The sequence below is a fragment of the Phyllobates terribilis genome, unplaced genomic scaffold (assembly GCF_046119375.1).
Source record: "Phyllobates terribilis strain yellow unplaced genomic scaffold, ASM4611937v1 Scaffold_42__1_contigs__length_11168841, whole genome shotgun sequence".
Lineage (NCBI taxonomy): Eukaryota > Metazoa > Chordata > Amphibia > Anura > Dendrobatidae > Phyllobates > Phyllobates terribilis.
Window position 1 is genome coordinate 8,339,302 of NW_027362802.1, and position 72,089 is coordinate 8,411,390.

A 72,089-nucleotide genomic window follows, 5' to 3' on the forward strand; every position below is an offset into this window, starting at 1 on the left:
ATGAGGGAATAATATGTGTGAGGGTACCCCAGGAGAGTTCCAAATGTGTGTGGGTAGAATATATATCCCACGGGGGTAAAATTGAAAAAAGTTGAAACATTTTTTTTTGGACTTAGTCATTTTTCCGGCGTTTATCAGACTTTCAGATAGGGGAAATGTCAGTGAGCGTTCTGATTTCAGTTCCAGAGCGATTCGCCCAATGAGTCCTTGATATTTAGTCGTTTTCAGCCAATTTTCTGGATTTTTGAAAATTTCACTTTTTTGTGAAAATATCCACTAAATGAGGGAATAATATGTGTGAGGGTAGAATATATATCCCACGGGGGTAAAATTGAAAAAAGTTGAAACATTTTTTTTTGGACTTAGTCATTTTTCCGGCGTTTATCAGACTTTCAGATAGGGGAAATGTCAGTGAGCGTTCTGATTTCAGTTCCAGAGCGATTCGCCCAATGAGTCCTTGATATTTAGTCGTTTTCAGCCAATTTTCTGGATTTTTGAAAATTTCACTTTTTTGTGAAAATATCCACTAAATGAGGGAATAATATGTGTGAGGGTAGAATATATATCCCACGGGGGTAAAATTGAAAAAAGTTGAAACATTTTTTTTTGGACTTAGTCATTTTTCCGGCGTTTATCAGACTTTCAGATAGGGGAAATGTCAGTGAGCGTTCTGATTTCAGTTCCAGAGCGATTCGCCCAATGAGTCCTTGATATTTAGTCGTTTTCAGCCAATTTTCTGGATTTTTGAAAATTTCACTTTTTTGTGAAAATATCCACTAAATGAGGGAATAATATGTGTGAGGGTACCCCAGGAGAGTTCCAAATGTGTGTGGGTAGAATATATATCCCACGGGGGTAAAATTGAAAAAAGTTGAAAACATTTTTTTTTTGGACTTAGTCATTTTTCCGGCGTTTATCAGACTTTCAGATAGGGGAAATGTCAGTGAGTATTCAGATTTCAGTTACAGAGCGATTCGCCCAATGAGTCCTTGATATTTAGTCATTTTCAGCCAATTTTCTGGATTTTTGAAAATTTCACTTTTTTGTGAAAATATCCACTAAATGAGGGAATAATATGTATGAGGGTACCCCAGGAGAGTTCCAAATGTGTGTGGGTAGAATATATATCCCACGGGGGTAAAATTGAAAAAAGTTGAAACATTTTTTTTTTGACTTAGTCATTTTTCCGGCGTTTATCAGACTTTCAGATAGGGGAAATGTCAGTGAGCGTTCTGATTTCAGTTCCAGAGCGATTGGCCCAATGAGTCCTTGATATTTAGTCGTTTTCAGCCAATTTTCTGGATTTTTGAAAATTTCACTTTTTTGTGAAAATATCCACTAAATGAGGGAATAATATGTGTGAGGGTACCCCAGGAGAGTTCCAAATGTGTGTGGGTAGAATATATATCCCACGGGGGTAAAATTGAAAAAAGTTGAAACATTTTTTTTTGGACTTAGTCATTTTTCCGGCGTTTATCAGACTTTCAGATAGGGGAAATGTCAGTGAGCGTTCTGATTTCAGTTCCAGAGCGATTCGCCCAATGAGTCCTTGATATTTAGTCGTTTTCAGCCAATTTTCTGGATTTTTGAAAATTTCACTTTTTTGTGAAAATTTCCACTAAATGAGGGAATAATATGTGTGAGGGTAGAATATATATCCCACGGGGGTAAAATTGAAAAAAGTTGAAACATTTTTTTTTGGACTTAGTCATTTTTCCGGCGTTTATCAGACTTTCAGATAGGGGAAATGTCAGTGAGCGTTCTGATTTCAGTTCCAGAGCGATTCGCCCAATGAGTCCTTGATATTTAGTCGTTTTCAGCCAATTTTCTGGATTTTTGAAAATTTCACTTTTTTGTGAAAATATCCACTAAATGAGGGAATAATATGTGTGAGGGTAGAATATATATCCCACGGGGGTAAAATTGAAAAAAGTTGAAACATTTTTTTTTGGACTTAGTCATTTTTCCGGCGTTTATCAGACTTTCAGATAGGGGAAATGTCAGTGAGCGTTCTGATTTCAGTTCCAGAGCGATTCGCCCAATGAGTCCTTGATATTTAGTCGTTTTCAGCCAATTTTCTGGATTTTTGAAAATTTCACTTTTTTGTGAAAATATCCACTAAATGAGGGAATAATATGTGTGAGGGTACCCCAGGAGAGTTCCAAATGTGTGTGGGTAGAATATATATCCCACGGGGGTAAAATTGAAAAAAGTTGAAAACATTTTTTTTTTGGACTTAGTCATTTTTCCGGCGTTTATCAGACTTTCAGATAGGGGAAATGTCAGTGAGTATTCAGATTTCAGTTACAGAGCGATTCGCCCAATGAGTCCTTGATATTTAGTCATTTTCAGCCAATTTTCTGGATTTTTGAAAATTTCACTTTTTTGTGAAAATATCCACTAAATGAGGGAATAATATGTATGAGGGTACCCCAGGAGAGTTCCAAATGTGTGTGGGTAGAATATATATCCCACGGGGGTAAAATTGAAAAAAGTTGAAAACATTTTTTTTTGGACTTAGTTATTTTTCCGGCGTTTATCTGACTTTCAGGTAGGGGAAATGTCAGTGAGCGATCCAATTTCAGTTCCAGAGCAATTCGCCCAATGATTTTTTGATATTTAGTCGTTTTCAGCCAATATTTTGGATTTTTGAAAATTTCACTTTTTTGTGAAAATATCCACTAAATGAGGGATATGTGTGAGGGTACCCCAGGAGAGTTTCAAATGTGTGTGGGTAGAATATATATCCCACGGGGGTAAAATTGATAAAAGTTTAAAAACTTTTTTTTTTGGACTTAGTCATTTTTCCGGCGTTTATCAGACTTTCAGATAGGGGAAATGTCAGTGAGCATTTCGATTTCAGTTCCAGAGCGATTCGCCCAATGAGTCCTTGATATTTAGTCGTTTTCAGCTAATATTTTGGATTTTTGAAAATTTCACTTTTTTGTGAAAATATCCACTAAATGAGGGAATAATATGTGTGAGGGTACCCCAGGAGAGTTCCAAATGTGTGTGGGTAGAATATATATCCCACGGGGGTAAAATTGAAAAAAGTGGAAAACATTTTTTTTTTGGACTTAGTCATTTTTCCGGCGTTTATCAGACTTTCAGATAGGGGAAATGTCTGTAAGCGTTCCGATTTTAGTTCCAAAATAATTCGACCAATGAGTCATTGATATTTAGTTGTTTTCAGCCAATTTTCTGGATTTTTGAAAATTTCACTTTTTTGTGAAAATATCCATTAAATGAGGGAATAATATGTGTGATTGTACCCCAGGAGAGTTCCAAATGTGTGTGGGTAGAATATATATCCCACGGGGGTAAAATTGAAAAAAGTTGAAAACATTTTTTTTTTGGACTTAGTCATTTTTCCGGCGTTTATCAGACTTTCAGATAGGGGAAATGTCAGTGAGAGTTCCGATTTCAGATCCAGAGCGATTAGCCCAATGAGTCCTTGATATTTAGTCGTTTTCAGCCAATTTTCTGGATTTTTGAAAATTTCACTTTTTTGTGAAAATATCCACTAAATGAGGGAATAATATGTGTGAGGGTAGAATATATATCCCACGGGGGTAAAATTGAAGAAAGTTGAAAACATTTTTTTTTTGGACTTAGTAAATTTTCCGTCGTTTTTCAGACTTTCAGATAGGGGAAATGTCAGTGAGCGTTCCGATTTCAGTTCCAGAGCGATTCGCCCAATGAGTTCTTGTAATTTAGTTGTTTTCAGCCAATTTTCTGGATTTTTGAAAATTTCACTTTTTTGTGAAAATATCCACTAAATGAGGGATATGTGTGAGGGTACCCCAGGAGAGTTCCAAATGTGTGTGGGTAGAATATATATCCTACGGGGGTAAAATTGAAAAAAGTTGAAAACATTTTTTTTTGGACTTAGTCATTTTTACGGCGTTTATCAGACTTTCAGATAGGGGAAATGTCAATGAGCGTTTCGATTTCAGTTCCAGAGCGATTCGCCCAATGAGTCCTTGATATTTAGTCGTTTTCAGCCAATTTCCTGGATTTTTGAAAATTTCACTTTTTTGTGAAAATATCCTCTAATTGAGGGAATAATATGTGTGAGGGTACCCCAGGAGAGTTCCAAATGTGTGTGGGTAGAATATATATCCCACGGGGGTAAAATTGAAAAAAGTTGAAAAAAATTTTTTTTTTGGACTTAGTCATTTTTCCGCCGTTTATCAGACTTTCAGATAGGGGAAATGTCAGTGAGTGTTCCCATTTCAATTCCAGAGCGATTCGCCCATTCAGTCCTTGATATTTAGTCGTTTTCAGCCAATTTTCTGGATTTTTGAAAATTTCACTTTTTTGTGAAAATATCCACTAAATAAGGGAATAATATGTGTGAGGGTACCCCAGGAGAGTTCCAAATGTGTGTGGGTAGAATATATATCCCACGGGGGTAAAATTGAAAAAAGTTTAAAACATTTTTTTTTTGGACTTTGTCATTTTTCCGGCGTTTATCAGACTTTCAGATAGGGCAAATGTTAGTGAGCGTTCTGATTTCAGTTCCAGAGCGATTCGCCCAATGAGTCCTTGATATTTAGTCGTTTTCAGCCAATTTTCTGGATTTTTGAAAATTTCACTTTTTTGTGAAAATATCCACTAAATGAGGGAATAATATGTGTGAGGGTACCCCAGGAGAGTTCCAAATGTGTGTGGGTAGAATATATATCCCACGGGGGTAAAATTGAAAAAAGTTGAAAACATTTTTTTTTTTGGACTTAGTCATTTTTCCGGCGTTTATCAGACTTTCAGATAGGGGAAATGTCAGTGAGCGTTCTGATTTCAGTTCCAGAGCGATTGGCCCAATGAGTCCTTGATATTTAGTCGTTTTCAGCCAATTTTCTGGATTTTTGAAAATTTCACTTTTTTGTGAAAATATCCACTAAATGAGTGAATAATATGTGTGAGGGTAGAATATATATCCCACGGGGGTAAAATTGAAAAAAGTTGAAACATTTTTTTTTTGGACTTAGTCATTTTTCCGGCGTTTATCAGACTTTCAGATAGGGGAAATGTCAGTGAGCGTTCTGATTTCAGTTCCAGAGCGATTCGCCCAATGAGTCCTTGATATTTAGTCGTTTTCAGCCAATTTTCTGGATTTTTGAAAATTTCACTTTTTTGTGAAAATATCCACTAAATGAGGGAATAATATGTGTGAGGGTAGAATATATATCCCACGGGGGTAAAATTGAAAAAAGTTGAAACATTTTTTTTTGGACTTAGTCATTTTTCCGGCGTTTATCAGACTTTCAGATAGGGGAAATGTCAGTGAGCGTTCTGATTTCAGTTCCAGAGCGATTCGCCCAATGAGTCCTTGATATTTAGTCGTTTTCAGCCAATTTTCTGGATTTTTGAAAATTTCACTTTTTTGTGAAAATATCCACTAAATGAGGGAATAATATGTGTGAGGGTAGAATATATATCCCACGGGGGTAAAATTGAAAAAAGTTGAAACATTTTTTTTTGGACTTAGTCATTTTTCCGGCGTTTATCAGACTTTCAGATAGGGGAAATGTCAGTGAGCGTTCTGATTTCAGTTCCAGAGCGATTCGCCCAATGAGTCATTGATATTTAGTCGTTTTCAGCCAATTTTCTGGATTTTTGAAAATTTCACTTTTTTGTGAAAATATCCACTAAATGAGGGAATAATATGTGTGAGGGTAGAATATATATCCCACGGGGGTAAAATTGAAAAAAGTTGAAACATTTTTTTTTGGACTTAGTCATTTTTCCGGCGTTTATCAGACTTTCAGATAGGGGAAATGTCAGTGAGCGTTCTGATTTCAGTTCCAGAGCGATTCGCCCAATGAGTCCTTGATATTTAGTCGTTTTCAGCCAATTTTCTGGATTTTTGAAAATTTCACTTTTTTGTGAAAATATCCACTAAATGAGGGAATAATATGTGTGAGGGTACCCCAGGAGAGTTCCAAATGTGTGTGGGTAGAATATATATCCCACGGGGGTAAAATTGAAAAAAGTTGAAAACATTTTTTTTTTGGACTTAGTCATTTTTCCGGCGTTTATCAGACTTTCAGATAGGGGAAATGTCAGTGAGTATTCAGATTTCAGTTACAGAGCGATTCGCCCAATGAGTCCTTGATATTTAGTCATTTTCAGCCAATTTTCTGGATTTTTGAAAATTTCACTTTTTTGTGAAAATATCCACTAAATGAGGGAATAATATGTATGAGGGTACCCCAGGAGAGTTCCAAATGTGTGTGGGTAGAATATATATCCCACGGGGGTAAAATTGAAAAAAGTTGAAATCATTTTTTTTTGGACTTAGTTATTTTTCCGGCGTTTATCTGACTTTCAGGTAGGGGAAATGTCAGTGAGCGATCCAATTTCAGTTCCAGAGCAATTCGCCCAATGATTTTTTGATATTTAGTCGTTTTCAGCCAATATTTTGGATTTTTGAAAATTTCACTTTTTTGTGAAAATATCCACTAAATGAGGGATATGTGTGAGGGTACCCCAGGAGAGTTTCAAATGTGTGTGGGTAGAATATATATCCCACGGGGGTAAAATTGATAAAAGTTTAAAAACTTTTTTTTTTGGACTTAGTCATTTTTCCGGCGTTTATCAGACTTTCAGATAGGGGAAATGTCAGTGAGCATTTCGATTTCAGTTCCAGAGCGATTCGCCCAATGAGTCCTTGATATTTAGTCGTTTTCAGCTAATATTTTGGATTTTTGAAAATTTCACTTTTTTGTGAAAATATCCACTAAATGAGGGAATAATATGTGTGAGGGTACCCCAGGAGAGTTCCAAATGTGTGTGGGTAGAATATATATCCCACGGGGGTAAAATTGAAAAAAGTGGAAAACATTTTTTTTTTGGACTTAGTCATTTTTCCGGCGTTTATCAGACTTTCAGATAGGGGAAATGTCTGTAAGCGTTCCGATTTTAGTTCCAAAATAATTCGACCAATGAGTCATTGATATTTAGTCGTTTTCAGCCAATTTTCTGGAGTTTTGAAAATTTCACTTTTTTGTGAAAATATCCATTAAATGAGGGAATAATATGTGTGATTGTACCCCAGGAGAGTTCCAAATGTGTGTGGGTAGAATATATATCCCACGGGGGAAAAATTGAAAAAAGTTGAAAACATTTTTTTTTTGGACTTAGTCATTTTTCCGGCGTTTATCAGACTTTCAGATAGGGGAAATGTCAGTGAGAGTTCCGATTTCAGATCCAGAGCGATTCGCCCAATGAGTCCTTGATATTTTGTCGTTTTCAGCCAATTTTCTGGATTTTTGAAAATTTCACTTTTTTGTGAAAATATCCACTAAATGAGGGAATAATATGTGTGAGGGTACCCCAGGAGAGTTCCAAATGTGTGTGGGTAGAATATATATCCCACGGGGGTAAAATTGAAAAAAGTGGAAAACATTTTTTTTTTGGACTTAGTCATTTTTCCGGCGTTTATCAGACTTTCAGATAGGGGAAATGTCTGTAAGCGTTCCGATTTTAGTTCCAAAATAATTCGACCAATGAGTCATTGATATTTAGTCGTTTTCAGCCAATTTTCTGGATTTTTGAAAATTTCACTTTTTTGTGAAAATATCCTCTAATTGAGGGAATAATATGTGTGAGGGTACCCCAGGAGAGTTCCAAATGTGTGTGGGTAGAATATATATCCTACGGGGGTAAAATTGAAAAAAGTTGAAAACATTTTTTTTTGGACTTAGTCATTTTTACGGCGTTTATCAGACTTTCAGATAGGGGAAATGTCAATGAGCGTTTCGATTTCAGTTCCAGAGCGATTCGCCCAATGAGTCCTTGATATTTAGTCGTTTTCAGCCAATTTCCTGGATTTTTGAAAATTTCACTTTTTTGTGAAAATATCCTCTAATTGAGGGAATAATATGTGTGAGGGTACCCCAGGAGAGTTCCAAATGTGTGTGGGTAGAATATATATCCCACGGGGGTAAAATTGAAAAAAGTTGAAAAAAATTTTTTTTTTGGACTTAGTCATTTTTCCGCCGTTTATCAGACTTTCAGATAGGGGAAATGTCAGTGAGTGTTCCCATTTCAATTCCAGAGCGATTCGCCCATTCAGTCCTTGATATTTAGTCGTTTTCAGCCAATTTTCTGGATTTTTGAAAATTTCACTTTTTTGTGAAAATATCCACTAAATAAGGGAATAATATGTGTGAGGGTACCCCAGGAGAGTTCCAAATGTGTGTGGGTAGAATATATATCCCACGGGGGTAAAATTGAAAAAAGTTTAAAACATTTTTTTTTTGGACTTTGTCATTTTTCCGGCGTTTATCAGACTTTCAGATAGGGCAAATGTCAGTGAGCGTTCTGATTTCAGTTCCAGAGCGATTCGCCCAATGAGTCCTTGATATTTAGTCGTTTTCAGCCAATTTTCTGGATTTTTGAAAATTTCACTTTTTTGTGAAAATATCCACTAAATGAGGGAATAATATGTGTGAGGGTACCCCAGGAGAGTTCCAAATGTGTGTGGGTAGAATATATATCCCACGGGGGTAAAATTGAAAAAATTTGAAAACATTTTTTTTTTTGGACTTAGTCATTTTTCCGGCGTTTATCAGACTTTCAGATAGGGGAAATGTCAGTGAGCGTTCCGATTTCAGTTCCAGAGCGATTCGCCCAATGAGTCCTTGATATTTAGTCATTTTCAGCCAATATTTTGGATTTTTGAAAATTTCACTTTTTTGTGAAAATATTCACTAAATGAGGGATATGTGTGAGGGTACCCCAGGAGAGTTCCAAATGTGTGTGGGTAGAATATATATCCCACGGGGGTAAAATTGAAAAAAGTTGAAACATTTTTTTTTGGACTTAGTCATTTTTCCGGCGTTTATCAGACTTTCAGATAGGGGAAATGTCAGTGAGCGTTCTGATTTCAGTTCCAGAGCGATTGGCCCAATGAGTCCTTGATATTTAGTCGTTTTCAGCCAATTTTCTGGATTTTTGAAAATTTCACTTTTTTGTGAAAATATCCACTAAATGAGGGAATAATATGTGTGAGGGTACCCCAGGAGAGTTCCAAATGTGTTTGGGTAGAATATATATCCCACGGGGGTAAAATTGAAAAAAGTTGAAAAATTTTTTTTTTGGACTTAGTCATTTTTCCGGCGTTTATCAGACTTTCAGATAGGGGAAATGTCAGTGAGCATTCCGAATTCAGTTCCAGAGCGATTCGCCCAATGAGTCCTTGATATTTAGTCGTTTTCAGCCAATTTTCTGGATTTTTGAAAATTTCACTTTTTTGTGAAAATATCCACTAAATGAGGGAATAATATGTGTGAGGGTAGAATATATATCCCACGGGGGTAAAATTGAAAAAAGTTGAAACATTTTTTTTTGGACTTAGTCATTTTTCCGGCGTTTATCAGACTTTCAGATAGGGGAAATGTCAGTGAGCGTTCTGATTTCAGTTCCAGAGCGATTCGCCCAATGAGTCCTTGATATTTAGTCGTTTTCAGCCAATTTTCTGGATTTTTGAAAATTTCACTTTTTTGTGAAAATATCCACTAAATGAGGGAATAATATGTGTGAGCGCACACCAGGAGAGTTCCAAATGTGTGTGGGTAGAATATATATCCCACGGGGGTAAAATTGATAAAAGTTTAAAAAAATTTTTTTTTGGACTTAGTCATTTTTCCGGCGTTTATCAGACTTTCAGATAGGGGATATTTCAATGAGAGTTCCGATTTCAGTTCCAGAGCGATTCGCCCAATGAGTCCTTGATATTTAGTCGTTTTCAGCCAATTTTCTGGATTTTTGAAAATTTCACTTTTTTGTGAAAATATCCACTAAATGAGGGAATAATATGTATGAGGGTACCCCAGGAGAGTTCCAAATGTGTGTGGGTAGAATATATATCCCACGGGGGTAAAATTAAAAAAAGTTGGAAAAAATTCTTTTTGGGACTTAGTCATTTTTCCGGCGTTTATCAGACTTTCAGATAGGGGAAATGTCAGTGAGCATTCCGATTTCAGTTCCAGAGCGATTCGCCTAATGAGTCCTTGATATTTAGTCATTTCCAGCCAATTTTCTGGATTTTTGAAAATTTCACTTTTTTGTGAAAATATCCACTAAATGAGGGAATAATATGTATGAGGGTACCCCAGGAGAGTTCCAAATGTGTGTGGGTAGAATATATATCCCACGGGGGTAAAATTGAAAAAAGTTGAAAACATTTTTTTTTGGACTTAGTTATTTTTCCAGCGTTTATCTGACTTTCAGGTAGGGGAAATGTCAGTGAGCAATCCAATTTCAGTTCCAGAGCAATTCGCCCAATGATTTTTTGATATTTAGTCGTTTTCAGCCAATATTTTGGATTTTTGAAAATTTCACTTTTTTGTGAAAATATCCACTAAATGAGGGATATGTGTGAGGGTACCCCAGGAGAGTTTCAAATTTGTGTGGGTAGAATATATATCCCACGGGGGTAAAATTGATAAAAGTTTAAAAACATTTTTTTTTGGACTTAGGTTGGGTGCCCACGTAGCGTTTTTCAAGCGTTTTTGATGCGGAATTTCCGCAGCGGAAACGCTTGTAAAACGCTTGGTAACCCGCACCCCATGGTCCCCAATGGGATTCCGCAAGTTCTATGCACATGCTGCGGATTTTTCCGCAGCGTTTATGCTGCGTTCAAAAATCCGCAGCATGTCATTTAATTTTGCGTTTCCGCATGCAGAATTGCCTTTGTCCAATGCATAAAAAACGCAAGGCAATTCCGCATGTGGAAAACGCGTGATAAACGCGCGAAAAATGCGCGATAAACGCGTGCGGAATTCCGCATGCGTTTTTCCGGGAGAGGACTTGCAGAAATGAAGCAGAAATTTTCTGCTTCATAAATGCAACGTGGGCACATAGCCTTAGTCATTTTTCCGGCGTTTATCAGACTTTCAGATAGGGGAAATGTCAGTGAGCGTTCTGATTTCAGTTCCAGAGCGATTGGCCCAATGAGTCCTTGATATTTAGTCGTTTTCAGCCAATTTTCTGGATTTTTGAAAATTTCACTTTTTTGTGAAAATATCCACTAAATGAGGGAATAATATGTGTGAGGGTAGAATATATATCCCACGGGGGTAAAATTGAAAAAAGTTGAAACATTTTTTTTTGGACTTAGTCATTTTTCCGGCGTTTATCAGACTTTCAGATAGGGGAAATGTCAGTGAGCGTTCTGATTTCAGTTCCAGAGCGATTCGCCCAATGAGTCCTTGATATTTAGTCGTTTTCAGCCAATTTTCTGGATTTTTGAAAATTTCACTTTTTTGTGAAAATATCCACTAAATGAGGGAATAATATGTGTGAGGGTAGAATATATATCCCACGGGGGTAAAATTGAAAAAAGTTGAAACATTTTTTTTTGGACTTAGTCATTTTTCCGGCGTTTATCAGACTTTCAGATAGGGGAAATGTCAGTGAGCGTTCTGATTTCAGTTCCAGAGCGATTCGCCCAATGAGTCCTTGATATTTAGTCATTTTCAGCCAATTTTCTGGATTTTTGAAAATTTCACTTTTTTGTGAAAATATCCACTAAATGAGGGAATAATATGTATGAGGGTACCCCAGGAGAGTTCCAAATGTGTGTGAGTAGAATATATATCCCACGGGGGTAAAATTGAAAAAAGTTGAAAACATTTTTTTTTGGACTTAGTTATTTTTCCGGCGTTTATCTGACTTTCAGGTAGGGGAAATGTCAGTGAGCGATCCAATTTCAGTTCCAGAGCAATTCGCCCAATGATTTTTTGATATTTAGTCGTTTTCAGCCAATATTTTGGATTTTTGAAAATTTCACTTTTTTGTGAAAATATCCACTAAATGAGGGATATGTGTGAGGGTACCCCAGGAGAGTTTCAAATGTGTGTGGGTAGAATATATATCCCACGGGGGTAAAATTGATAAAAGTTTAAAAACATTTTTTTTTGGACTTAGTCATTTTTCCGGCGTTTATCAGACTTTCAGATAGGGGAAATGTCAATGAGAGTTCCGATTTCAGTTCCAGAGCGATTCGCCCAATGAGTCCTTGATATTTAGTCGTTTTCAGCCAATTTTCTGGATTTTTGAAAATTTCACTTTTTTTGTGAAAATATCCACTAAATGAGGGAATAATATGTGTGAGGGTACCCCAGGAGAGTTCCAAATGTGTGTGGGTAGAATATATATCCCACGGGGGTAAAATTGAAAAAAGTTGAAAACATTTTTTTTTGGACTTAGTCATTTTTCCGGCGTTTATAAAACTTTCAGATAGGGGAAATGTCAATGAGCGTTCCGATTTCAGTTCCAGAGCTATTCGCCCAATGAGTCCTTGATATTTAGTCGTTTTCAGCCAATTTTCTGGATTTTTGAAAATTTCACTTTTTTGTGAAAATATCCACTAAATGAGGGAATAATATGTGTGAGGGTACCCCATGAGAGTTCCAAATGTGTGTGGGTAGAATATATATCCCACGGGGGTAAAATTGATAAAAGTTTAAAAACATTTTTTTTTGGACTTAGGTTGGGTGCCCACGTAGCGTTTTTCAAGCGTTTTTGATGCGGAATTTCCGCAGCGGAAACGCTTGTAAAACGCTTGGTAACCCGCACCCCATGGTCCCCAATGGGATTCCGCAAGTTCTATGCACATGCTGCGGATTTTTCCGCAGCGTTTATGCTGCGTTCAAAAATCCGCAGCATGTCATTTAATTTTGCGTTTCCGCATGCAGAATTGCCTTTGTCCAATGCATAAAAAACGCAAGGCAATTCCGCATGTGGAAAACGCGTGATAAACGCGCGAAAAATGCGCGATAAACGCGTGCGGAATTCCGCATGCGTTTTTCCGGGAGAGGACTTGCAGAAATGAAGCAGAAATTTTCTGCTTCATAAATGCAACGTGGGCACATAGCCTTAGTCATTTTTCCGGCGTTTATCAGACTTTCAGATAGGGGAAATGTCAGTGAGCGTTCTGATTTCAGTTCCAGAGCGATTGGCCCAATGAGTCCTTGATATTTAGTCGTTTTCAGCCAATTTTCTGGATTTTTGAAAATTTCACTTTTTTGTGAAAATATCCACTAAATGAGGGAATAATATGTGTGAGGGTAGAATATATATCCCACGGGGGTAAAATTGAAAAAAGTTGAAACATTTTTTTTTGGACTTAGTCATTTTTCCGGCGTTTATCAGACTTTCAGATAGGGGAAATGTCAGTGAGCGTTCTGATTTCAGTTCCAGAGCGATTCGCCCAATGAGTCCTTGATATTTAGTCGTTTTCAGCCAATTTTCTGGATTTTTGAAAATTTCACTTTTTTGTGAAAATATCCACTAAATGAGGGAATAATATGTGTGAGGGTAGAATATATATCCCACGGGGGTAAAATTGAAAAAAGTTGAAACATTTTTTTTTGGACTTAGTCATTTTTCCGGCGTTTATCAGACTTTCAGATAGGGGAAATGTCAGTGAGCGTTCTGATTTCAGTTCCAGAGCGATTCGCCCAATGAGTCCTTGATATTTAGTCATTTTCAGCCAATTTTCTGGATTTTTGAAAATTTCACTTTTTTGTGAAAATATCCACTAAATGAGGGAATAATATGTATGAGGGTACCCCAGGAGAGTTCCAAATGTGTGTGAGTAGAATATATATCCCACGGGGGTAAAATTGAAAAAAGTTGAAAACATTTTTTTTTGGACTTAGTTATTTTTCCGGCGTTTATCTGACTTTCAGGTAGGGGAAATGTCAGTGAGCGATCCAATTTCAGTTCCAGAGCAATTCGCCCAATGATTTTTTGATATTTAGTCGTTTTCAGCCAATATTTTGGATTTTTGAAAATTTCACTTTTTTGTGAAAATATCCACTAAATGAGGGATATGTGTGAGGGTACCCCAGGAGAGTTTCAAATGTGTGTGGGTAGAATATATATCCCACGGGGGTAAAATTGATAAAAGTTTAAAAACATTTTTTTTTGGACTTAGTCATTTTTCCGGCGTTTATCAGACTTTCAGATAGGGGAAATGTCAATGAGAGTTCCGATTTCAGTTCCAGAGCGATTCGCCCAATGAGTCCTTGATATTTAGTCGTTTTCAGCCAATTTTCTGGATTTTTGAAAATTTCACTTTTTTTGTGAAAATATCCACTAAATGAGGGAATAATATGTGTGAGGGTACCCCAGGAGAGTTCCAAATGTGTGTGGGTAGAATATATATCCCACGGGGGTAAAATTGAAAAAAGTTGAAAACATTTTTTTTTGGACTTAGTCATTTTTCCGGCGTTTATAAAACTTTCAGATAGGGGAAATGTCAATGAGCGTTCCGATTTCAGTTCCAGAGCTATTCGCCCAATGAGTCCTTGATATTTAGTCGTTTTCAGCCAATTTTCTGGATTTTTGAAAATTTCACTTTTTTGTGAAAATATCCACTAAATGAGGGAATAATATGTGTGAGGGTACCCCATGAGAGTTCCAAATGTGTGTGGGTAGAATATATATCCCACGGGTGTAAAATTGAAAAAAGTTGAAAACATTTTTTTTTGGACTTAGTCATTTTTCCGGCGTTTATCTGACTTTCAGGTAGGGGAAATGTCAGTGACCATTCCAATTTCAGTTCCAGAGCGATTCGCCCAATGATTTTTTGATATTTAGTCGTTTTCAGCCAATATTTTGGATTTTTGAAAATTTCACTTTTTTGTGAAAATATCCACTAAATGAGGGATATGTGTGAGGGTACCCCAGGAGAGTTCCAAATGTGTGTGGGTAGAATATATATCCAACGGGGGTAAAATTGAAAAAAGTTGAAAACATTTTTTTTTGGACTTAGTCATTTTTCCGGCGTTTATCAGACTTTCAGATAGGGGAAATGTCAGTGAGTGTTCCGATTTCAGTTACAGAGCGATTCGCCCAATGAGTCCTTGATATTTAGTCGTTTTCAGCCAATATTTTGGATTTTTGAAAATTTTACTTTTTTGTGAAAATATCCACTAAATGAGAGAATAATATGTGTGAGGGTACCCCAGGAGAGTTCCAAATGTGTGTGGGTAGAATATATATCCCACGGGGGTAAAATTGATAAAAGTTTAAAAACATTTTTTTTTGGACTTAGTCATTTTTCCGGCGTTTATCTGACTTTCAGGGTAGGGGAAATGTCAGTGAGCGTTCCAATTTCAGTTCCAGAGCGATTCGCCCAATGAATCCTTGATATTTAGTCGTTTTCAGCCAATATTTTGGATTTTTGAAAATTTCACTTTTTTGTGAAAATATCCACTAAATGAGGAATATGTGTGAGGGTACCCCAGGAGAGTTCCAAATGTGTGTGGGTAGAATATATATCCCACGGGGGTAAAATTGAAAAAAGTTGAAAATATTTTTTTTTTGGACTTAGTCAATTTTCCGGCGTTTATCAGACTTTCAGATAGGGGAAATGTCAGTGAGTGTTCAGATTTCAGTTACACAGCGATTCGCCCAATGAGTCCTTGATATTTAGTCATTTTCAGCCAATATTTTGGATTTTTGAAAATTTCACTTTTTTGTGAAAATATCCACTAAATGAGAGAATAATATGTGTGAGGGTACCCCAGGAGAGTTCCAAATGTGTGTGGGTAGAATATATATCCCACGGGGGTAAAATTGAAAAAAGTTGAAAACATTTTTTTTTGGACTTAGTCATTTTTCCGGCGTTTATCTGACTTTCAGGTAGGGGAAATGTCAGTGAGCGTTCCAATTTCAGTTCCAGAGCGATTCGCCCAATGATTTTTTGATATTTAGTCGTTTTCAGACAATATTTTGGATTTTTGAAAATTTCACTTTTTTGTGAAAATATCCACTAAATGAGGGATATGTGTGAGGGTACCCCAGGAGAGTTCCAAATGTGTGTGGGTAGAATATATATCCAACGGGGGTAAAATTGAAAAAAGTTGAAAACATTTTTTTTTGGACTTAGTCATTTTTCCGGCGTTTATCAGACTTTCAGATAGGGGAAATGTCAGTGAGTGTTCCGATTTCAGTTCCAGAGCGATTCGCCCAATGAGTCCTTGATATTTAGTCGTTTTCAGCCAATTTTCTGGATTTTTGAAAATTTCACTTTTTTGTGAAAATATCCACTAAATGAGGGAATAATATGTGTGAGGGTACCCCATGAGAGTTCCAAATGTGTGTGGGTAGAATATATATCCCACGGGGGTAAAATTGAAAAAAGTTGAAAACATTTTTTTTTTGGACTTAGTCAATTTTCCGGCGTTTATCAGACTTTCAGATAGGGGAAATGTCAGTGAGTGTTCAGATTTCAGTTACAGAGCGATTCGCCCAATGAGTCCTTGATATTTAGTCATTTTCAGCCAATATTTTGGATTTTTGAAAATTTCACTTTTTTGTGAAAATATCCACTAAATGAGAGAATAATATGTGTGAGGGTACCCCAGGAGAGTTCCAAATGTGTGTGGGTAGAATATATATCCCACGGGGGTAAAATTGAAAAAAGTTGAAAACATTTTTTTTTGGACTTAGTCATTTTTCCGGCGTTTATCTGACTTTCAGGTAGGGGAAATGTCAGTGAGCGTTCCAATTTCAGTTCCAGAGCGATTCGCCCAATGATTTTTTGATATTTAGTCGTTTTCAGACAATATTTTGGATTTTTGAAAATTTCACTTTTTTGTGAAAATATCCACTAAATGAGGGATATGTGTGAGGGTACCCCAGGAGAGTTCCAAATGTGTGTGGGTAGAATATATATCCAACGGGGGTAAAATTGAAAAAAGTTGAAAACATTTTTTTTTGGACTTAGTCATTTTTCCGGCGTTTATCAGACTTTCAGATAGGGGAAATGTCAGTGAGTGTTCCGATTTCAGTTCCAGAGCGATTCGCCCAATGAGTCCTTGATATTTAGTCGTTTTCAGCCAATTTTCTGGATTTTTGAAAATTTCACTTTTTTGTGAAAATATCCACTAAATGAGGGAATAATATGTGTGAGGGTACCCCATGAGAGTTCCAAATGTGTGTGGGTAGAATATATATCCCACGGGGGTAAAATTGAAAAAAGTTGAAAACATTTTTTTTTGGACTTAGTCATTTTTCCGGCGTTTATCTGACTTTCAGGTAGGGGAAATGTCAGTGACCATTCCAATTTCAGTTCCAGAGCGATTCGCCCAATGATTTTTTGATATTTAGTCGTTTTCAGCCAATATTTTGGATTTTTGAAAATTTCACTTTTTTGTGAAAATATCCACTAAATGAGGGATATGTGTGAGGGTACCCCAGGAGAGTTCCAAATGTGTGTGGGTAGAATATATATCCAACGGGGGTAAAATTGAAAAAAGTTGAAAACATTTTTTTTTGGACTTAGTCATTTTTCCGGCGTTTATCAGACTTTCAGATAGGGGAAATGTCAGTGAGTGTTCCGATTTCAGTTACAGAGCGATTCGCCCAATGAGTCCTTGATATTTAGTCGTTTTCAGCCAATATTTTGGATTTTTGAAAATTTCACTTTTTTGTGAAAATATCCACTAAATGAGAGAATAATATGTGTGAGGGTACCCCAGGAGAGTTCCAAATGTGTGTGGGTAGAATATATATCCCACGGGGATAAAATTGATAAAAGTTTAAAAACATTTTTTTTTGGACTTAGTCATTTTTCCGGCGTTTATCTGACTTTCAGGGTAGGGGAAATGTCAGTGAGCGTTCCAATTTCAGTTCCAGAGCGATTCGCCCAATGAATCCTTGATATTTAGTCGTTTTCAGCCAATATTTTGGATTTTTGAAAATTTCACTTTTTTGTGAAAATATCCACTAAATGAGGAATATGTGTGAGGGTACCCCAGGAGAGTTCCAAATGTGTGTGGGTAGAATATATATCCCACGGGGGTAAAATTGAAAAAAGTTGAAAACATTTTTTTTTTGGACTTAGTCAATTTTCCGGCGTTTATCAGACTTTCAGATAGGGGAAATGTCAGTGAGTGTTCAGATTTCAGTTACAGAGCGATTCGCCCAATGAGTCCTTGATATTTAGTCATTTTCAGCCAATATTTTGGATTTTTGAAAATTTCACTTTTTTGTGAAAATATCCACTAAATGAGAGAATAATATGTGTGAGGGTACCCCAGGAGAGTTCCAAATGTGTGTGGGTAGAATATATATCCCACGGGGGTAAAATTGAAAAAAGTTGAAAACATTTTTTTTTGGACTTAGTCATTTTTCCGGCGTTTATCTGACTTTCAGGTAGGGGAAATGTCAGTGAGCGTTCCAATTTCAGTTCCAGAGCGATTCGCCCAATGATTTTTTGATATTTAGTCGTTTTCAGACAATATTTTGGATTTTTGAAAATTTCACTTTTTTGTGAAAATATCCACTAAATGAGGGATATGTGTGAGGGTACCCCAGGAGAGTTCCAAATGTGTGTGGGTTGAATATATATCCAACGGGGGTAAAATTGAAAAAAGTTGAAAACATTTTTTTTTGGACTTAGTCATTTTTCCGGCGTTTATCAGACTTTCAGATAGGGGAAATGTCAGTGAGTGTTCCGATTTCAGTTCCAGAGCGATTCGCCCAATGAGTCCTTGATATTTAGTCGTTTTCAGCCAATTTTCTGGATTTTTGAAAATTTCACTTTTTTGTGAAAATATCCACTAAATGAGGGAATAATATGTATGAGGGTACCCCAGGAGAGTTCCAAATGTGTGTGGGTAGAATATATATCCCACGGGGGTAAAATTGAAAAAAGTTGAAAACATTTTTTTTTGGACTTAGTTATTTTTCCGGCGTTTATCTGACTTTCAGGTAGGGGAAATGTCAGTGAGCGATCCAATTTCAGTTCCAGAGCGATTCGCCCAATGATTTTTTGATATTTAGTCGTTTTCAGCCAATATTTTGGATTTTTGAAAATTTCACTTTTTTGTGAAAATATCCACTAAATGAGGGATATGTGTGAGGGTACCCCAGGAGAGTTCCAAATGTGTGTGGGTAGAATATATATCCCACGGGGATAAAATTGATAAAAGTTTAAAAACATTTTTTTTTGGACTTAGTCATTTTTCCGGCGTTTATCTGACTTTCAGGGTAGGGGAAATGTCAGTGAGCGTTCCAATTTCAGTTCCAGAGCGATTCGCCCAATGAGTCCTTGATATTTAGTCGTTTTCAGCCAATATTTTGGATTTTTGAAAATTTCACTTTTTTGTGAAAATATCCACTAAATGAGAGAATAATATGTGTGAGGGTACCCCAGGAGAGTTCTAAATGTGTGTGGGTAGAATATATATCCCACGGGGGTAAAATTGAAAAAAGTTGAAAAAATTTTTTTTTGGACTTAGTCATTTTTCCAGCGTTTATCAGACTTTCAGATAGGGGAAATGTCAGTGAGCATTCCGATTTCAGTTCCAGAGCGATTCGCCCAATGAGTCCTTGATATTTAGTCATTTTCAGCCAATTTTCTGGATTTTTGAAAATTTCACTTTTTTGTGAAAATATCCACTAAATGAGGGAATAATATGTGTGTGGGTAGAATATATATCCCACGGGGGTAAAATTGAAAAAAGTTGAAAACATTTTTTTTTTTGGACTTAGTCATTTTTCCGGCGTTTATCAGACTTTCAGATAGGGGAAATGTCAATGAGCGTTCCGATTTCAGTTCCAGAGCGATTCGCCCAATGAGTCCTTGATATTTAGTCATTTTCAGCCAATATTTTGGATTTTTGAAAATTTCACTTTTTTGTGAAAATATCCACTAAATGAGAGAATAATATGTGTGAGGGTACCCCAGGAGAGTTCCAAATGTGTGTGGGTAGAATATATATCCCACAGGGGTAAAATTGAAAAAAGTTGAAAACATTTTTTTTTGGACTTAGTCATTTTTCCGGCGTTTATCTGACTTTCAGGTAGGGGAAATGTCAGTGACCGTTCCAATTTCAGTTCCAGAGCGATTCGCCCAGTGATTTTTTGATATTTAGTCGTTTTCAGCCAATATTTTGGATTTTTGAAAATTTCACTTTTTTGTGAAAATATCCACTAAATGAGGAATATGTGTGACGGTACCCCAGGAGAGTTCCAAATGTGTGTGGGTAGAATATATATCCCACGGGAGTAAAATTGAAAAAAGTTGAAAACATTTTTTTTTTGGACTTAGTCATTTTTCCGGCGTTTATCAGACTTTCAGATAGGGGAAATGTCAGTGAGTGTTCCGATTTCAGTTACAGAGCGATTTGCTAAATGAGTCCTTGATATTTAGTCGTTTTCAGCCAATATTTTGGATTTTTGAAAATTTCACTTTTTTGTGAAAATATCCACTAAATGAGAGAATAATGTGTGTGAGCGCACACCAGGAGAGTTCCAAATGTGTGTGGGTAGAATATATATCCCACGGGGGTAAAATTGATAAAAGTTTAAAAAAAATTTTTTTTGGACTTAGTCATTTTTCCGGCGTTTATCAGACTTTCAGATAGGGGAAATGTCAATGAGTGTTCCGATTTCAGTTCCAGAGCGATTCGCCCAATGAGTCCTTGATATTTAGTCGTTTTCAGCCAATTTTCTGGATTTTTGAAAATTTCACTTTTTTGTGAAAATATCCACTAAATGAGGGAATAATATGTATGAGGGTACCCCAGGAGAGTTCCAAATGTGTGTGGGTAGAATATATATCCCACGGGGGTAAAATTGATAAAAGTTTAAAAACATTTTTTTTTGGACTTAGTCATTTTTCCGGCGTTTATCTGACTTTCAGGGTAGGGGAAATGTCAGTGAGCGTTCCAATTTCAGTTCCAGAGCGATTCGCCCAATGAATCCTTGATATTTAGTCGTTTTCAGCCAATATTTTGGATTTTTGAAAATTTCACTTTTTTGTGAAAATATCCACTAAATGAGGAATATGTGTGAGGGTACCCCAGGAGAGTTCCAAATGTGTGTGGGTAGAATATATATCCCACGGGGGTAAAATTGAAAAAAGTTGAAAACATTTTTTTTTTGGACTTAGTCAATTTTCCGGCGTTTATCAGACTTTCAGATAGGGGAAATGTCAGTGAGTGTTCAGATTTCAGTTACAGAGCGATTCGCCCAATGAGTCCTTGATATTTAGTCATTTTCAGCCAATATTTTGGATTTTTGAAAATTTCACTTTTTTGTGAAAATATCCACTAAATGAGAGAATAATATGTGTGAGGGTACCCCAGGAGAGTTCCAAATGTGTGTGGGTAGAATATATATCCCACGGGGGTAAAATTGAAAAAAGTTGAAAACATTTTTTTTTGGACTTAGTCATTTTTCCGGCGTTTATCTGACTTTCAGGTAGGGGAAATGTCAGTGAGCGTTCCAATTTCAGTTCCAGAGCGATTCGCCCAATGATTTTTTGATATTTAGTCGTTTTCAGACAATATTTTGGATTTTTGAAAATTTCACTTTTTTGTGAAAATATCCACTAAATGAGGGATATGTGTGAGGGTACCCCAGGAGAGTTCCAAATGTGTGTGGGTAGAATATATATCCCACGGGGGTAAAATTGAAAAAAGTTGAAAACATTTGTTTTTGGACTTAGTCATTTTTCCGGCGTTTATCAGACTTTCAGATAGGGGAAATGTCAGTGAGTGTTCCGATTTCAGTTCCAGAGCGATTCGCCCAATGAGTCCTTGATATTTAGTCGTTTTCAGCCAATTTTCTGGATTTTTGAAAATTTCACTTTTTTGTGAAAATATCCACTAAATGAGGGAATAATATGTATGAGGGTACCCCAGGAGAGTTCCAAATGTGTGTGGGTAGAATATATATCCCACACGGGTAAAATTAAAAAAAGTTGAAAAAAATTTTTTTTTGGACTTAGTCATTTTTCCGGCGTTTATCAGACTTTCAGATAGGGGAAATGTCAGTGAGCATTCCGATTTCAGTTCCAGAGCGATTCGCCTAATGAGTCCTTGATATTTAGTCATTTTCAGCCAATTTTCTGGATTTTTGAAAATTTCACTTTTTTGTGAAAATATCCACTAAATGAGGGAATAATATGTATGAGGGTACCCCAGGAGAGTTCCAAATGTGTGTGGGTAGAATATATATCCCACGGGGGTAAAATTGAAAAAAGTTGAAAACATTTTTTTTTGGACTTAGTTATTTTTCCGGCGTTTATCTGACTTTCAGGTAGGGGAAATGTCAGTGAGCGATCCAATTTCAGTTCCAGAGCGATTCGCCCAATGATTTTTTGATATTTAGTCGTTTTCAGCCAATATTTTGGATTTTTGAAAATTTCACTTTTTTGTGAAAATATCCACTAAATGAGGGATATGTGTGAGGGTACCCCAGGAGAGTTCCAAATGTGTGTGGGTAGAATATATATCCCACGGGGATAAAATTGATAAAAGTTTAAAAACATTTTTTTTTGGACTTAGTCATTTTTCCGGCGTTTATCTGACTTTCAGGGTAGGGGAAATGTCAGTGAGCGTTCCAATTTCAGTTCCAGAGCGATTCGCCCAATGAGTCCTTGATATTTAGTCGTTTTCAGCCAATATTTTGGATTTTTGAAAATTTCACTTTTTTGTGAAAATATCCACTAAATGAGAGAATAATATGTGTGAGGGTACCCCAGGAGAGTTCTAAATGTGTGTGGGTAGAATATATATCCCACGGGGGTAAAATTGAAAAAAGTTGAAAAAATTTTTTTTTGGACTTAGTCATTTTTCCAGCGTTTATCAGACTTTCAGATAGGGGAAATGTCAGTGAGCATTCCGATTTCAGTTCCAGAGCGATTCGCCCAATGAGTCCTTGATATTTAGTCATTTTCAGCCAATTTTCTGGATTTTTGAAAATTTCACTTTTTTGTGAAAATATCCACTAAATGAGGGAATAATATGTGTGTGGGTAGAATATATATCCCACGGGGGTAAAATTGAAAAAAGTTGAAAACATTTTTTTTTTTGGACTTAGTCATTTTTCCGGCGTTTATCTGACTTTCAGGTAGGGGAAATGTCAGTGACCGTTCCAATTTCAGTTCCAGAGCGATTCGCCCAGTGATTTTTTGATATTTAGTCGTTTTCAGCCAATATTTTGGATTTTTGAAAATTTCACTTTTTTGTGAAAATATCCACTAAATGAGGAATATGTGTGAGGGTACCCCAGGAGAGTTCCAAATGTGTGTGGGTAGAATATATATCCCACGGGAGTAAAATTGAAAAAAGTTGAAAACATTTTTTTTTTGGACTTAGTCATTTTTCCGGCGTTTATCAGACTTTCAGATAGGGGAAATGTCAGTGAGTGTTCCGATTTCAGTTACAGAGCGATTTGCCCAATGAGTCCTTGATATTTAGTCGTTTTCAGCCAATATTTTGGATTTTTGAAAATTTCACTTTTTTGTGAAAATATCCACTAAATGAGAGAATAATGTGTGTGAGCGCACACCAGGAGAGTTCCAAATGTGTGTGGGTAGAATATATATCCCACGGGGGTAAAATTGATAAAAGTTGAAAAAAAATTTTTTTTGGACTTAGTCATTTTTCCGGCGTTTATCAGACTTTCAGATAGGGGAAATGTCAATGAGTGTTCCGATTTCAGTTCCAGAGCGATTCGCCCAATGAGTCCTTGATATTTAGTCGTTTTCAGCCAATTTTCTGGATTTTTGAAAATTTCACTTTTTTGTGAAAATATCCACTAAATGAGGGAATAATATGTATGAGGGTACCCCAGGAGAGTTCCAAATGTGTGTGGGTAGAATATATATCCCACGGGGGTAAAATTAAAAAAAGTTGAAAAAAATTTTTTTTTGGACTTAGTCATTTTTCCGGCGTTTATCAGACTTTCAGATAGGGGAAATGTCAGTGAGCATTCCGATTTCAGTTCCAGAGCGATTCGCCTAATGAGTCCTTGATATTTAGTCATTTTCAGCCAATTTTCTGGATTTTTGAAAATTTCACTTTTTTGTGAAAATATCCACTAAATGAGGGAATAATATGTATGAGGGTACCCCAGGAGAGTTCCAAATGTGTGTGGGTAGAATATATATCCCACGGGGGTAAAATTGAAAAAAGTTGAAAACATTTTTTTTTGGACTTAGTTATTTTTCCGGCGTTTATCTGACTTTCAGGTAGGGGAAATGTCAGTGAGCGATCCAATTTCAGTTCCAGAGCGATTCGCCCAATGATTTTTTGATATTTAGTCGTTTTCAGCCAATATTTTGGATTTTTGAAAATTTCACTTTTTTGTGAAAATATCCACTAAATGAGGGATATGTGTGAGGGTACCCCAGGAGAGTTCCAAATGTGTGTGGGTAGAATATATATCCCACGGGGATAAAATTGATAAAAGTTTAAAAACATTTTTTTTTGGACTTAGTCATTTTTCCGGCGTTTATCTGACTTTCAGGGTAGGGGAAATGTCAGTGAGCGTTCCAATTTCAGTTCCAGAGCGATTCGCCCAATGAGTCCTTGATATTTAGTCGTTTTCAGCCAATATTTTGGATTTTTGAAAATTTCACTTTTTTGTGAAAATATCCACTAAATGAGAGAATAATATGTGTGAGGGTACCCCAGGAGAGTTCTAAATGTGTGTGGGTAGAATATATATCCCACGGGGGTAAAATTGAAAAAAGTTGAAAAAATTTTTTTTTGGACTTAGTCATTTTTCCAGCGTTTATCAGACTTTCAGATAGGGGAAATGTCAGTGAGCATTCCGATTTCAGTTCCAGAGCGATTCGCCCAATGAGTCCTTGATATTTAGTCATTTTCAGCCAATTTTCTGGATTTTTGAAAATTTCACTTTTTTGTGAAAATATCCACTAAATGAGGGAATAATATGTGTGTGGGTAGAATATATATCCCACGGGGGTAAAATTGAAAAAAGTTGAAAACATTTTTTTTTTTGGACTTAGTCATTTTTCCGGCGTTTATCTGACTTTCAGGTAGGGGAAATGTCAGTGACCGTTCCAATTTCAGTTCCAGAGCGATTCGCCCAGTGATTTTTTGATATTTAGTCGTTTTCAGCCAATATTTTGGATTTTTGAAAATTTCACTTTTTTGTGAAAATATCCACTAAATGAGGAATATGTGTGAGGGTACCCCAGGAGAGTTCCAAATGTGTGTGGGTAGAATATATATCCCACGGGAGTAAAATTGAAAAAAGTTGAAAACATTTTTTTTTTGGACTTAGTCATTTTTCCGGCGTTTATCAGACTTTCAGATAGGGGAAATGTCAGTGAGTGTTCCGATTTCAGTTACAGAGCGATTTGCCCAATGAGTCCTTGATATTTAGTCGTTTTCAGCCAATATTTTGGATTTTTGAAAATTTCACTTTTTTGTGAAAATATCCACTAAATGAGAGAATAATGTGTGTGAGCGCACACCAGGAGAGTTCCAAATGTGTGTGGGTAGAATATATATCCCACGGGGGTAAAATTGATAAAAGTTTAAAAAAAATTTTTTTTGGACTTAGTCATTTTTCCGGCGTTTATCAGACTTTCAGATAGGGGAAATGTCAATGAGTGTTCCGATTTCAGTTCCAGAGCGATTCGCCCAATGAGTCCTTGATATTTAGTCGTTTTCAGCCAATTTTCTGGATTTTTGAAAATTTCACTTTTTTGTGAAAATATCCACTAAATGAGGGAATAATATGTATGAGGGTACCCCAGGAGAGTTCCAAATGTGTGTGGGTAGAATATATATCCCACGGGGGTAAAATTAAAAAAAGTTGAAAAAAATTTTTTTTTGGACTTAGTCATTTTTCCGGCGTTTATCAGACTTTCAGATAGGGGAAATGTCAGTGAGCATTCCGATTTCAGTTCCAGAGCGATTCGCCTAATGAGTCCTTGATATTTAGTCATTTTCAGCCAATTTTCTGGATTTTTGAAAATTTCACTTTTTTGTGAAAATATCCACTAAATGAGGGAATAATATGTATGAGGGTACCCCAGGAGAGTTCCAAATGTGTGTGGGTAGAATATATATCCCACGGGGGTAAAATTGAAAAAAGTTGAAAACATTTTTTTTTGGACTTAGTTATTTTTCCGGCATTTATCTGACTTTCAGGTAGGGGAAATGTCAGTGAGCGATCCAATTTCAGTTCCAGAGCGATTCGCCCAATGATTTTTTGATATTTAGTCGTTTTCAGCCAATATTTTGGATTTTTGAAAATTTCACTTTTTTGTGAAAATATCCACTACATGAGGGATATGTGTGAGGGTACCCCAGGAGAGTTCCAAATGTGTGTGGGTAGAATATATATCCCACGGGGGTAAAATTGATAAAAGTTTAAAAACATTTTTTTTTGGACTAAGTCATTTTTCCGGCGTTTATCAGACTTTCAGATAGGGGAAATGTCAATGAGAGTTCCGATTTCAGTTCCAGAGCGATTCGCCCAATGAGTCCTTGATATTTAGTCGTTTTCAGCCAATTTTCTGGATTTTTGAAAATTTCACTTTTTTGTGAAAATATCCACTAAATGAGGGAATAATATGTGTGAGGGTACCCCAGGAGAGTTCCAAATGTGTGTGGGTAGAATATATATCCCACGGGGGTAAAATTGAAAAAAGTTGAAAACATTTTTTTTTGGACTTAGTCATTTTTCCGGCGTTTATCTGACTTTCAGGTAGGGGAAATGTCAGTGACCGTTCCAATTTCAGTTCCAGAGAGATTCGCCCAATGATTTTTTGATATTTAGTCGTTTTCAGCCAATATTTTGGATTTTTGAAAATTTCACTTTTTTGTGAAAATATCCACTAAATGAGGGATATGTGTGAGGGTACCCCAGGAGAGTTCCAAATGTGTGTGGGTAGAATATATATCCAACGGGGGTAAAATTGAAAAAAGTTGAAAACATTTTTTTTTGGACTTAGTCATTTTTCCGGCGTTTATCAGACTTTCAGATAGGGGAAATGTCAGTGAGTGTTCCGATTTCAGTTACAGAGCGATTCGCCCAATGAGTCCTTGATATTTAGTCGTTTTCAGCCAATATTTTGGATTTTTGAAAATTTCACTTTTTTGTGAAAATATCCAATAAATGAGAGAATAATATGTGTGAGGGTAACCCAGGAGAGTTCCAAATGTGTGTGGGTAGAATATGGATCCCACGGGGGTAAAATTGATAAAAGTTTAAAAACATTTTTTTTTGGACTTAGTCATTTTTCCGGCGTTTATCAGACTTTCAGATAGGGGAAATGTCAATGAGAGTTCCGATTTCAGTTCCAGAGCGATTCGCCCAATGAGTCCTTGATATTTAGTCGTTTTCAGCCAATTTTCTGGATTTTTGAAAATTTCACTTTTTTGTGAAAATATCCACTAAATGAGGGAATAATATGTGTGAGGGTACCCCAGGAGAGTTCCAAATGTGTGTGGGTAGAATATATATCCCACGGGGGTAAAATTGAAAAAAGTTGAAAACATTTTTTTTGGACTTAGTCATTTTTCCGGCGTTTATCAGACTTTCAGATAGGGGAAATGTCAGTGAGCGTTCCGATTTCAGTTCCAGAGCGATTCACCCAATGAGTCCTTGATATTTAGTCGTTTTCAGCCAATTTTCTGGATTTTTGAAAATTTCACTTTTTTGTGAAAATATCCACTAAATGAGGGAATAATATGTGTGAGGGTACCCCAGGAGAGTTCCAAATGTGTGTGGGTAGAATATATATCCCACGGGGGTAAAATTGAAAAAAGTTGAAAACATTTTTTTTTGGACTTAGTCATTTTTCCGGCGTTTATCAGACTTTCAGATAGGGGAAATGTCAGTGAGCGTTCCAATTTCAGTTCCAGAGCAATTGGCCCAATGATTTTTTGATATTTAGTCGTTTTCAGACAATATTTTGGATTTTTGAAAATTTCACTTTTTTTGTGAAAATATCCACTAAATGAGGGATATGTGTGAGGCTACCCCAGGAGAGTTCCAAATGTGTGTGGGTAGAATGTATATCCCACGGGGGTAAAATTGAAAAAAGTTGAAAACATTTTTTTTGGACTTAGTCATTTTTCCGGCGTTTATCAGACTTTCAGATAGGGGAAATGTCAATGAGCATTCCGATTTCAGTTCCAGAGCGATTCGCCCAATGATTTTTTGATATTTAGTCGTTTTCAGCCAATATTTTGGATTTTTGAAAATTTCACTTTTTTGTGAAAATATCCACTAAATGAGGGATATGTGTGAGGCTACCCCAGGAGAGTTCCAAATGTGTGTGGGTAGAATATATATCCCACGGGGGTAAAATTGAAAAAATTTGAAAAAAATTTTTTTTTGGACTTAGTCATTTTTCCGGCGTTTATCAGGCTTTCAGATAGGGCAAATGTGAGTTAGCGTTCCGATTTCAGTTCCAGAGCGATTCGCCCAATGAGTCATTGATATTTAGTTGTTTTCAGCCAATATTTAGGATTTTGGAAAATTTCACTTTTTTGTGAAAATATCCGCTAAATGAGGGAATAATATGTGTGAGGGTACCCCAGGAGAGTTCCAAATGTGTGTGGGTAGAATATATATCCCACGGGGGTAAAATTGAAAAAAGTTGAAAATTTTTTTTTTTGACTTAGTCATTGTTCCAGCGTTTATCAGACTTTCAGATAGGGCAAAAGTCAGTGAGCATTCTGATTTCTGTTCCAGAGCGATTCGCCCAATGAGTCCTTGATATTTAGTCGTTTTCAGCCAATATTTTGGATTTTTGAAAATTTCACTTTTTTGTGAAAATATCCATTAAATGAGAGAAAAATATGTGTGAGGGTACCCCAGGAGAGTTCCAAGTGTGTGTGGGTAGAATATATATCCCACGGGGGTAAAATTGAAAAAAGTTGAAAACATTTTTTTTTGGACTTAGTCATTTTTCCGGCGTTTATCAGACTTTCAGATAGGGTAAATGTCAGTGAGCGTTCCGATTTCAGTTCCAGAGCGATTCGCCCAATGAGTCCTTGATATTTAGTCGTTTTCAGCCAATATTTTGGATTTTTGAAAATTTCACTTTTTTGTGAAAATATCCATTAAATGAGAGAATAATATGTGTGAGGGTACCCCAGGAGAGTTCCAAGTGTGTGTGGGTAGAATATATATCCCACGGGGGTAAAATTGAAAAAAGTTGAAAACATTTTTTTTTGGACTTAGTCATTTTTCCGGCGTTTATCTGACTTTCAGATAGGGGAAATGTCAGTGAGCGTTCCGATTTCAGTTCCAGAGCGATTCGCCCAATGAGTCCTTGATATTTAGTCGTTTTCAGCCAATATTTTGGATTTTTGAAAATTTCACTTTTTTGTGAAAATATCCATTAAATGAGAGAATAATATGTGTGAGGGTACCCCAGGAGAGTTCCAAGTGTGTGTGGGTAGAATATATATCCCACGGGGGTAAAATTGAAAAAAGTTGAAAACATTTTTTTTTGGACTTAGTCATTTTTCTGGCGTTTATCAGACTTTCAGATAGGGGAAATGTCAGTGAGCGTTCCGATTTCAGTTCCAGAGCGATTCGCCCAATGAGTCCTTGATATTTAGTCGTTTTCAGCCAATATTTTGGATTTTTGAAAATTTCACTTTTTTGTGAAAATATCCATTAAATGAGAGAATAATATGTGTGAGGGTACCCCAGGAGAGTTCCAAGTGTGTGTGGGTAGAATATATATCCCACGGGGGGAAAATTGAAAAAAGTTGAAAACATTTTTTTTTGGACTTAGTCATTTTTCTGGCGTTTATCAGACTTTCAGATAGGGTAAATGTCAGTGAGCGTTCCGATTTCAGTTCCAGAGCGATTCGCCCAATGAGTCCTTGATATTTAGTCGTTTTCAGCCAATATTTTGGATTTTTGAAAATTTCACTTTTTTGTGAAAATATCCATTAAATGAGAGAATAATATGTGTGAGGGTACCCCAGGAGAGTTCCAAGTGTGTGTGGGTAGAATATATATCCCACGGGGGTAAAATTGAAAAAAGTTGAAAACATTTTTTTTTGGACTTAGTCATTTTTCCGGCGTTTATCTGACTTTCAGGTAGGGGAAATGTCAGTGACCGTTCCAATTTCAGTTCCAGAGCGATTCGCCCAGTGATTTTTTGATATTTAGTCGTTTTCAGCCAATATTTTGGATTTTTGAAAATTTCACTTTTTTGTGAAAATATCCACTAAATGAGGAATATGTGTGAGGGTACCCCAGGAGAGTTCCAAATGTGTGTGGGTAGAATATATATCCCACGGGAGTAAAATTGAAAAAAGTTGAAAACATTTTTTTTTTGGACTTAGTCATTTTTCCGGCGTTTATCAGACTTTCAGATAGGGGAAATGTCAGTGAGTGTTCCGATTTCAGTTACAGAGCGATTTGCCCAATGAGTCCTTGATATTTAGTCGTTTTCAGCCAATATTTTGGATTTTTGAAAATTTCACTTTTTTGTGAAAATATCCACTAAATGAGAGAATAATGTGTGTGAGCGCACACCAGGAGAGTTCCAAATGTGTGTGGGTAGAATATATATCCCACGGGGGTAAAATTGATAAAAGTTTAAAAAAAATTTTTTTTGGACTTAGTCATTTTTCCGGCGTTTATCAGACTTTCAGATAGGGGAAATGTCAATGAGTGTTCCGATTTCAGTTCCAGAGCGATTCGCCCAATGAGTCCTTGATATTTAGTCGTTTTCAGCCAATTTTCTGGATTTTTGAAAATTTCACTTTTTTGTGAAAATATCCACTAAATGAGGGAATAATATGTATGAGGGTACCCCAGGAGAGTTCCAAATGTGTGTGGGTAGAATATATATCCCACGGGGGTAAAATTAAAAAAAGTTGAAAAAAATTTTTTTTTGGACTTAGTCATTTTTCCGGCGTTTATCAGACTTTCAGATAGGGGAAATGTCAGTGAGCATTCCGATTTCAGTTCCAGAGCGATTCGCCTAATGAGTCCTTGATATTTAGTCATTTTCAGCCAATTTTCTGGATTTTTGAAAATTTCACTTTTTTGTGAAAATATCCACTAAATGAGGGAATAATATGTATGAGGGTACCCCAGGAGAGTTCCAAATGTGTGTGGGTAGAATATATATCCCACGGGGGTAAAATTGAAAAAAGTTGAAAACATTTTTTTTTGGACTTAGTTATTTTTCCGGCATTTATCTGACTTTCAGGTAGGGGAAATGTCAGTGAGCGATCCAATTTCAGTTCCAGAGCGATTCGCCCAATGATTTTTTGATATTTAGTCGTTTTCAGCCAATATTTTGGATTTTTGAAAATTTCACTTTTTTATGAAAATATCCACTACATGAGGGATATGTGTGAGGGTACCCCAGGAGAGTTCCAAATGTGTGTGGGTAGAATATATATCCCACGGGGGTAAAATTGATAAAAGTTTAAAAACATTTTTTTTTGGACTAAGTCATTTTTCCGGCGTTTATCAGACTTTCAGATAGGGGAAATGTCAATGAGAGTTCCGATTTCAGTTCCAGAGCGATTCGCCCAATGAGTCCTTGATATTTAGTCGTTTTCAGCCAATTTTCTGGATTTTTGAAAATTTCACTTTTTTGTGAAAATATCCACTAAATGAGGGAATAATATGTGTGAGGGTACCCCAGGAGAGTTCCAAATGTGTGTGGGTAGAATATATATCCCACGGGGGTAAAATTGAAAAAAGTTGAAAACATTTTTTTTTGGACTTAGTCATTTTTCCGGCGTTTATCTGACTTTCAGGTAGGGGAAATGTCAGTGACCGTTCCAATTTCAGTTCCAGAGAGATTCGCCCAATGATTTTTTGATATTTAGTCGTTTTCGGCCAATATTTTGGATTTTTGAAAATTTCACTTTTTTGTGAAAATATCCACTAAATGAGGGATATGTGTGAGGGTACCCCAGGAGAGTTCCAAATGTGTGTGGGTAGAATATATATCCAACGGGGGTAAAATTGAAAAAAGTTGAAAACATTTTTTTTTGGACTTAGTCATTTTTCCGGCGTTTATCAGACTTTCAGATAGGGGAAATGTCAGTGAGTGTTCCGATTTCAGTTACAGAGCGATTCGCCCAATGAGTCCTTGATATTTAGTCGTTTTCAGCCAATATTTTGGATTTTTGAAAATTTCACTTTTTTGTGAAAATATCCAATAAATGAGAGAATAATATGTGTGAGGGTAACCCAGGAGAGTTCCAAATGTGTGTGGGTAGAATATGGATCCCACGGGGGTAAAATTGATAAAAGTTTAAAAACATTTTTTTTTGGACTTAGTCATTTTTCCGGCGTTTATCAGACTTTCAGATAGGGGAAATGTCAATGAGAGTTCCGATTTCAGTTCCAGAGCGATTCGCCCAATGAGTCCTTGATATTTAGTCGTTTTCAGCCAATTTTCTGGATTTTTGAAAATTTCACTTTTTTGTGAAAATATCCACTAAATGAGGGAATAATATGTGTGAGGGTACCCCAGGAGAGTTCCAAATGTGTGTGGGTAGAATATATATCCCACGGGGGTAAAATTGAAAAAAGTTGAAAACATTTTTTTTGGACTTAGTCATTTTTCCGGCGTTTATCAGACTTTCAGATAGGGGAAATGTCAGTGAGCGTTCCGATTTCAGTTCCAGAGCGATTCACCCAATGAGTCCTTGATATTTAGTCGTTTTCAGCCAATTTTCTGGATTTTTGAAAATTTCACTTTTTTGTGAAAATATCCACTAAATGAGGGAATAATATGTGTGAGGGTACCCCAGGAGAGTTCCAAATGTGTGTGGGTAGAATATATATCCCACGGGGGTAAAATTGAAAAAAGTTGAAAACATTTTTTTTTGGACTTAGTCATTTTTCCGGCGTTTATCAGACTTTCAGATAGGGGAAATGTCAGTGAGCGTTCCAATTTCAGTTCCAGAGCAATTGGCCCAATGATTTTTTGATATTTAGTCGTTTTCAGACAATATTTTGGATTTTTGAAAATTTCACTTTTTTTGTGAAAATATCCACTAAATGAGGGATATGTGTGAGGCTACCCCAGGAGAGTTCCAAATGTGTGTGGGTAGAATATATATCCCACGGGGGTAAAATTGAAAAAAGTTGAAAACATTTTTTTTGGACTTAGTCATTTTTCCGGCGTTTATCAGACTTTCAGATAGGGGAAATGTCAATGAGCATTCCGATTTCAGTTCCAGAGCGATTCGCCCAATGATTTTTTGATATTTAGTCGTTTTCAGCCAATATTTTGGATTTTTGAAAATTTCACTTTTTTGTGAAAATATCCACTAAATGAGGGATATGTGTGAGGCTACCCCAGGAGAGTTCCAAATGTGTGTGGGTAGAATATATATCCCACGGGGGTAAAATTGAAAAAATTTGAAAAAAATTTTTTTTTGGACTTAGTCATTTTTCCGGCGTTTATCAGGCTTTCAGATAGGGCAAATGTGAGTGAGCGTTCCGATTTCAGTTCCAGAGCGATTCGCCCAATGAGTCATTGATATTTAGTTGTTTTCAGCCAATATTTAGGATTTTGGAAAATTTCACTTTTTTGTGAAAATATCCGCTAAATGAGGGAATAATATGTGTGAGGGTACCCCAGGAGAGTTCCAAATGTGTGTGGGTAGAATATATATCCCACGGGGGTAAAATTGAAAAAAGTTGAAAATTTTTTTTTTTGACTTAGTCATTGTTCCAGCGTTTATCAGACTTTCAGATAGGGCAAAAGTCAGTGAGCATTCTGATTTCTGTTCCAGAGCGATTCGCCCAATGAGTCCTTGATATTTAGTCGTTTTCAGCCAATATTTTGGATTTTTGAAAATTTCACTTTTTTGTGAAAATATCCATTAAATGAGAGAAAAATATGTGTGAGGGTACCCCAGGAGAGTTCCAAGTGTGTGTGGGTAGAATATATATCCCACGGGGGTAAAATTGAAAAAAGTTGAAAACATTTTTTTTTGGACTTAGTCATTTTTCCGGCGTTTATCAGACTTTCAGATAGGGTAAATGTCAGTGAGCGTTCCGATTTCAGTTCCAGAGCGATTCGCCCAATGAGTCCTTGATATTTAGTCGTTTTCAGCCAATATTTTGGATTTTTGAAAATTTCACTTTTTTGTGAAAATATCCATTAAATGAGAGAATAATATGTGTGAGGGTACCCCAGGAGAGTTCCAAGTGTGTGTGGGTAGAATATATATCCCACGGGGGTAAAATTGAAAAAAGTTGAAAACATTTTTTTTTGGACTTAGTCATTTTTCCGGCGTTTATCTGACTTTCAGATAGGGGAAATGTCAGTGAGCGTTCCGATTTCAGTTCCAGAGCGATTCGCCCAATGAGTCCTTGATATTTAGTCGTTTTCAGCCAATATTTTGGATTTTTGAAAATTTCACTTTTTTGTGAAAATATCCATTAAATGAGAGAATAATATGTGTGAGGGTACCCCAGGAGAGTTCCAAGTGTGTGTGGGTAGAATATATATCCCACGGGGGTAAAATTGAAAAAAGTTGAAAACATTTTTTTTTGGACTTAGTCATTTTTCTGGCGTTTATCAGACTTTCAGATAGGGGAAATGTCAGTGAGCGTTCCGATTTCAGTTCCAGAGCGATTCGCCCAATGAGTCCTTGATATTTAGTCGTTTTCAGCCAATATTTTGGATTTTTGAAAAGTTCACTTTTTTGTGAAAATATCCATTAAATGAGAGAATAATATGTGTGAGGGTACCCCAGGAGAGTTCCAAGTGTGTGTGGGTAGAATATATATCCCACGGGGGGAAAATTGAAAAAAGTTGAAAACATTTTTTTTTGGACTTAGTCATTTTTCTGGCGTTTATCAGACTTTCAGATAGGGTAAATGTCAGTGAGCGTTCCGATTTCAGTTCCAGAGCGATTCGCCCAATGAGTCCTTGATATTTAGTCGTTTTCAGCCAATATTTTGGATTTTTGAAAATTTCACTTTTTTGTGAAAATATCCATTAAATGAGAGAATAATATGTGTGAGGGTACCCCAGGAGAGTTCCAAGTGTGTGTGGGTAGAATATATATCCCACGGGGGTAAAATTGAAAAAAGTTGAAAACATTTTTTTTTGGACTTAGTCATTTTTCTGGCGTTTATCAGACTTTCAGATAGGGTAAATGTCAGTGAGCGTTCCGATTTCAGTTCCAGAGCGATTCGCCTAATGAGTCCTTGATATTTAGTCGTTTTCAGCCAATATTTTGGATTTTTGAAAATTTCACTTTTTTGTGAAAATATCCATTAAATGAGAGAATAATATGTGTGAGGGTACCCCAGGAGAGTTCCAAGTGTGTGTGGGTAGAATATATATCCCACGGGGGTAAAATTGAAAAAATTTGAAAACATTTTTTTTTGGACTTAGTCATTTTTCTGGCGTTTATCAGACTTTCAGATAGGGTAAATGTCAGTGAGCGTTCCGATTTCAGTTCCAGAGCGATTCGCCCAATGAGTCCTTGATATTTAGTCGTTTTCAGCCAATATTTTGGATTTTTGAAAATTTCACTTTTTTGTGAAAATATCCATTAAATGAGAGAATAATATGTGTGAGGGTACCCCAGGAGAGTTCCAAGTGTGTGTGGGTAGAATATATATCCCACGGGGGTAAAATTGAAAAAAGTTGAAAACATTTTTTTTTGGACTTAGTCATTTTTCTGGCGTTTATCAGACTTTCAGGTAGGGGAAATGTCAGTGAGCGTTAAAATTTCAGTTCCAGAGCGATTCGCCCAATGATTTTTTGATATTTAGTCGTTTTCAGCCAATATTTTGGATTTTTGAAAATTTCACTTTTTTGTGAAAATATCCACTAAATGAGGGATATGTGTGAGGCTACCCCAGGAGAGTTCCAAATGTGTGTGGGTAGAATATATATCCCACGGGGGAAAAATTGAAAAAAGTTGAAAACATTTTTTTTGGACTTAGTCATTTTTCCGGCGTTTATCAGACTTTCAGATAGGGGAAATGTCAATGAGCATTCCGATTTCAGTTCCAGAGCGATTCGCCCAATGATTTTTTGATATTTAGTCGTTTTCAGCCAATATTTTGGATTTTTGAAAATTTCACTTTTTTGTGAAAATATCCACTAAATGAGGGATATGTGTGAGGCTACCCCAGGAGAGTTCCAAATGTGTGTGGGTAGAATATATATCACACGGGGGTAAAATTGAAAAAATTTGAAAAAAACTTTTTTTTGGACTTAGTCATTTTTCCGGCGTTTATCAGGCTTTCAGATAGGGCTAATGTGAGTGAGCGTTCCGATTTCAGTTCCAGAGCGATTCGCCCAATGAGTCATAGATATTTAGTTGTTTTCAGCCAATATTTAGGATTTTTGAAAATTTCACTTTTTTGTGAAAATATCCACTAAATGAGGGAATAATATGTGTGAGGGTACCCCAGGAGAGTTCCAAATGTGTGTGGGTAGAATATATATCCCACGGGGGTAAAATTGAAAAAAGTTGAAAATTTTTTTTTTTGACTTAGTCATTGTTCCAGCGTTTATCAGACTTTCAGATAGGGCAAAAGTCAGTGAGCATTCTGATTTCTGTTCCAGAGCGATTCGCCCAATGAGTCCTTGATATTTAGTCGTTTTCAGCCAATATTTTGGATTTTTGAAAATTTCACTTTTTTGTGAAAATATCCATTAAATAAGAGAAAAATATGTGTGAGGGTACCCCAGGAGAGTTCCAAGTGTGTGTGGGTAGAATATATATCCCACGGGGGTAAAATTGAAAAAAGTTGAAAACATTTTTTTTTGGACTTAGTCATTTTTCCGGCGTTTATCAGACTTTCAGATAGGGGAAATGTCAGTGAGCGTTCCGATTTCAGTTCCAGAGCGATTCGCCCAATGAGTCCTTGATATTTAGTCGTTTTCAGCCAATATTTTGGATTTTTGAAAATTTCACTTTTTTGTGAAAATATCCATTAAATGAGAGAATAATATGTGTGAGGGTACCCCAGGAGAGTTCCAAGTGTGTGTGGGTAGAATATATATCCCACGGGGGTAAAATTGAAAAAAGTTGAAAACATTTTTTTTTGGACTTAGTCATTTTTCCGGCGTTTATCTGACTTTCAGATAGGGGAAATGTCAGTGAGCGTTCCGATTTCAGTTCCAGAGCAATTCGCCCAATGAGTCCTTGATATTTAGTCGTTTTCAGCCAATATTTTGGATTTTTGAAAATTTCACTTTTTTGTGAAAATATTCATTAAATGAGAGAATAATATGTGTGAGGGTACCCCAGGAGAGTTCCAAGTGTGTGTGGGTAGAATATATATCCCACGGGGGTAAAATTGAAAAAAGTTGAAAACATTTTTTTTTGGACTTAGTCATTTTTCTGGCGTTTATCAGACTTTCAGATAGGGGAAATGTCAGTGAGCGTTCCGATTTCAGTTCCAGAGCGATTCGCCCAATGAGTCCTTGATATTTAGTCGTTTTCAGCCAATATTTTGGATTTTTGAAAATTTCACTTTTTTGTGAAAATATCCATTAAATGAGAGAATAATATGTGTGAGGGTACCCCAGGAGAGTTCCAAGTGTGTGTGGGTAGAATATATATCCCACGGGGGTAAAATTGAAAAAAGTTGAAAACATTTTTTTTTGGACTTAGTCATTTTTCCGGCGTTTATCAGACTTTCAGATAGGGGAAATGTCAGTGAGCGTTCCGATTTCAGTTCCAGAGCGATTCGCCCAATGAGTCCTTGATATTTAGTCGTTTTCAGCCAATATTTTGGATTTTTGAAAATTTCACTTTTTTGTGAAAATATCCATTAAATGAGAGAATAATATGTGTGAGGGTACCCCAGGAGAGTTCCAAGTGTGTGTGGGTAGAATATATATCCCACGGGGGTAAAATTGAAAAAAGTTGAAAACATTTTTTTTGGACTTAGTCATTTTTCCGACGTTTATCTGACTTTCAGGAAGGGGAAATGTCAGTGAGCGTTCCAATTTCAGTTCCAGAGCGATTCGCCCAATGATTTTTTGATATTTAGTCGTTTTCAGCCAATATTTTGGATTTTTGAAAATGTCACTTTTTTGTGAAAATATCCACTAAATGAGGGATATGTGTGAGGCTACCCCAGGAGAGTTCCAAATGTGTGTGGGTAGAATATATATCCCACGGGGGTAAAATTGAAAAAAGTTGAAAACATTTTTTTTTGGACTTAGTCATTTTTCTGGCGTTTATCAGACTTTCAGATAGGGGAAATGTCAGTGAGCGTTCCGATTTCAGTTCCAGAGCGATTCGCCCAATGAGTCCTTGATATTTAGTCGTTCTCAGCCAATATTTTGGATTTTTGAAAATTTCACTTTTTTGTGAAAATATCCATTAAATGAGAGAATAATATGTGTGAGGGTACCCCAGGAGAGTTCCAAGTGTGTGTGGGTAGAATATATATCCCACGGGGGTAAAATTGAAAAAAGTTGAAAACATTTTTTTTGGACTTAGTCATTTTTCCGGCGTTTATCTGACTTTCAGGAAGGGGAAATGTCAGTGAGCGTTCCAATTTCAGTTCCAGAGCGATTCGCCCAATGATTTTTTGATATTTAGTCGTTTTCAGCCAATATTTTGGATTTTTGAAAATGTCACTTTTTTGTGAAAATATCCACTAAATGAGGGATATGTGTGAGGCTACCCCAGGAGAGTTCCAAATGTGTGTGGGTAGAATATATATCCCACGGGGGTAAAATTGAAAAAAGTTGAAAACATTTTTTTTTGGACTTAGTCAATTTTCCGGCGTTTATCAGACTTTCAGATAGGGGAAATGTCAGTGAGCGTTCCGATTTCAGTTCCAGAGCGATTCGCCCAATGAGTCCTTGATATTTAGTCGTTTTCAGCCAATATTTTGGATTTTTGAAAATTTCACTTTTTTGTGAAAATATCCATTAAATGAGAGAATAATATGTGTGAGGGTACCCCAGGAGAGTTCCAAGTGTGTGTGGGTAGAATATATATCCCACGGGGGTAAAATTGAAAAAAGTTGAAAACATTTTTTTTTGGACTTAGTCATTTTTCCGGCGTTTATCAGACTTTCAGATAGGGGAAATGTCAGTGAGCGTTCCGATTTCAGTTCCAGAGCGATTCGCCCAATGAGTCCTTGATATTTAGGCGTTTTCAGCCAATATTTTGGATTTTTGAAAATTTCACTTTTTTGTGAAAATATCCACTAAATGAGAGAATAATATGTGTGAGGGTACCCCAGGAGAGTTCCAAGTGTGTGTGGGTAGAATATATATCCCACGGGGGTAAAATTGAAAAAAGTTGAAAACATTTTTTTTTGGACTTAGTCATTTTTCCGGCGTTTATCTGACTTTCAGGAAGGTGAAATGTCATTGAGCGTTCCAATTTCAGTTCCAGAGCGATTCGCCCAATGATTTTTTGATATTTAGTCGTTTTCAGCCAATATTTTGGATTTTTGAAAATTTCACTTTTTTGTGAAAATATCCACTAAATGAGGGATATGTGTGAGGCTACCCCAGGAGAGTTCCAAATGTGTGTGGGTAGAATATATATCCCACGGGGGTAAAATTGAAAAAATTTGAAAAAAATTTTTTTTTGGACTTAGTCATTTTTCCGGCGTTTATCAGGCTTTCAGATAGGGCAAATGTGAGTGAGCATTCCGATTTCAGTTCCAGAGCGATTCGCCCAATGAGTCATTGATATTTAGTTGTTTTCAGCCAATATTTAGGATTTTTGAAAATTTCACTTTTTTGTGAAAATATCCACTAAATGAGGGAATAATATGTGTGAGGGTACCCCAGGAGAGTTCCAAATGTGTGTGGGTAGAATATATATCCCACGGGGGTAAAATTGAAAAAAGTTGAAAATTTTTTTTTTTGACTTAGTCATTGTTCCAGCGTTTATCAGACTTTCAGATAGGGAAAAGTCAGTGAGCATTCTGATTTCTGTTCCAGAGCGATTCGCCCAATGAGTCCTTGATATTTAGTCGTTTTCAGCCAATATTTTGGATTTTTGAAAATTTCACTTTTTTGTGAAAATATCCATTAAATGAGAGAATAATATGTGTGAGGGTACCCCAGGAGAGTTCCAAGTGTGTGTGGGTAGAATATATATCCCACGGGGGTAAAATTGAAAAAAGTTGAAAACATTTTTTTTTGGACTTAGTCATTTTTCCGGCGTTTATCTGACTTTCAGATAGGGGAAATGTCAGTGAGCGTTCCGATTTCAGTTCCAGAGCGATTCGCCCAATGAGTCCTTGATATTTAGTCGTTTTCAGCCAATATTTTGGATTTTTGAAAATTTCACTTTTTTGTGAAAATATCCATTAAATGAGAGAATAATATGTGTGAGGGTACCCCAGGAGAGTTCCAAGTGTGTGTGGGTAGAATATATATCCCACGGGGGTAAAATTGAAAAAAGTTGAAAACATTTTTTTTTGGACTTAGTCATTTTTCCGGCGTTTATCAGACTTTCAGATAGGGGAAATGTCAGTGAGCGTTCCGATTTCAGTTCCAGAGCGATTCGCCCAATGAGTCCTTGATATTTAGTCGTTTTCAGTCAATATTTTGGATTTTTGAAAATTTCACTTTTTTGTGAAAATATCCATTAAATGAGAGAATAATATGTGTGAGGGTACCCCAGGAGAGTTCCAAGTGTGTGTGGGTAGAATATATATCCCACGGGGGTAAAATTGAAAAAAGTTGAAAACATTTTTTTTTGGACTTAGTCATTTTTCTGGCGTTTATCAGACTTTCAGATAGGGGAAATGTCAGTGAGCGTTCCGATTTCAGTTCCAGAGCGATTCGCCCAATGAGTCCTTGATATTTAGTCGTTTTCAGCCAATATTTTGGATTTTTGAAAATTTCACTTTTTTGTGAAAATATCCATTAAATGAGAGAATAATATGTGTGAGGGTACCCCAGGAGAGTTCCAAGTGTGTGTGGGTAGAATATATATCCCACGGGGGTAAAATTGAAAAAAGTTGAAAACATTTTTTTTTGGACTTAGTCATTTTTCTGGCGTTTATCAGACTTTCAGATAGGGGAAATGTCAGTGAGCGTTCCGATTTCAGTTCCAGAGCGATTCGCCCAATGAGTCCTTGATATTTAGTCGTTTTCAGCCAATATTTTGGATTTTTGAAAATTTCACTTTTTTGTGAAAATATCCATTAAATGAGAGAATAATATGTGTGAGGGTACCCCAGGAGAGTTCCAAGTGTGTGTGGGTAGAATATATATCCCACGGGGGTAAAATTGAAAAAAGTTGAAAACATTTTTTTTTGGACTTAGTCATTTTTCCGGCGTTTATCAGACTTTCAGATAGGGGAAATGTCAGTGAGCGTTCCGATTTCAGTTCCAGAGCGATTCGCCCAATGAGTCCTTGATATTTAGTCGTTCTCAGCCAATATTTTGGATTTTTGAAAATTTCACTTTTTTGTGAAAATATCCATTAAATGAGAGAATAATATGTGTGAGGGTACCCCAGGAGAGTTCCAAGTGTGTGTGGGTAGAATATATATCCCACGGGGGTAAAATTGAAAAAAGTTGAAAACATTTTTTTTGGACTTAGTCATTTTTCCGGCGTTTATCTGACTTTCAGGAAGGGGAAATGTCAGTGAGCGTTCCAATTTCAGTTCCAGAGCGATTCGCCCAATGATTTTTTGATATTTAGTCGTTTTCAGCCAATATTTTGGATTTTTGAAAATGTCATTTTTTTGTGAAAATATCCACTAAATGAGGGATATGTGTGAGGCTACCCCAGGAGAGTTCCAAATGTGTGTGGGTAGAATATATATCCCACGGGGGTAAAATTGAAAAAAGTTGAAAACATTTTTTTTTGGACTTAGTCAATTTTCCGGCGTTTATCAGACTTTCAGATAGGGGAAATGTCAGTGAGCGTTCCGATTTCAGTTCCAGAGCGATTCGCCCAATGAGTCCTTGATATTTAGTCGTTTTCAGCCAATATTTTGGATTTTTGAAAATTTCACTTTTTTGTGAAAATATCCATTAAATGAGAGAATAATATGTGTGAGGGTACCCCAGGAGAGTTCCAAGTGTGTGTGGGTAGAATATATATCCCACGGGGGTAAAATTGAAAAAAGTTGAAAACATTTTTTTTTGGACTTAGTCATTTTTCCGGCGTTTATCAGACTTTCAGATAGGGGAAATGTCAGTGAGCGTTCCGATTTCAGTTCCAGAGCGATTCGCCCAATGAGTCCTTGATATTTAGTCGTTTTCAGCCAATATTTTGGATTTTTGAAAATTTCACTTTTTTGTGAAAATATCCACTAAATGAGAGAATAATATGTGTGAGGGTACCCCAGGAGAGTTCCAAGTGTGTGTGGGTAGAATATATATCCCACGGGGGTAAAATTGAAAAAAGTTGAAAACATTTTTTTTTGGACTTAGTCATTTTTCCGGCGTTTATCTGACTTTCAGGAAGGTGAAATGTCATTGAGCGTTCCAATTTCAGTTCCAGAGCGATTCGCCCAATGATTTTTTGATATTTAGTCGTTTTCAGCCAATATTTTGGATTTTTGAAAATTTCACTTTTTTGTGAAAATATCCACTAAATGAGGGATATGTGTGAGGCTACCCCAGGAGAGTTCCAAATGTGTGTGGGTAGAATATATATCCCACGGGGGTAAAATTGAAAAAATTTGAAAAAAATTTTTTTTTGGACTTAGTCATTTTTCCGGCGTTTATCAGGCTTTCAGATACGGCAAATGTGAGTGAGCATTCCGATTTCAGTTCCAGAGCGATTCGCCCAATGAGTCATTGATATTTAGTTGTTTTCAGCCAATATTTAGGATTTTTGAAAATTTCACTTTTTTGTGAAAATATCCACTAAATGAGGGAATAATATGTGTGAGGGTACCCCAGGAGAGTTCCAAATGTGTGTGGGTAGAATATATATCCCACGGGGGTAAAATTGAAAAAAGTTGAAAATTTTTTTTTTTGACTTAGTCATTGTTCCAGCGTTTATCAGACTTTCAGATAGGGAAAAGTCAGTGAGCATTCTGATTTCTGTTCCAGAGCGATTCGCCCAATGAGTCCTTGATATTTAGTCGTTTTCAGCCAATATTTTGGATTTTTGAAAATTTCACTTTTTTGTGAAAATATCCATTAAATGAGAGAATAATATGTGTGAGGGTACCCCAGGAGAGTTCCAAGTGTGTGTGGGTAGAATATATATCCCACGGGGGTAAAATTGAAAAAAGTTGAAAACATTTTTTTTTGGACTTAGTCATTTTTCCGGCGTTTATCTGACTTTCAGATAGGGGAAATGTCAGTGAGCGTTCCGATTTCAGTTCCAGAGCGATTCGCCCAATGAGTCCTTGATATTTAGTCGTTTTCAGCCAATATTTTGGATTTTTGAAAATTTCACTTTTTTGTGAAAATATCCATTAAATGAGAGAATAATATGTGTGAGGGTACCCCAGGAGAGTTCCAAGTGTGTGTGGGTAGAATATATATCCCACGGGGGTAAAATTGAAAAAAGTTGAAAACATTTTTTTTTGGACTTAGTCATTTTTCTGGCGTTTATCAGACTTTCAGATAGGGGAAATGTCAGTGAGCGTTCCGATTTCAGTTCCAGAGCGATTCGCCCAATGAGTCCTTGATATTTAGTCGTTTTCAGCCAATATTTTGGATTTTTGAAAATTTCACTTTTTTGTGAAAATATCCATTAAATGAGAGAATAATATGTGTGAGGGTACCCCAGGAGAGTTCCAAGTGTGTGTGGGTAGAATATATATCCCACGGGGGTAAAATTGAAAAAAGTTGAAAACATTTTTTTTGGACTTAGTCATTTTTCCGGCGTTTATCTGACTTTCAGGAAGGGGAAATGTCAGTGAGCGTTCCAATTTCAGTTCCAGAGCGATTCGCCCAATGATTTTTTGATATTTAGTCGTTTTCAGCCAATATTTTGGATTTTTGAAAATGTCATTTTTTTGTGAAAATATCCACTAAATGAGGGATATGTGTGAGGCTACCCCAGGAGAGTTCCAAATGTGTGTGGGTAGAATATATATCCCACGGGGGTAAAATTGAAAAAAGTTGAAAACATTTTTTTTTGGACTTAGTCAATTTTCCGGCGTTTATCAGACTTTCAGATAGGGGAAATGTCAGTGAGCGTTCCGATTTCAGTTCCAGAGCGATTCGCCCAATGAGTCCTTGATATTTAGTCGTTTTCAGCCAATATTTTGGATTTTTGAAAATTTCACTTTTTTGTGAAAATATCCATTAAATGAGAGAATAATATGTGTGAGGGTACCCCAGGAGAGTTCCAAGTGTGTGTGGGTAGAATATATATCCCACGGGGGTAAAATTGAAAAAAGTTGAAAACATTTTTTTTTGGACTTAGTCATTTTTCCGGCGTTTATCAGACTTTCAGATAGGGGAAATGTCAGTGAGCGTTCCGATTTCAGTTCCAGAGCGATTCGCCCAATGAGTCCTTGATATTTAGTCGTTTTCAGCCAATATTTTGGATTTTTGAAAATTTCACTTTTTTGTGAAAATATCCACTAAATGAGAGAATAATATGTGTGAGGGTACCCCAGGAGAGTTCCAAGTGTGTGTGGGTAGAATATATATCCCACGGGGGTAAAATTGAAAAAAGTTGAAAACATTTTTTTTTGGACTTAGTCATTTTTCCGGCGTTTATCTGACTTTCAGGAAGGTGAAATGTCATTGAGCGTTCCAATTTCAGTTCCAGAGCGATTCGCCCAATGATTTTTTGATATTTAGTCGTTTTCAGCCAATATTTTGGATTTTTGAAAATGTCATTTTTTTGTGAAAATATCCACTAAATGAGGGATATGTGTGAGGCTACCCCAGGAGAGTTCCAAATGTGTGTGGGTAGAATATATATCCCACGGGGGTAAAATTGAAAAAAGTTGAAAACATTTTTTTTTGGACTTAGTCAATTTTCCGGCGTTTATCAGACTTTCAGATAGGGGAAATGTCAGTGAGCGTTCCGATTTCAGTTCCAGAGCGATTCGCCCAATGAGTCCTTGATATTTAGTCGTTTTCAGCCAATATTTTGGATTTTTGAAAATTTCACTTTTTTGTGAAAATATCCATTAAATGAGAGAATAATATGTGTGAGGGTACCCCAGGAGAGTTCCAAGTGTGTGTGGGTAGAATATATATCCCACGGGGGTAAAATTGAAAAAAGTTGAAAACATTTTTTTTTGGACTTAGTCATTTTTCCGGCGTTTATCAGACTTTCAGATAGGGGAAATGTCAGTGAGCGTTCCGATTTCAGTTCCAGAGCGATTCGCCCAATGAGTCCTTGATATTTAGTCGTTTTCAGCCAATATTTTGGATTTTTGAAAATTTCACTTTTTTGTGAAAATATCCACTAAATGAGAGAATAATATGTGTGAGGGTACCCCAGGAGAGTTCCAAGTGTGTGTGGGTAGAATATATATCCCACGGGGGTAAAATTGAAAAAAGTTGAAAACATTTTTTTTTGGACTTAGTCATTTTTCCGGCGTTTATCTGACTTTCAGGAAGGTGAAATGTCATTGAGCGTTCCAATTTCAGTTCCAGAGCGATTCGCCCAATGATTTTTTGATATTTAGTCGTTTTCAGCCAATATTTTGGATTTTTGAAAATTTCACTTTTTTGTGAAAATATCCACTAAATGAGGGATATGTGTGAGGCTACCCCAGGAGAGTTCCAAATGTGTGTGGGTAGAATATATATCCCACGGGGGTAAAATTGAAAAAATTTGAAAAAAATTTTTTTTTGGACTTAGTCATTTTTCCGGCGTTTATCAGGCTTTCAGATACGGCAAATGTGAGTGAGCATTCCGATTTCAGTTCCAGAGCGATTCGCCCAATGAGTCATTGATATTTAGTTGTTTTCAGCCAATATTTAGGATTTTTGAAAATTTCACTTTTTTGTGAAAATATCCACTAAATGAGGGAATAATATGTGTGAGGGTACCCCAGGAGAGTTCCAAATGTGTGTGGGTAGAATATATATCCCACGGGGGTAAAATTGAAAAAAGTTGAAAATTTTTTTTTTTGACTTAGTCATTGTTCCAGCGTTTATCAGACTTTCAGATAGGGAAAAGTCAGTGAGCATTCTGATTTCTGTTCCAGAGCGATTCGCCCAATGAGTCCTTGATATTTAGTCGTTTTCAGCCAATATTTTGGATTTTTGAAAATTTCACTTTTTTGTGAAAATATCCATTAAATGAGAGAATAATATGTGTGAGGGTACCCCAGGAGAGTTCCAAGTGTGTGTGGGTAGAATATATATCCCACGGGGGTAAAATTGAAAAAAGTTGAAAACATTTTTTTTTGGACTTAGTCATTTTTCCGGCGTTTATCTGACTTTCAGATAGGGGAAATGTCAGTGAGCGTTCCGATTTCAGTTCCAGAGCGATTCGCCCAATGAGTCCTTGATATTTAGTCGTTTTCAGCCAATATTTTGGATTTTTGAAAATTTCACTTTTTTGTGAAAATATCCATTAAATGAGAGAATAATATGTGTGAGGGTACCCCAGGAGAGTTCCAAGTGTGTGTGGGTAGAATATATATCCCACGGGGGTAAAATTGAAAAAAGTTGAAAACATTTTTTTTTGGACTTAGTCATTTTTCCGGCGTTTATCAGACTTTCAGATAGGGGAAATGTCAGTGAGCGTTCCGATTTCAGTTCCAGAGCGATTCGCCCAATGAGTCCTTGATATTTAGTCGTTTTCAGCCAATATTTTGGATTTTTGAAAATTTCACTTTTTTGTGAAAATATCCATTAAATGAGAGAATAATATGTGTGAGGGTACCCCAGGAGAGTTCCAAGTGTGTGTGGGTAGAATATATATCCCACGGGGGTAAAATTGAAAAAAGTTGAAAACATTTTTTTTTGGACTTAGTCATTTTTCTGGCGTTTATCAGACTTTCAGATAGGGGAAATGTCAGTGAGCGTTCCGATTTCAGTTCCAGAGCGATTCGCCCAATGAGTCCTTGATATTTAGTCGTTTTCAGCCAATATTTTGGATTTTTGAAAATTTCACTTTTTTGTGAAAATATCCATTAAATGAGAGAATAATATGTGTGAGGGTACCCCAGGAGAGTTCCAAGTGTGTGTGGGTAGAATATATATCCCACGGGGGTAAAATTGAAAAAAGTTGAAAACATTTTTTTGGACTTAGTCATTTTTCCGGCGTTTATCTGACTTTCAGGAAGGGGAAATGTCAGTGAGCGTTCCAATTTCAGTTCCAGAGCGATTCGCCCAATGATTTTTTGATATTTAGTCGTTTTCAGCCAATATTTTGGATTTTTGAAAATGTCATTTTTTTGTGAAAATATCCACTAAATGAGGGATATGTGTGAGGCTACCCCAGGAGAGTTCCAAATGTGTGTGGGTAGAATATATATCCCACGGGGGTAAAATTGAAAAAAGTTGAAAACATTTTTTTTTGGACTTAGTCAATTTTCCGGCGTTTATCAGACTTTCAGATAGGGGAAATGTCAGTGAGCGTTCCGATTTCAGTTCCAGAGCGATTCGCCCAATGAGTCCTTGATATTTAGTCGTTTTCAGCCAATATTTTGGATTTTTGAAAATTTCACTTTTTTGTGAAAATATCCATTAAATGAGAGAATAATATGTGTGAGGGTACCCCAGGAGAGTTCCAAGTGTGTGTGGGTAGAATATATATCCCACGGGGGTAAAATTGAAAAAAGTTGAAAACATTTTTTTTTGGACTTAGTCATTTTTCCGGCGTTTATCAGACTTTCAGATAGGGGAAATGTCAGTGAGCGTTCCGATTTCAGTTCCAGAGCGATTCGCCCAATGAGTCCTTGATATTTAGTCGTTTTCAGCCAATATTTTGGATTTTTGAAAATTTCACTTTTTTGTGAAAATATCCACTAAATGAGAGAATAATATGTGTGAGGGTACCCCAGGAGAGTTCCAAGTGTGTGTGGGTAGAATATATATCCCACGGGGGTAAAATTGAAAAAAGTTGAAAACATTTTTTTTTGGACTTAGTCATTTTTCCGGCGTTTATCTGACTTTCAGGAAGGTGAAATGTCATTGAGCGTTCCAATTTCAGTTCCAGAGCGATTCGCCCAATGATTTTTTGATATTTAGTCGTTTTCAGCCAATATTTTGGATTTTTGAAAATTTCACTTTTTTGTGAAAATATCCACTAAATGAGGGATATGTGTGAGGCTACCCCAGGAGAGTTCCAAATGTGTGTGGGTAGAATATATATCCCACGGGGGTAAAATTGAAAAAATTTGAAAAAAATTTTTTTTTGGACTTAGTCATTTTTCCGGCGTTTATCAGGCTTTCAGATAGGGCAAATGTGAGTGAGCATTCCGATTTCAGTTCCAGAGCGATTCGCCCAATGAGTCATTGATATTTAGTTGTTTTCAGCCAATATTTAGGATTTTTGAAAATTTCACTTTTTTGTGAAAATATCCACTAAATGAGGGAATAATATGTGTGAGGGTACCCCAGGAGAGTTCCAAATGTGTGTGGGTAGAATATATATCCCACGGGGGTAAAATTGAAAAAAGTTGAAAATTTTTTTTTTTGACTTAGTCATTGTTCCAGCGTTTATCAGACTTTCAGATAGGGAAAAGTCAGTGAGCATTCTGATTTCTGTTCCAGAGCGATTCGCCCAATGAGTCCTTGATATTTAGTCGTTTTCAGCCAATATTTTGGATTTTTGAAAATTTCACTTTTTTGTGAAAATATCCATTAAATGAGAGAATAATATGTGTGAGGGTACCCCAGGAGAGTTCCAAGTGTGTGTGGGTAGAATATATATCCCACGGGGGTAAAATTGAAAAAAGTTGAAAACATTTTTTTTTGGACTTAGTCATTTTTCCGGCGTTTATCTGACTTTCAGATAGGGGAAATGTCAGTGAGCGTTCCGATTTCAGTTCCAGAGCGATTCGCCCAATGAGTCCTTGATATTTAGTCGTTTTCAGCCAATATTTTGGATTTTTGAAAATTTCACTTTTTTGTGAAAATATCCATTAAATGAGAGAATAATATGTGTGAGGGTACCCCAGGAGAGTTCCAAGTGTGTGTGGGTAGAATATATATCCCACGGGGGTAAAATTGAAAAAAGTTGAAAACATTTTTTTTTGGACTTAGTCATTTTTCCGGCGTTTATCAGACTTTCAGATAGGGGAAATGTCAGTGAGCGTTCCGATTTCAGTTCCAGAGCGATTCGCCCAATGAGTCCTTGATATTTAGTCGTTTTCAGCCAATATTTTGGATTTTTGAAAATTTCACTTTTTTGTGAAAATATCCATTAAATGAGAGAATAATATGTGTGAGGGTACCCCAGGAGAGTTCCAAGTGTGTGTGGGTAGAATATATATCCCACGGGGGTAAAATTGAAAAAAGTTGAAAACATTTTTTTTTGGACTTAGTCATTTTTCTGGCGTTTATCAGACTTTCAGATAGGGGAAATGTCAGTGAGCGTTCCGATTTCAGTTCCAGAGCGATTCGCCCAATGAGTCCTTGATATTTAGTCGTTTTCAGCCAATATTTTGGATTTTTGAAAATTTCACTTTTTTGTGAAAATATCCATTAAATGAGAGAATAATATGTGTGAGGGTACCCCAGGAGAGTTCCAAGTGTGTGTGGGTAGAATATATATCCCACGGGGGTAAAATTGAAAAAAGTTGAAAACATTTTTTTTTGGACTTAGTCATTTTTCCGGCGTTTATCAGACTTTCAGATAGGGGAAATGTCAGTGAGCGTTCCGATTTCAGTTCCAGAGCGATTCGCCCAATGAGTCCTTGATATTTAGTCGTTCTCAGCCAATATTTTGGATTTTTGAAAATTTCACTTTTTTGTGAAAATATCCATTAAATGAGAGAATAATATGTGTGAGGGTACCCCAGGAGAGTTCCAAGTGTGTGTGGGTAGAATATATATCCCACGGGGGTAAAATTGAAAAAAGTTGAAAACATTTTTTTTGGACTTAGTCATTTTTCCGGCGTTTATCTGACTTTCAGGAAGGGGAAATGTCAGTGAGCGTTCCAATTTCAGTTCCAGAGCGATTCGCCCAATGATTTTTTGATATTTAGTCGTTTTCAGCCAATATTTAGGATTTTTGAAAATGTCACTTTTTTGTGAAAATATCCACTAAATGAGGGATATGTGTGAGGCTACCCCAGGAGAGTTCCAAATGTGTGTGGGTAGAATATATATCCCACGGGGGTAAAATTGAAAAAAGTTGAAAACATTTTTTTTTGGACTTAGTCATTTTTCCGGCGTTTATCAGACTTTCAGATAGGGGAAATGTCAGTGAGCGTTCCGATTTCAGTTCCAGAGCGATTCGCCCAATGAGTCCTTGATATTTAGTCGTTTTCAGCCAATATTTTGGATTTTTGAAAATTTCACTTTTTTGTGAAAATATCCATTAAATGAGAGAATAATATGTGTGAGGGTACCCCAGGAGAGTTCCAAGTGTGTGTGGGTAGAATATATATCCCACGGGGGTAAAATTGAAAAAAGTTGAAAACATTTTTTTTTGGACTTAGTCATTTTTCCGGCGTTTATCAGACTTTCAGATAGGGGAAATGTCAGTGAGCGTTCCGATTTCAGTTTCAGAGCGATTCGCCCAATGAGTCCTTGATATTTAGTCGTTTTCAGCCAATATTTTGGATTTTTGAAAATTTCACTTTTTTGTGAAAATATCCACTAAATGAGAGAATAATATGTGTGAGGGTACCCCAGGAGAGTTCCAAGTGTGTGTGGGTAGAATATATATCCCACGGGGGTAAAATTGAAAAAAGTTGAAAACATTTTTTTTTGGACTTAGTCATTTTTCCGGCGTTTATCTGACTTTCAGGAAGGTGAAATGTCAGTGAGCGTTCCAATTTCAGTTCCAGAGCGATTCGCCCAATGATTTTTTGATATTTAGTCGTTTTCAGCCAATATTTTGGATTTTTGAAAATTTCACATTTTTGTGAAAATATCCACTAAATGAGGGATATGTGTGAGGCTACCCCAGGAGAGTTCCAAATGTGTGTGGGTAGAATATATATCCCACGGGGGTAAAATTGAAAAAATTTTAAAAAAATTTTTTTTTGGACTTAGTCATTTTTCCGGCGTTTATCAGGCTTTCAGATAGGGCAAATGTGAGTGAGCATTCCGATTTCAGTTCCAGAGCGATTCGCCCAATGAGTCATTGATATTTAGTTGTTTTCAGCCAATATTTAGGATTTTTGAAAATTTCACTTTTTTGTGAAAATATCCACTAAATGAGGGAATAATATGTGTGAGGGTACCCCAGGAGAGTTCCAAATGTGTGTGGGTAGAATATATATCCCACGGGGGTAAAATTGAAAAAAGTTGAAAATTTTTTTTTTTGACTTAGTCATTGTTCCAGCGTTTATCAGACTTTCAGATAGGGAAAAGTCAGTGAGCATTCTGATTTCTGTTCCAGAGCGATTCGCCCAATGAGTCCTTGATATTTAGTCGTTTTCAGCCAATATTTTGGATTTTTGAAAATTTCACTTTTTTGTGAAAATATCCATTAAATGAGAGAATAATATGTGTGAGGGTACCCCAGGAGAGTTCCAAGTGTGTGTGGGTAGAATATATATCCCACGGGGGTAAAATTGAAAAAAGTTGAAAACATTTTTTTTTGGACTTAGTCATTTTTCCGGCGTTTATCTGACTTTCAGATAGGGGAAATGTCAGTGAGCGTTCCGATTTCAGTTCCAGAGCGATTCGCCCAATGAGTCCTTGATATTTAGTCGTTTTCAGCCAATATTTTGGATTTTTGAAAATTTCACTTTTTTGTGAAAATATCCATTAAATGAGAGAATAATATGTGTGAGGGTACCCCAGGAGAGTTCCAAGTGTGTGTGGGTAGAATATATATCCCACGGGGGTAAAATTGAAAAAAGTTGAAAACATTTTTTTTTGGACTTAGTCATTTTTCCGGCGTTTATCAGACTTTCAGATAGGGGAAATGTCAGTGAGCGTTCCGATTTCAGTTCCAGAGCGATTCGCCCAATGAGTCCTTGATATTTAGTCGTTTTCAGCCAATATTTTGGATTTTTGAAAATTTCACTTTTTTGTGAAAATATCCATTAAATGAGAGAATAATATGTGTGAGGGTACCCCAGGAGAGTTCCAAGTGTGTGTGGGTAGAATATATATCCCACGGGGGTAAAATTGAAAAAAGTTGAAAACATTTTTTTTTGGACTTAGTCATTTTTCCGGCGTTTATCAGACTTTCAGATAGGGGAAATGTCAGTGAGCGTTCCGATTTCAGTTCCAGAGCGATTCGCCCAATGAGTCCTTGATATTTAGTCGTTCTCAGCCAATATTTTGGATTTTTGAAAATTTCACTTTTTTGTGAAAATATCCATTAAATGAGAGAATAATATGTGTGAGGGTACCCCAGGAGAGTTCCAAGTGTGTGTGGGTAGAATATATATCCCACGGGGGTAAAATTGAAAAAAGTTGAAAACATTTTTTTTGGACTTAGTCATTTTTCCGGCGTTTATCTGACTTTCAGGAAGGGGAAATGTCAGTGAGCGTTCCAATTTCAGTTCCAGAGCGATTCGCCCAATGATTTTTTGATATTTAGTCGTTTTCAGCCAATATTTTGGATTTTTGAAAATGTCACTTTTTTGTGAAAATATCCACTAAATGAGGGATATGTGTGAGGCTACCCCAGGAGAGTTCCAAATGTGTGTGGGTAGAATATATATCCCACGGGGGTAAAATTGAAAAAAGTTGAAAACATTTTTTTTTGGACTTAGTCATTTTTCCGGCGTTTATCAGACTTTCAGATAGGGGAAATGTCAGTGAGCGTTCCGATTTCAGTTCCAGAGCGATTCGCCCAATGAGTCCTTGATATTTAGTCGTTTTCAGCCAATATTTTGGATTTTTGAAAATTTCACTTTTTTGTGAAAATATCCATTAAATGAGAGAATAATATGTGTGAGGGTACCCCAGGAGAGTTCCAAGTGTGTGTGGGTAGAATATATATCCCACGGGGGTAAAATTGAAAAAAGTTGAAAACATTTTTTTTTGGACTTAGTCATTTTTCCGGCGTTTATCAGACTTTCAGATAGGGGAAATGTCAGTGAGCGTTCCGATTTCAGTTCCAGAGCGATTCGCCCAATGAGTCCTTGATATTTAGTCGTTTTCAGCCAATATTTTGGATTTTTGAAAATTTCACTTTTTTGTGAAAATATCCACTAAATGAGAGAATAATATGTGTGAGGGTACCCCAGGAGAGTTCCAAGTGTGTGTCGGTAGAATATATATCCCACGGGGGTAAAATTGAAAAAAGTTGAAAACATTTTTTTTTGGACTTAGTCATTTTTCCGGCGTTTATCTGACTTTCAGGAAGGTGAAATGTCAGTGAGCGTTCCAATTTCAGTTCCAGAGCGATTCGCCCAATGATTTTTTGATATTTAGTCGTTTTCAGCCAATATTTTGGATTTTTGAAAATTTCACTTTTTTGTGAAAATATCCACTAAATGAGGGATATGTGTGAGGCTACCCCAGGAGAGTTCCAAATGTGTGTGGGTAGAATATATATCCCACGGGGGTAAAATTGAAAAAAGTTGAAAACATTTTTTTTTGGACTTAGTCATTTTTCCGGCGTTTATCAGACTTTCAGATAGGGGAAATGTCAGTGAGCGTTCCGATTTCAGTTCCAGAGCGATTCGCCCAATGAGTCCTTGATATTTAGTCGTTTTCAGCCAATATTTTGGATTTTTGAAAATTTCACTTTTTTGTGAAAATATCCATTAAATGAGAGAATAATATGTGTGAGGGTACCCCAGGAGAGTTCCAAGTGTGTGTGGGTAGAATATATATCCCACGGGGGTAAAATTGAAAAAAGTTGAAAACATTTTTTTTTGGACTTAGTCATTTTTCCGGCGTTTATCTGACTTTCAGGAAGGTGAAATGTCAGTGAGCGTTCCAATTTCAGTTCCAGAGCGATTCGCCCAATGATTTTTTGATATTTAGTCGTTTTCAGCCAATATTTTGGATTTTTGAAAATTTCACTTTTTTGTGAAAATATCCACTAAATGAGGGATATGTGTGAGGCTACCCCAGGAGAGTTCCAAATGTGTGTGGGTAGAATATATATCCCACGGGGGTAAAATTGAAAAAATTTGAAAAAAATTTTTTTTTGGACTTAGTCATTTTTCCGGCGTTTATCAGGCTTTCAGATAGGGCAAATGTGAGTGAGCATTCCGATTTCAGTTCCAGAGCGATTCGCCCAATGAGTCATTGATATTTAGTTGTTTTCAGCCAATATTTTGGATTTTTGAAAATTTCACTTTTTTGTGAAAATATCCACTAAATGAGGGAATAATATGTGTGAGGGTACCCCAGGAGAGTTCCAAATGTGTGTGGGTAGAATATATATCCCACGGGGGTAAAATTGAAAAAAGTTGAAAATTTTTTTTTTTGACTTAGTCATTGTTCCAGCGTTTATCAGACTTTCAGATAGGGAAAAGTCAGTGAGCATTCTGATTTCTGTTCCAGAGCGATTCGCCCAATGAGTCCTTGATATTTAGTCGTTTTCAGCCAATATTTTGGATTTTTGAAAATTTCACTTTTTTGTGAAAATATCCATTAAATGAGAGAATAATATGTGTGAGGGTACCCCAGGAGAGTTCCAAGTGTGTGTGGGTAGAATATATATCCCACTGGGGTAAAATTGAAAAAAGTTGAAAACATTTTTTTTTGGACTTAGTCATTTTTCCGGCGTTTATCTGACTTTCAGATAGGGGAAATGTCAGTGAGCGTTCCGATTTCAGTTCCAGAGCAATTCGCCCAATGAGTCCTTGATATTTAGTCGTTTTCAGCCAATATTTTGGATTTTTGAAAATTTCACTTTTTTGTGAAAATATCCATTAAATGAGAGAATAATATGTGTGAGGGTACCCCAGGAGAGTTCCAAGTGTGTGTGGGTAGAATATATATCCCACGGGGGTAAAATTGAAAAAAGTTGAAAACATTTTTTTTTGGACTTAGTCATTTTTCCGGCGTTTATCAGACTTTCAGATAGGGGAAATGTCAGTGAGCGTTCCGATTTCAGTTCCAGAGCGATTCGCCCAATGAGTCCTTGATATTTAGTCGTTTTCAGCCAATATTTTTTATTTTTGAAAATTTCACTTTTTTGTGAAAATATCCATTAAATGAGAGAATAATATGTGTGAGGGTACCCCAGGAGAGTTCCAAGTGTGTGTGGGTAGAATATATATCCCACGGGGGTAAAATTGAAAAAAGTTGAAAACATTTTTTTTTGGACTTAGTCATTTTTCCGCCGTTTATCTGACTTTCAGGAAGGGGAAATGTCAGTGAGCGTTCCAATTTCAGTTCCAGAGCGATTCGCCCAATGATTTTTTGATATTTAGTCGTTTTCAGCCAATATTTTGGATTTTTGAAAATTTCACTTTTTTGTGAAAATATCCACTAAATGAGGGAATAATATGTGTGAGTGTACCCCAGGAGAGTTCCAAGTGTGTGTGGGTAGAATATATATCCCACGGGGGTAAAATTGAAAAAAGTTGAAAACATTTTTTTTTGGACTTAGTCATTTTTCCGGCGTTTATCTGACTTTCAGGTAGGGGAAATGTCAGTGAGCGTTCCAATTTCAGTTCCAGAGCAATTCGCCCAATGATTTTTTGATATTTAGTCGTTTTCAGACAATATTTTGGATTTTTGAAAATTTCACTTTTTTTGTGAAAATATCCACTAAATGAGGGATATGTGTGAGGCTACCCCAGGAGAGTTCCAAATGTGTGTGGGTAGAATATATATCCCACGGGGGTAAAATTGAAAAAAGTTGAAAACATTTTTTTTTGGACTTAGTCATTTTTCCGGCGTTTATCAGACTTTCAGATAGGGGAAATGTCAGTGAGCGTTCCGATTTCAGTTCCAGAGCGATTCGCCCAATGAGTCCTTGATATTTAGTCGTTTTCAGCCAATATTTTGGATTTTTGAAAATTTCACTTTTTTGTGAAAATATCCATTAAATGAGAGAATAATATGTGTGAGGGTACCCCAGGAGAGTTCCAAGTGTGTGTGGGTAGAATATATATCCCACGGGGGTAAAAGTGAAAAAAGTTGAAAACATTTTTTTTTGGACTTAGTCATCTTTCCGGCGTTTATCTGACTTTCAGGAAGGGAAAATGTCAGTGAGCGTTCCAATTTCAGTTCCAGAGCGATTCGCCCAATGATTTTTTGATATTTAGTCGTTTTCAGCCAATATTTTGGATTTTTGAAAATTTCACTTTTTTGTGAAAATATCCACTAAATGAGGGATATGTGTGAGGCTACCCCAGGAGAGTTCCAAATGTGTGTGGGCAGAATATATATCCCACGGGGGTAAAATTGAAAAAGGTTGAAAACATTTTTTTTTGGACTTAGTCATTTTTCCGGCGTTTATCAGACTTTCAGATAGGGGAAATGTCAATGAGCATTCCGATTTCAGTTCCAGAGCGATTCGCCCAATGAGTCCTTGAAATTTAGTCGTTTTCAGCCAATTTTCTGGATTTTTGAAAATTTCACTTTTTTGTGAAAATATCCACTAAATGAGGGAATAATATGTGTGAGGGTACCCCAGGAGAGTTCCAAATGTGTGTGGGTAGAATATATATCCCACGGGGGTAAAATTGAAAAAAGTTGAAAACATTTTTTTTGGACTTAGTCATTTTTCCGGCGTTTATCAGACTTTCAGATAGGGGAAATGTCAGTGAGCGTTCCGATTTCAGTTCCAGAGCGATTCACCCAATGAGTCCTTGATATTTAGTCGTTTTCAGCCAATTTTCTGGATTTTTGAAAATTTCACTTTTTTGTGAAAATATCCACTAAATGAGGGAATAATATGTGTGAGTGTACCCCAGGAGAGTTCCAAGTGTGTGTGGGTAGAATATATATCCCACGGGGGTAAAATTGAAAAAAGTTGAAAACATTTTTCTTTGGACTTAGTCATTTTTCCGGCGTTTATCTGACTTTCAGGTAGGGGAAATGTCAGTGAGCGTTCCAATTTCAGTTCCAGAGCAATTCGCCCAATGATTTTTTGATATTTAGTCGTTTTCAGACAATATTTTGGATTTTTGAAAATTTCACTTTTTTTGTGAAAATATCCACTAAATGAGGGATATGTGTGAGGCTACCCCAGGAGAGTTCCAAATGTGTGTGGGTAGAATATATATCCCACGGGGGTAAAATTGAAAAAAGTTGAAAACATTTTTTTTTGGACTTAGTCATTTTTCCGGCGTTTATCAGACTTTCAGATAGGGGAAATGTCAGTGAGCGTTCCGATTTCAGTTCCAGAGCGATTCGCCCAATGAGTCCTTGATATTTAGTCGTTTTCAGCCAAAATTTTGGATTTTTGAAAATTTCACTTTTTTGTGAAAATATCCATTAAATGAGAGAATAATATGTGTGAGTGTACCCCAGGAGAGTTCCAAGTGTGTGTGGGTAGAATATATATCCCACGGGGGTAAAATTGAAAAAAGTTGAAAACGTTTTTTTTTGGACTTAGTCATTTTTCCGGCGTTTTTCAGACTTTCAGATAGGGGAAATGTCAGTGAGCGTTCCGATTTCAGTTCCAGAGCGATTCGCCCAATGAGTCCTTGATATTTAGTCGTTTTCAGCCAATATTTTGGATTTTTGAAAATTTCACTTTTTTGTGAAAATATCCATTAAATGAGAGAATAATATGTGTGAGGGTACCCCAGGAGAGTTCCAAGTGTGTGTGGGTAGAATATATATCCCACGGGGGTAAAAGTGACAAAAGTTGAAAACATTTTTTTTTGGACTTAGTCATCTTTCCGGCGTTTATCTGACTTTCAGGAAGGGGAAATGTCAGTGAGCGTTCCAATTTCAGTTCCAGAGCGATTCGCCCAATGATTTTTTGATATTTAGTCGTTTTCAGCCAATATTTTGGATTTTTGAAAATTTCACTTTTTTGTGAAAATATCCACTAAATGAGGGATATGTGTGAGGCTACCCCAGGAGAGTTCCAAATGTGTGTGGGCAGAATATATATCCCACGGGGGTAAAATTGAAAAAGGTTGAAAACATTTTTTTTTGGACTTAGTCATTTTTCCGGCGTTTATCAGACTTTCAGATAGGGGAAATGTCAATGAGCATTCCGATTTCAGTTCCAGAGCGATTCGCCCAATCAGTCCTTGATATTTAGTCGTTTTCAGCCAATTTTCTGGATTTTTGAAAATTTCACTTTTTTTGTGAAAATATCCACTAAATGAGGGAATAATATGTGTGAGGGTACCCCAGGAGAGTTCCAAATGTGTGTGGGTAGAATATATATCCCACGGGGGTAAAATTGAAAAAAGTTGAAAACATTTTTTTTGGACTTAGTCATTTTTCCGGCGTTTATCAGACTTTCAGATAGGGGAAATGTCAGTGAGCGTTCCGATTTCAGTTCCAGAGCGATTCACCCAATGAGTCCTTGATATTTAGTCGTTTTCAGCCAATTTTCTGGATTTTTGAAAATTTCACTTTTTTGTGAAAATATCCACTAAATGAGGGAATAATATGTGTGAGTGTACCCCAGGAGAGTTCCAAGTGTGTGTGGGTAGAATATATATCCCACGGGGGTAAAATTGAAAAAAGTTGAAAACATTTTTTTTTGGACTTAGTCATTTTTCCGGCGTTTATCTGACTTTCAGGTAGGGGAAATGTCAGTGAGCGTTCCAATTTCAGTTCCAGAGCAATTCGCCCAATGATTTTTTGATATTTAGTCGTTTTCAGACAATATTTTGGATTTTTGAAAATTTCACTTTTTTTGTGAAAATATCCACTAAATGAGGGATATGTGTGAGGCTACCCCAGGAGAGTTCCAAATGTGTGTGGGTAGAATATATATCCCACGGGGGTAAAATTGAAAAAAGTTGAAAACATTTTTTTTTGGACTTAGTCATTTTTCCGGCGTTTATCAGACTTTCAGATAGGGGAAATGTCAGTGAGCATTCCGATTTCAGTTCCAGAGCGATTCGCCCAATGAGTCCTTGATATTTAGTCGTTTTCAGCCAAAATTTTGGATTTTTGAAAATTTCACTTTTTTGTGAAAATATCCATTAAATGAGAGAATAATATGTGTGAGGGTACCCCAGGAGAGTTCCAAGTGTGTGTGGGTAGAATATATATCCCACGGGGGTAAAATTGAAAAAAGTTGAAAACATTTTTTTTTGGACTTAGTCATTTTTCCTGCGTTTATCAGACTTTCAGATAGGGGAAATGTCAGTGAGCGTTCCGATTTCAGTTCCAGAGCGATTCGCCCAATGAGTCCTTGATATTTAGTCGTTTTCAGCCAATATTTTGGATTTTTGAAAATTTCACTTTTTTGTGAAAATATCCATTAAATGAGAAAATAATATGTGTGAGGGTACCCCAGGAGAGTTCCAAGTGTGTGTGGGTAGAATATATATCCCACGGGGGTAAAATTGAAAAAAGTTGAAAACATTTTTCTTTGGACTTAGTCATTTTTCCGGCGTTTATCTGACTTTCAGGTAGGGGAAATGTCAGTGAGCGTTCCAATTTCAGTTCCAGAGCAATTCGCCCAATGATTTTTTGATATTTAGTCGTTTTCAGACAATATTTTGGATTTTTGAAAATTTCACTTTTTTTGTGAAAATATCCACTAAATGAGGGATATGTGTGAGGCTACCCCAGGAGAGTTCCAAATGTGTGTGGGTAGAATATATATCCCACGGGGGTAAAATTGAAAAAAGTTGAAAACATTTTTTTTTGGACTTAGTCATTTTTCCGGCGTTTATCAGACTTTCAGATAGGGGAAATGTCAGTGAGCGTTCCGATTTCAGTTCCAGAGCGATTCGCCCAATGAGTCCTTGATATTTAGTCGTTTTCAGCCAAAATTTTGGATTTTTGAAAATTTCACTTTTTTGTGAAAATATCCATTAAATGAGAGAATAATATGTGTGAGTGTACCCCAGGAGAGTTCCAAGTGTGTGTGGGTAGAATATATATCCCACGGGGGTAAAATTGAAAAAAGTTGAAAACGTTTTTTTTTGGACTTAGTCATTTTTCCGGCGTTTTTCAGACTTTCAGATAGGGGAAATGTCAGTGAGCGTTCCGATTTCAGTTCCAGAGCGATTCGCCCAATGAGTCCTTGATATTTAGTCGTTTTCAGCCAATATTTTGGATTTTTGAAAATTTCACTTTTTTGTGAAAATATCCATTAAATGAGAGAATAATATGTGTGAGGGTACCCCAGGAGAGTTCCAAGTGTGTGTGGGTAGAATATATATCCCACGGGGGTAAAAGTGACAAAAGTTGAAAACATTTTTTTTTGGACTTAGTCATCTTTCCGGCGTTTATCTGACTTTCAGGAAGGGGAAATGTCAGTGAGCGTTCCAATTTCAGTTCCAGAGCGATTCGCCCAATGATTTTTTGATATTTAGTCGTTTTCAGCCAATATTTTGGATTTTTGAAAATTTCACTTTTTTGTGAAAATATCCACTAAATGAGGGATATGTGTGAGGCTACCCCAGGAGAGTTCCAAATGTGTGTGGGCAGAATATATATCCCACGGGGGTAAAATTGAAAAAGGTTGAAAACATTTTTTTTTGGACTTAGTCATTTTTCCGGCGTTTATCAGACTTTCAGATAGGGGAAATGTCAATGAGCATTCCGATTTCAGTTCCAGAGCGATTCGCCCAATCAGTCCTTGATATTTAGTCGTTTTCAGCCAATTTTCTGGATTTTTGAAAATTTCACTTTTTTTGTGAAAATATCCACTAAATGAGGGAATAATATGTGTGAGGGTACCCCAGGAGAGTTCCAAATGTGTGTGGGTAGAATATATATCCCACGGGGGTAAAATTGAAAAAAGTTGAAAACATTTTTTTTGGACTTAGTCATTTTTCCGGCGTTTATCAGACTTTCAGATAGGGGAAATGTCAGTGAGCGTTCCGATTTCAGTTCCAGAGCGATTCACCCAATGAGTCCTTGATATTTAGTCGTTTTCAGCCAATTTTCTGGATTTTTGAAAATTTCACTTTTTTGTGAAAATATCCACTAAATGAGGGAATAATATGTGTGAGTGTACCCCAGGAGAGTTCCAAGTGTGTGTGGGTAGAATATATATCCCACGGGGGTAAAATTGAAAAAAGTTGAAAACATTTTTTTTTGGACTTAGTCATTTTTCCGGCGTTTATCTGACTTTCAGGTAGGGGAAATGTCAGTGAGCGTTCCAATTTCAGTTCCAGAGCAATTCGCCCAATGATTTTTTGATATTTAGTCGTTTTCAGACAATATTTTGGATTTTTGAAAATTTCACTTTTTTTGTGAAAATATCCACTAAATGAGGGATATGTGTGAGGCTACCCCAGGAGAGTTCCAAATGTGTGTGGGTAGAATATATATCCCACGGGGGTAAAATTGAAAAAAGTTGAAAACATTTTTTTTTGGACTTAGTCATTTTTCCGGCGTTTATCAGACTTTCAGATAGGGGAAATGTCAGTGAGCATTCCGATTTCAGTTCCAGAGCGATTCGCCCAATGAGTCCTTGATATTTAGTCGTTTTCAGCCAAAATTTTGGATTTTTGAAAATTTCACTTTTTTGTGAAAATATCCATTAAATGAGAGAATAATATGTGTGAGGGTACCCCAGGAGAGTTCCAAGTGTGTGTGGGTAGAATATATATCCCACGGGGGTAAAATTGAAAAAAGTTGAAAACATTTTTTTTTGGACTTAGTCATTTTTCCTGCGTTTATCAGACTTTCAGATAGGGGAAATGTCAGTGAGCGTTCCGATTTCAGTTCCAGAGCGATTCGCCCAATGAGTCCTTGATATTTAGTCGTTTTCAGCCAATATTTTGGATTTTTGAAAATTTCACTTTTTTGTGAAAATATCCATTAAATGAGAAAATAATATGTGTGAGGGTACCCCAGGAGAGTTCCAAGTGTGTGTGGGTAGAATATATATCCCACGGGGGTAAAATTGAAAAAAGTTGAAAACATTTTTCTTTGGACTTAGTCATTTTTCCGGCGTTTATCTGACTTTCAGGTAGGGGAAATGTCAGTGAGCGTTCCAATTTCAGTTCCAGAGCAATTCGCCCAATGATTTTTTGATATTTAGTCGTTTTCAGACAATATTTTGGATTTTTGAAAATTTCACTTTTTTTGTGAAAATATCCACTAAATGAGGGATATGTGTGAGGCTACCCCAGGAGAGTTCCAAATGTGTGTGGGTAGAATATATATCCCACGGGGGTAAAATTGAAAAAAGTTGAAAACATTTTTTTTTGGACTTAGTCATTTTTCCGGCGTTTATCAGACTTTCAGATAGGGGAAATGTCAGTGAGCGTTCCGATTTCAGTTCCAGAGCGATTCGCCCAATGAGTCCTTGATATTTAGTCGTTTTCAGCCAAAATTTTGGATTTTTGAAAATTTCACTTTTTTGTGAAAATATCCATTAAATGAGAGAATAATATGTGTGAGTGTACCCCAGGAGAGTTCCAAGTGTGTGTGGGTAGAATATATATCCCACGGGGGTAAAATTGAAAAAAGTTGAAAACGTTTTTTTTTGGACTTAGTCATTTTTCCGGCGTTTTTCAGACTTTCAGATAGGGGAAATGTCAGTGAGCGTTCCGATTTCAGTTCCAGAGCGATTCGCCCAATGAGTCCTTGATATTTAGTCGTTTTCAGCCAATATTTTGGATTTTTGAAAATTTCACTTTTTTGTGAAAATATCCATTAAATGAGAGAATAATATGTGTGAGGGTACCCCAGGAGAGTTCCAAGTGTGTGTGGGTAGAATATATATCCCACGGGGGTAAAAGTGACAAAAGTTGAAAACATTTTTTTTTGGACTTAGTCATCTTTCCGGCGTTTATCTGACTTTCAGGAAGGGGAAATGTCAGTGAGCGTTCCAATTTCAGTTCCAGAGCGATTCGCCCAATGATTTTTTGATATTTAGTCGTTTTCAGCCAATATTTTGGATTTTTGAAAATTTCACTTTTTTGTGAAAATATCCACTAAATGAGGGATATGTGTGAGGCTACCCCAGGAGAGTTCCAAATGTGTGTGGGCAGAATATATATCCCACGGGGGTAAAATTGAAAAAGGTTGAAAACATTTTTTTTTGGACTTAGTCATTTTTCCGGCGTTTATCAGACTTTCAGATAGGGGAAATGTCAATGAGCATTCCGATTTCAGTTCCAGAGCGATTCGCCCAATCAGTCCTTGATATTTAGTCGTTTTCAGCCAATTTTCTGGATTTTTGAAAATTTCACTTTTTTTGTGAAAATATCCACTAAATGAGGGAATAATATGTGTGAGGGTACCCCAGGAGAGTTCCAAATGTGTGTGGGTAGAATATATATCCCACGGGGGTAAAATTGAAAAAAGTTGAAAACATTTTTTTTGGACTTAGTCATTTTTCCGGCGTTTATCAGACTTTCAGATAGGGGAAATGTCAGTGAGCGTTCCGATTTCAGTTCCAGAGCGATTCACCCAATGAGTCCTTGATATTTAGTCGTTTTCAGCCAATTTTCTGGATTTTTGAAAATTTCACTTTTTTGTGAAAATATCCACTAAATGAGGGAATAATATGTGTGAGTGTACCCCAGGAGAGTTCCAAGTGTGTGTGGGTAGAATATATATCCCACGGGGGTAAAATTGAAAAAAGTTGAAAACATTTTTTTTTGGACTTAGTCATTTTTCCGGCGTTTATCTGACTTTCAGGTAGGGGAAATGTCAGTGAGCGTTCCAATTTCAGTTCCAGAGCAATTCGCCCAATGATTTTTTGATATTTAGTCGTTTTCAGACAATATTTTGGATTTTTGAAAATTTCACTTTTTTTGTGAAAATATCCACTAAATGAGGGATATGTGTGAGGCTACCCCAGGAGAGTTCCAAATGTGTGTGGGTAGAATATATATCCCACGGGGGTAAAATTGAAAAAAGTTGAAAACATTTTTTTTTGGACTTAGTCATTTTTCCGGCGTTTATCAGACTTTCAGATAGGGGAAATGTCAGTGAGCATTCCGATTTCAGTTCCAGAGCGATTCGCCCAATGAGTCCTTGATATTTAGTCGTTTTCAGCCAAAATTTTGGATTTTTGAAAATTTCACTTTTTTGTGAAAATATCCATTAAATGAGAGAATAATATGTGTGAGGGTACCCCAGGAGAGTTCCAAGTGTGTGTGGGTAGAATATATATCCCACGGGGGTAAAATTGAAAAAAGTTGAAAACATTTTTTTTTGGACTTAGTCATTTTTCCTGCGTTTATCAGACTTTCAGATAGGGGAAATGTCAGTGAGCGTTCCGATTTCAGTTCCAGAGCGATTCGCCCAATGAGTCCTTGATATTTAGTCGTTTTCAGCCAATATTTTGGATTTTTGAAAATTTCACTTTTTTGTGAAAATATCCATTAAATGAGAAAATAATATGTGTGAGGGTACCCCAGGAGAGTTCCAAGTGTGTGTGGGTAGAATATATATCCCACGGGGGTAAAATTGAAAAAAGTTGAAAACATTTTTTTTTGGACTTAGTCATTTTTCCGGCGTTTATCTGACTTTCAGGAAGGGGAAATGTCAGTGAGCGTTCCAATTTCAGTTCCAGAGCGATTCGCCCAATGATTTTTTGATATTTAGTCGTTTTCAGCCAATATTTTGGATTTTTGAAAATTTCACTTTTTTGTGAAAATATCCACTAAATGAGGGATATGTGTGAGGCTACCCCAGGAGAGTTCCAAATGTGTGTGGGTAGAATATATATCCCACGGGGGTAAAATTGAAAAAAGTTGAAAAAATTTTTTTTTGGACTTAGTCATTTTTCCGGCGTTTATCAGACTTTCAGATAGGGGAAATGTTAGTGAGCGTTCCGATTTCAGTTCCAGAGCGATTCGCCCAATGAGTCCTTGATATTTAGTCGTTTTCAGCCAATATTTTGGATTTTTGAAAATTTCACTTTTTTGTGAAAATATCCATTAAATGAGAGAATAATATGTGTGAGGGTACCCCAGGAGAGTTCCAAGTGTGTGTGGGTAGAATATATATCCCACGGGGGTAAAATTGAAAAAAGTTGAAAACATTTTTTTTTGGACTTAGTCATTTTTCCGGCGTTTATCAGACTTTCAGATAGGGGAAATGTCAGTGAGCGTTCCGATTTCAGTTCCAGAGCGATTCGCCCAATGAGTCCTTGATATTTAGTCGTTTTCAGCCAATATTTTGGATTTTTGAAAATTTCACTTTTTTGTGAAAATATCCATTAAATGAGAGAATAATATGTGTGAGGGTACCCCAGGAGAGTTCCAAGTGTGTGTGGGTAGAATATATATCCCACGGGGGTAAAAGTGAAAAAAGTTGAAAACATTTTTTTTTGGACTTAGTCATCTTTCCGGCGTTTATCTGACTTTCAGGAAGGGGAAATGTCAGTGAGCGTTCCAATTTCAGTTCCAGAGCGATTCGCCCAATGATTTTTTGATATTTAGTCGTTTTCAGCCAATATTTTGGATTTTTGAAAATTTCACTTTTTTGTGAAAATATCCACTAAATGAGGGATATGTGTGAGGCTACCCCAGGAGAGTTCCAAATGTGTGTGGGCAGAATATATATCCCACGGGGGTAAAATTGAAAAAGGTTGAAAACATTTTTTTTTGGACTTAGTCATTTTTCCGGCGTTTATCAGACTTTCAGATAGGGGAAATGTCAATGAGCATTCCGATTTCAGTTCCAGAGCGATTCGCCCAATGAGTCCTTGATATTTAGTCGTTTTCAGCCAATTTTCTGGATTTTTGAAAATTTCACTTTTTTGTGAAAATATCCACTAAATGAGGGAATAATATGTGTGAGGGTACCCCAGGAGAGTTCCAAATGTGTTTGGGTAGAATATATATCCCACGGGGGTAAAATTGAAAAAAGTTGAAAACATTTTTTTTGGACTTAGTCATTTTTCCGGCGTTTATCAGACTTTCAGATAGGGGAAATGTCAGTGAGCGTTCCGATTTCAGTTCCAGAGCGATTCACCCAATGAGTCCTTGATATTTAGTCGTTTTCAGCCAATTTTCTGGATTTTTGAAAATTTCACTTTTTTGTGAAAATATCCACTAAATGAGGGAATAATATGTGTGAGTGTACCCCAGGAGAGTTCCAAGTGTGTGTGGGTAGAATATATATCCCACGGGGGTAAAATTGAAAAAAGTTGAAAACATTTTTTTTTGGACTTAGTCATTTTTCCGGCGTTTATCTGACTTTCAGGTAGGGGAAATGTCAGTGAGCGTTCCAATTTCAGTTCCAGAGCAATTCGCCCAATGATTTTTTGATATTTAGTCGTTTTCAGACAATATTTTGGATTTTTGAAAATTTCACTTTTTTTGTGAAAATATCCACTAAATGAGGGATATGTGTGAGGCTACCCCAGGAGAGTTCCAAATGTGTGTAGGTAGAATATATATCCCACGGGGGTAAAATTGAAAAAAGTTGAAAAAATTTTTTTTTGGACTTAGTCATTTTTCCGGCGTTTATCAGACTTTCAGATAGGGGAAATGTCAGTGAGCGTTCCGATTTCAGTTCCAGAACGATTCGCCCAATGAGTCCTTGATATTTAGTCGTTTTCAGCCAATATTTTGGATTTTTGAAAATTTCACTTTTTTGTGAAAATATCCATTAAATGAGAGAATAATATGTGTGAGGGTACCCCAGGAGAGTTCCAAGTGTGTGTGGGTAGAATATATATCCCACAGGGGTAAAATTGAAAAAAGTTGAAAACATTTTTTTTTAAACTTAGTCATTTTTCCGGCGTTTATCAGACTTTCAGATAGGGGAAATGTCAGTGAGCGTTCCGATTTCAGTTCCAGAGCGATTCGCCCAATGAGTCCTTGATGTTTAGTCGTTTTCAGCCAATATTTTGGATTTTTGAAAATTTCACTTTTTTGTGAAAATATCCATTAAATGAGAGAATAATATGTGTGAGGGTACCCCAGGAGAGTTCCAAGTGTGTGTGGGTAGAATATATATCCCACGGGGGTAAAATTGAAAAACGTTGAAAACATTTTTTTTTGGACTTAGTCATTTTTCCGGCGTTTATCTGACTTTCAGGAAGGGGAAATGTCAGTGAGCGTTCCAATTTCAGTTCCAGAGCGATTCGCCCAATGATTTTTTGATATTTAGTCGTTTTTAGCCAATATTTTGGATTTTTGAAAATTTCACTTTTTTGTGAAAATATCCACTAAATGAGGGATATGTGTGAGGCTACCCCAGGAGAGTTCCAAATGTGTGTGGGCAGAATATATATCCCACGGGGATAAAATTGAAAAAGGTTGAAAACATTTTTTTTTGGACTTAGTCATTTTTCCGGCGTTTATCAGACTTTCAGATAGGGGAAATGTCAGTGAGCGTTCCGATTTCAGTTCCAGAGCGATTCACCCAATGAGTCCTTGATATTTAGTCGTTTTCAGCCAATTTTCTGGATTTTTGAAAATTTCACTTTTTTGTGAAAATATCCACTAAATGAGGGAATAATATGTGTGATGGTACCCCAGGAGAGTTCCAAATGTGTGTGGGTAGAATATGTATCCCACGGGGGTATAATTGAAAAAAGTTGAAAACATTTTTTTTTGGACTTAGTCATTTTTCCGGCGTTTATCTGACTTTCAGGTAGGGGAAATGTCAGTGAGCGTTCCAATTTCAGTTCCAGAGCGATTCGCCTAATGATTTTTTGATATTTAGTCGTTTTCAGCCAATATTTTGGATTTTTGAAAATTTCACTTTTTTGTGAAAATATCCACTAAATGAGGGATATGTATGAGGGTACCCCAGGAGAGTTCCAAATGTGTGTGGGTAGAATATATATCCCACCGGGTTAAAATTGAAAAAAGTTGAAAACATTTTATTTTTGACTTATCATTTTTCCGGCGTTTATCAGACTTTCAGATAGGGGAAATGTCAGTGAGCGTTCCGATTTCAGTTTCAGAGCGATTCGCCCAATGAGTCCTTGATATTTAGTCGTTTTCAGCCAATATTTTGGATTTTTGAAAATTTCACTTTTTTGTGAAAATATGCATTAAATGAGAGAATAATATGTGTGAGGGTACCCCAGGAGAGTTCCAAGTGTGTGTGGGTAGAATTTATATCCCACGGGGGTAAAATTGAAAAAAGTTGAAAACATTTTTTTTGGACTTAGTCATTTTTCCGGCGTTTATCTGACTTTCAGATAGGGGAAATGTCAGTGAGTGTTCCCATTTCAATTCCAGAGCGATTCGCCCAATCAGTCCTTGATATTTAGTCGTTTTCAGCCAATTTTCTGGATTTTTGAAAATTTCACTTTTTTGTGAAAATATCCACTAAATGAGGGAATAATATGTGTGAAGGTACCCCAGGAGAGTTCCAAATGTGTGTGGGTAGAATATATATCCCACAGGGGTAAAATTGAAAAAAGTTGAAAACATTTTTTTTTGGACTTAGTCATTTTTCCGGCGTTTATCAGACTTTCAGATACGGGAAATGTCAGTGAGCTTTCCGATTTCAGTTCCAGAGCGATTCGCCCACTGAGTCCTTGATATTTAGTCGTTTTCGGCCAATTTTCTGGATTTTTGAAAATTTCAGTTTTTTGTGAAAATATCCACTAAATGAGGGATATGTGTGAGGCTACCCCAGGAGAGTTCCAAATGTGTGTGGGTAGAATATATATCCCACGGGGGTAAATTTGAAAAAAGTTGAAAACATTTTTTTTTGGACTTAGTCATTTTTCCGGCGTTTATCAGACTTTCAGATAGGGGAAATGTCAGTGAGCGTTCCGATTTCAGTTCCAGAGCGATTCGCCCAATGATTCCTTGATATTTAGTCGTTTTCAGCCAATATTTTGGATTTTTGAAAATTTCACTTTTTTGTGAAAATATCCATTAAATGAGAGAATAATATGTGTGAGGGTACCCCAGGAGCGTTCCAAGTGTGTGTGGGTAGAATATATATCCCACGGGGGTAAAATTGAAAAAAGTTGAAAACATTTTTTTTTGGACTTAGTCATTTTTCCGGCGTTTATCAGACTTTCAGATAGGGGAAATGTCAGTGAGCGTTCCGATTTCAGTTCCAGAGCGATTTGCCCAATGAGTCCTTGATATTTAGTCGTTTTCAGCCAATATTTTGGATTTTTGAAAATTTCACTTTTTTGTGAAAATATCCACTAAATGAGGGATATGTGTGAGGCTACCCCAGGAGAGTTCCAAATGTGTGTGGGCAGAATATATATCCCACGGGGGTAAAATTGAAAAAGGTTGAAAACATTTTTTTTTGGACTTAGTCATTTTTCCGGCGTTTATCAGACTTTCAGATAGGGGAAATGTCAATGAGCGTTCCGATTTCAGTTCCAGAGTGATTCGCCCAATGAGTCCTTGATATTTAGTCGTTTTCAGCCAATATTTTAGATTTTTGAAAATTTCACTTTTTTGTGAAAATATCCATTAAATGAGAGAATAATATGTGTGAGGGTACCCCAGGAGAGTTCCAAGTGTGTGTGGGTAGAATATATATCCCACGGGGGTAAAATTGAAAAAAGTTGAAAACATTTTTTTTTGGACTTAGTCATTTTTCCGGCGTTTATCTAACTTTCAGGTAGGGGAAATGTCTGTGAGCGTTCCAATTTCAGTTCCAGAGCGATTCGCCCAATGATTTTTTGATATTTAGTCGTTTTCAGCCAATATTTTGGATTTTTGAAAATTTCACTTTTTTGTGAAAATATCCACTAAATGAGGGATATGTGTGAGGGTACCCCAGGAGAGTTCCAAATGTGTGTGGGTAGAATATATATCCCACCGGGTTAAAATTGAAAAAAGTTGAAAACATTTTATTTTTGACTTATCATTTTTCCGGCGTTTATCAGACTTTCAGATAGGGGAAATGTCAGTGAGTGTTCCCATTTCAATTCCAGAGCGATTCGCCCAATCAGTCCTTGATATTTAGTCGTTTTCAGCCAATTTTCTGGATTTTTGAAAATTTCACTTTTTTGTGAAAATATCCACTAAATGAGGGAATAATATGTGTGAAGGTACCCTAGGAGAGTTCCAAATGTGTGTGGGTAGAATATATATCCCACAGGGGTAAAATTGAAAAAAGTTGAAAACATTTTTTTTTGGACTTAGTCATCTTTCCGGCGTTTATCAGACTTTTAGATACGGGAAATGTCAGTGAGCATTCCGATTTCAGTTCCAGAGCGTTTCGCCCAATGAGTCCTTGATATTTAGTCGTTTTCGGCCAATTTTCTGGATTTTTGAAAATTTCACTTTTTTGTGAAATTATCCACTAAATAAGGGAATAATATGTGTGACGTTACCCTAGGAGAGTTCCAAATGTGTGTGGGAAGAATATATATCCCATGGGGGTAAAATTAAAAAAAGTTGAAAAAAATTTTTTTTTGGACTTAGTCATTTTTCCGGCGTTTATCAGACTTTCAGATAGGGGAAATGTCAGTGAGCGTTCCGATTTCAGATCCAGAGCAATTCGCCCAATGAGTCCTTGATATTTAGTAGTTTTCAGCCAATTTTCTGGATTTTTGAAAATTTCACTTTTTTGTGAAAATATCCACTAAATGAGGGAATAATATGTGTAAGGGTACCCCAGGACAGTTCCAAATGTGTGTGGGTAGAATATGTATCCCACGGGGGTAAAATTGAAAAAAGTTTAAAAAAAATTTTTTTTTGGACTTAGTCATTTTTCCGGCGTTTATCAGACTTTCAGATAGGGGAAATGTCAGTGAGCGTTCCGATTTCAGTTCCAGAGCGATTCGCCCAATCATTTTTTGATATTTAGTCGTTTTCAGCCAATATTTTGGATTTTTGAAAACTACACTTTTTTGTGAAAATATCCACTAAATGAGGGAATAATATGTGTGAGGGTACCCCAGGAGAGTTCCAAATGTGTGTGGGTAGAATATATATCCCACGGAGGTAAAATTGAAAAAAAGTTGAAAATTTTTTTTTTTGGACTTAGTCATTTTTCCGGCGTTTATCAGACTTTCAGATAGGGGAAATGTCAGTCAGCGTTCCGATTTCAGTTCCAGAGCGATTCGCCCAATGAGTCCTTGATATTTAGTCTTTTTCAGCCAATATTTTGGATTTTTGAAAATTTCACTTTTTTGTGAAAATATCCATTAAATGAGAGAATAATATGTGTGAGGGTACCCCAGGAGAGTTCCAAGTGTGTGTGGGTAGAATATATATCCCACGGGGGTAAAATTGAAAAAAGTTGAAAAAAATTTTTTTTGGACTCAGTCATTTTTCCGGCGTTTATCAGACTTTCAGATAGGGGAAATGTCAGTGAGTGTTCCGATTTCAGATCCAGAGCAATTCGCCCAATGAGTCCTTGATATTTAGTAGTTTTCAGCCAATTTTCTGGACTTTTGAAAATTTCACTTTTTTGTGAAAATATCCACTAAATGAGGGAATAATATGTGTAAGGGTACCCCAGGAGAGTTCCAAATGTGTGTGGGTAGAATATATATCCCACGGGGGTAAAATTGAAAAAAGTTGACAAATTATTTTTTTGGACTTATTCATTTTTCCGGCGTTTATCAGACTTTCAGATGGTTGAAATGTCAGTGAGCGTTCCGATTTCAGTTCCAGAGCGATTCGCCCAATGAGTCCTTGATATTTGTCTTTTTCAGCCAATATTTTGGATTTTTGAAAATTTCACTTTTTTGTGAAAATATCCATTAAATGAGAGAATAATATGTGTGAGGGTACCCCAGGAGAGTTCCAAGTGTGTGTGGGTAGAATATATATCCCACAGGGGTAAAATTTAAAAAAGTTGAAAACATTTTTTTTTGGACTTAGTCATTTTTCTGGCGTTTATCAGACTTTCAGATAGGGGGAAATGTCAATGAGCGTTCCGATTTCAGTTCCAGAGCGATTCGCCCAATGAGTCCTTGATATTTAGTCGTTTTCGGCCAATTTTCTGGATTTTTGAAAATTTCACTTTTTTGTGAAAATATCCACTAAATAAGGGAATAATATGTGTGAGGGTACCCTAGGAGAGTTCCAAATGTGTGTGGGTAGAATATATATCCCACGGGGGTAAAAATAAAAAAAGTTGAAAAAAATATTTTTTTGGACTTAGTCATTTTTCCGGCGTTTATCAGACTTTCAGATAGGGGAAATGTCAGTGAGCGTTCCGATTTCAGATCCAGAGCGATTCGCCCAATGAGTCTTTGATATTTAGTCGTTTTCAGCCAATTTTCTGGATTTTTGAAAATGTCACTTTTTTGTGAAAATATCCACTAAATGAGGGAATAATATGTGTGAGGGTACACCAGGAGAGTTCCAAATGTTTGAGGGTAGAATATATATCCCACGGGGGTAAAATTGAAAAAAGTTTAAAACTTTTTTTT